The sequence below is a fragment of the Terrapene carolina genome, unplaced genomic scaffold (assembly GCF_002925995.2).
Source record: "Terrapene carolina triunguis isolate 2854851 unplaced genomic scaffold, T_m_triunguis-2.0 Scaffold238, whole genome shotgun sequence".
Classification (NCBI taxonomy): Eukaryota; Metazoa; Chordata; order Testudines; family Emydidae; genus Terrapene; species Terrapene triunguis.
This window is the reverse complement of record NW_020664589.1, coordinates 13,538,949-13,611,037: the sequence shown is the minus strand read 5'-3', so window position 1 is coordinate 13,611,037 and position 72,089 is coordinate 13,538,949. Positions and strand designations below refer to the sequence as shown.

Here is a 72,089-nt window from a genome sequence, read left to right as displayed (position 1 = left end):
TTCATGAACTAGCACAGTGCTGCAATACTTGGCTACAGGGGAATAGCAGAACCGTAAGTCCAATCATAAGATTCTCTTCTTACATTTAAAAGAGTGTTTTATAACTTTTTTTTTTTTTTTTTTTTTTTTTTTTTATAACTTGAAACTTACGTTTGGTCCCAGGTTTTCTGATGGTCTCTTTAAGAGCTTTTGATTTTATGCACCAGGCTGAGGCAGGTGCTTATCCCAGCTCCTTGTTGATATCAACACTTATTATTATTGTCCTTTTATTTGCACACCCTTCCTCCTCTGACTCTTATTAGTGCTGGTAGCATAGCAACCTCTATTGACGGCTTCCCAACAGTTCCGCAGTGACAGCCACTCAATAACTGACACACTGGTTCATCGGTGAAGGTTACTCCTCTCCCTTTGCTTAGGCTCTAACCCCAAGGGGAGAGAAAGGGCCAAAAGAGGAGAGAGATTTCATAGGTTTTACAGGCTACCTTCTTCCTTCTTTGTGATTCAGGACCTGACTGGCAACACCAACAGCCCAACCACTGCATGTGCAGGGCTCAGGGCAGCAGGTTCTTGCATGTTAAATCATGAGATCCTGGTCCTCCAGCTCCTTTGAGAAAAGAAAAATAAAATGCAAATAACATCAGATGAATGGCTGGAAAGCCTGATAATACTGGGTGGTGGGTTATATTGCCTCCCTCACAAATTGAGCGGAGACAAGCAGCCATCTGTTCAGGACAGGTTCCATCAATCTGACATTTCTGCCCCCCAGGGGTGAGAAATAACTAAGTAATCTATTGTGCCCCAGTCACCTAATTTGTGAATTTCACCATCAAATATTTATTAGCTGTTATAATGAAGGGAAAGCTTTAGCATTAACAATGGAAGCTTTAGGTAAACCCTGCCATGGATAAATCACTCCTGAAGCAGACATTAAAATGAAGGAGGATTAAAACAACATCCTTTTTCGTGAGAAACTACCCGGAGGATCATTTTGCACATGGGAAGCTGTGAAATCCTTTTGATCTCAGATGCAAGTGCCACATCATGTGACACATTTTACCATTTTGTTCCTGGCTATTTCCTAGGCCATGCCCTAGGCATGACTTATGTCCCCAAATCCTGCAGTTCATTTACAGTCAAAACTCCCAATGAAGCACTGGAAGATTTAGCGCATCATGCACATCCAGCCTTAAGAGTCATTATGGTAGTAATAATGCAAACCTACTTTGAGTAATAGCTGCTTGTTCACCAATATACAAGTATGTATAATACACCAACCCTTTATAATGAAATTTCTAAAATGGCTATTGATAGCATCTTACGTACTCTTCTTCGGTAAGCCTTTTACCAAAGCCAGAACTAAGCTGGTTTACTGTGTGTATTGTATGTAACTATGCAGGCATGTGCTGTCCAGTAGGTACAATGATGAATACCACTGCAGTGTTGTTTACTTTGTAATTGAACAGTTTATAATTAGAGAGGCAAGGAAGTTTTAACTGACTCTGATCCCATAAGCAAAGGTGGGTATATGAGATGGATGAGGAGCTGCCACGTAATCACCTAAGCATACGGAGATGTAATAATTTGATGAACACTGCACGCGACCTGGTCAGTGAAGTTATTGTATAGCGGGTAGTAAGACTTGCCTGTATAAATGCACTGATCTTGCTTAATAGATGCTCTGGGAAGAACAAACAGGAAGGCAAGGAAATGGCTCCCCAGATGAGAACACCCCAGCACACACTTGAACGACAATGGCCTAATTCCAGACTCCAGGCCAAAGTGACACAGCTGTTTTGCCAGGCTGGGAGACTGGAGATCAAAAGAACAGGAAACAGTTAAAAAACCTTCCCCAGGACAAACGAGGTCAATTGTCTGGAGCTGCCCAGAGAGAGACCAGCTGACAGAGAGACTCTGGAAAGCATTGGGTCCTAGATCCAGGAAAGGCGAAGCCTTAGGGAAAGGCAGTCATGCATACAGCCTGGTTCATTGTTTTAAGGTCTTTTCTCTGAAATGCTTTTGTTCTAAATAAATACTTTGCTCTAAGGGGGCTGTTTGGTTTCTGGATACTATCATCATAGCTCTAGAGGGAACAAAACTGCAGGGTCTGAACTGAGGTCAGACCTGCTGAGATAATCACTGTTGATCTACTGCAACCCAGAGGCCATTCTGAGTGTGAGAGAATTGCATGATTCCAGATGGCTAAAGGCCCAAGACCTGGGGGGTGGGCGGATGTTTCAAGGGACCAGGAGCAGTCAGAGGTGTAGTTAGTGGTAGTAAATGGGACATATACAGAGGCAGCAGTGAGATGGGGACAGTGGTGAAGTGCCAAGAGCAAAAAAAAAAAAAAATAGAAAAAAAAAAAAAAAAAAAAAAAGAGAAAACCAGCCCTATATTCTTTTCCAGGAAGAGACGAGGGAAAAGATGGACATGAAGGATGAGTTACAAGCACCTCAAGAAAAGTCAGCAGGTGGAGTTATGCAGACAGGCAGCTAAACTCTCAAGAGCTGACCACATCAGTTAATCCAGTGTGTTCTGACCATCAGGAAAGGAACCAAGGACTAGCACTGGACTGAGGCGGGAGAAAATAGACCAGAGATCTGAGGTGTTCTAGCTGCCAGGGGTCAGGACACCAAGAGGCTCAGCCACTGGCATGGAGCCATGGCAGGTGAGCATATTGATATTCAGGCCAGAGGAGGGCTGGGATGCTGGCCCTCCAATGCAGCAGGCTAATCAGGAGGCTATAGCCCCAAAGGGGACGTAAAATGTACATGCGACTGAATTCACACTCCAGCTATCTGTGCACCTATCCTGCTGCACCCCGAGAGTAAAATACAGCCAGATCCCCAATAGAAATGTCCATGAGTCAGATGGGGAGGAAGCACGGCTCACCTCTACTCAGCAGATACGGAACAAAGGGGCCCCACAGCCTCCACGTGGGGTGAAAACCTAGGCGGTCAAAGGGCTAATCCACTGCCAGGCATCACTGGGGGAGCTGGGGTGTTGCCAGAGGGGACCCTGACCCCACTCAGGGGATGGGCAGAGAATGGAACTCAGCTCAGGGGAAGGTTTGAGGGTTCACACTTAGCAACAGTTGGGGACCCCCAGGGCCGGGGGACCCCCTGGGCTGGTGCAACCCATTAGGCGACCTAGGCGGTTGCCTAGGGTGCTACAATTTGGGGGGCGGCGACCGCGGCGGTATTTCGGCGGCAGGACCTTCCGCCGCCTCTGTGGGGGGCGGCGTTTCGGGGCGGGACCTTCCGCCGCCTAGGGCGGCAGAAAAGCTGGCGGCGCTCCTGGGGACCCCTCATTTACAAAAGGCATTGCTTGGCTAAGGCCTGTTCTGCAGGGGGACAAGCCCCTCATGGCTGCCCCAATTGATGAGAAATACTGGGTGACAAGTGCATGTGGGGAGCCGGGCTGAGGGGGCAGTTAGCTCTGTAACCATGCCAGTATCCACAGGAGCAGCCGTGTTCGTCTGTATCCGCAAAAAGAACAGGAGTACTTGTGGCACCTTAGAGACTAACACATTTATTTGAGCATAAGCTTTCGTGGGCCAGTATCATGCCAGTATCATTTACTATATTTCCATTTTCCCTATGCAGCTTAATCAGCATCCAATCCCTTATATTGTCCTGTTAGTTTAAGTACCTTGTATTAAAGGTGACATTGTTACAAGACTACTTCCCCAGACACGTCATTCAATCCTTTGTTTCACCTGGGCTAGTTTAAAGACTGAATTTTTAAGGGCTTTGTTTTAAAATATCAAATAGAACCCTCTTCATAGCACTGCTAGTTTTTCAGCCTGTGTACAGCGAGAAACACACATATAAAGGGATGCATTTGTTATGAGCTAGGCTAGAGAAGTTAAATTTAACATTTAATTCAGATCATTAGACATTTATACAGTCTAGGGCCATTTGTCCTCTATTCTAGTCCAACCGGAAAGAGAAACTGCTCTGTCCTCGTGCATTTTGGATTATTCCCCAGACTAACTACACATCACTTCCTAACCTCACTGCTCACCTTTGTTCCATTCATTGCCTGTCCTCCTCTTTGGCCCCAGCGATCTCTTTTCTCTGCTAGCATTTAGCAGCAGCATGTGTTATTTCACCCTTGCTGTGCTTTGCTCTCTTCTAGTACATCTCCCCCTGCTGGGCAAATGCTAGCAAGACACACCCAGTATTTACATTTACTATCAAGACAGCCTGCTCTAAAGGGGACCTGCAAGAAGGGTGGGAAATTGGGCTTACATCCATTACTTATGCTTCCTTCTGGGGGCTAAAGACAGGCAGTTGTCTCCCCCCAGGCCCAATGGGTTTTTTTGTGTTAGAAATTCAGGTTTCATCGGTCCTGAATGTCATGAATGACAGTGAAATGAGCACATCACAACAGCTGAGAGGGCAAGGGATTGTTAGTCAGATTGCTTAACACTCTGGTTTGCTAGTTTTTGTTCATGCCTGCTTTACTTCAATGACTAACATACATTCTGGAGGAAATATCTGTCACAGATTGAGCAGCCGCACCCCTCTCGAGTGCAAGAACTCACTGTACAGATGCACTCACTCACTCTCACACCCACACCCCTCCCCAAGAGGTCCTCCAGCAAAACAAGGGAAGAGCAGCTTTGAGAGGCCCGATATTTCTAGGGCTACGTCTACATTAGGAGATAGGGGTGTGATGCCCCTGCTCATGTACTCACACTGACGCCAGCTCTCATGGAGCCAGCACAAGTATAAAAGCAGCGTAGCTGTGGGAGGCTGAGCTGTATGGGTATGTGCCATGGTTCCCCTGCTGCTACCCACACTGCCACGGCTTCACTATTATTTATACTCACGCTAGTTCAAGGAGAGCTAGCACATGTGTACATGAGCAGGGGATCGTATCCCCAGCGCATAGATCAGACAGCGCCTGAAAGTAAAAACAAAACAAAGTCCGGCCCTAAACAAAACCCTATCAAGTCTTTTTCAGACACCGCAGAATAAAAAGGCCCAAGCTCTATTTTTAAAACTCCTGGGCACGCCATCTTTAAAAAGTAAGATCTACGGATTGCTTTGGAAAGGTGCCACATGCAGGGGAGTGGAACCTGAAGCCTTCTGTTTAGCCCTGAAATACATTCACTAGTGAGACCAGCAGAACAAGCTTCCTCGCGTGCCCCAGTCTGCTCTGTGTGCTGGAGAAATGAGGGGGAAGGGACATCTCTGTCCATTAGGATGGTGAGGCTATTTGTGATGCCCTGTCTGTTAGGACCTGTAATCAGACCACTCACTAGTTACATACAGGATTACGCACTAGTCATTAGATAGTTGCACCTTTTGGTCAGAGCTTAGAAATACAGACGTGGCTAGAGAACGTTCCAGCCCTTGAGAGCCTCCCACGGCCTTAGGGTGATTATATCTCCAGAGCCGTTTGGTTAAAGTGCAGCACCGGGAGCAGGCCTCTCAAGCGCTCTCTTCAGTTCCACCACTGTCTCCTTGTCTGACCTTTGGCAAGCGACCGAATCTGTGCCTCTCTCTAACCACTGAGCTACTTGACCTGCCTCCCAGGGGCATTGTGAGACTGCCTAAGGCGCTGGAGCCCCAGTCCTGAGGTCTGCTCTGCACAGGCGGGAATTTTGCTCATGCCTGCGTGGACAAGCTGGTAAGATCAGTTCCTAAGTCTGAAAACACTTTGAGATCCTTGGCTAAAGATGCTAGAGAAATATTAACATAGATGCTACTCTAAAGCAAATGTCGTGCTAACTTTACATTCAGAAACAAATATTTTCATAATTATTGGATGCATTTCATATAGTTGTTGCTCATAGCAATGCCGCGAGTACCTTTCTTCTAGAAGATCAGATAAACAAAACCAGAAATACTGAAGCTTCATTATCTCTCAGTCACAGGCTTTGTTTATTTGATCTCCTAGCCAGAGATGACAGCAAGAAATATTTTTAGTGAGTAAAAATTCTGTGCAAGGCTCCACATTTAGCATAAAGTGATGGTAGGAAATTGCAGTGAAAATGACTTCCCACCTAATCTAAAAATTAAGAAATATTGTAATTTCAACTGCTTTTATTTCTTAGAGAGCCATTTGCATGAGGAGTTACACACAAGAATGACTTGTCCCTAGTGCCTATGTCAGTGGTTCCCAAACTGGGGTTCATGAAATGTTACAGGGGGTTCTCGGGAAAAAATTCCCTAATGGCGGACAGAGCTGTTCCTAGGGACCCTGGGCAGCACGAGGCCAGAAGCCCGGAGCCCTTGGACTTCCAAGAGCTAAGCAGATCAAAGCAAGCATGTGTGTCACACTGAGATTTAAACTTCAAGACTCCTTATAAGAAATGGAAAGGGAGGTGGATTTTTTTTTGCTGTTTTTAAAATTAAATAGGCAGCTAGTATTGTTTTTAAAATTATTATGAAGAACAAGTTGTTTGCCTGGACTGCTCAAGACCTGAATGCTTATGTAGGAGGAACTCTTTGAATTGGCTTCTTAAATACCTTCATGCTGTTTCATATCTGATACTCCTTGATGAAACATAGGAGCCTTGTCTTAGAACAGGCTTATTCAAAGTGATACAAGCTACAAAAGTGAGATCTTGGAAGAATGTTGCTATTTTCATAATGTAATAAAAATACTATAATGATAAATAAGAATTAATAGTAAATAGTGTGTAATAAGCATGTCATTAAAAACAAATTTTATATTTCCAAGATCACTGCTTTTATAATTTATACTCAGGTAAAGAAGAAAATCCCTGGAAATATTCATTTTTAGGAGGGGGTTTGCGAGACTTGACATTTTAGTGAAAGGGGTTCACAGGTTGTTAAAGTTTGGGAACCACTGGCCTACATGCCTGGCTCCCCACGCCTCTGGCCGTTTTCCCTATGTACCTTTTCATATGAAGCCAGGGGTCATGGAATAGAACACTGCTCAAGTACCATGAGCTTTTATTTTTAGAAAGGGAAACTATATATAGACATAGTAGTAACTGATGGAAACTTGATAGACTTATTCGCTCAGGAAATTTAACATTGATGAATGCCAGAGAGTTATAAAGGATCTCACTCTTGGGCCATTTCACCCAAGCAAGGGGGCCATGGGGAGCATAATTTACACTTGATCCTGCAGTTTGCTGAGCAGGGGCACATGGGTCCAACAGTATGGAGACCATTGCAAAACAGGGCCTAAATTGATCCTCCATTGTGTACTTCACCAGGCCTTTCTATCTACCTCTTCCTCTGTTCCCAAATATATGGGTGGCCAGTAATTAAAAATCAATCACACTTTACTTCCATCTAAGTTGGAAGATGATCTAAGAAAATTCCCAACTTTTTTGTTCTGGGATTTCAACTAGTGAGACCTCCTCCTCCCTCTTCTGGCAGTGATAGCCCTTGTCAGCCAGGACACAGCTGGGAAGAGAAGCAACCTCAAGGACCAAGATGCTACAATGTTTTTCATCACTTATGGTTTTCTACTGAAGTTTCAGAGCTCTGAACAGGTACAGGACTGTACCGATAGCAGACTTCATGGAGCATTTTGCCCTTCTCGGGGGCTTATTTTGGGGAGGAAGGAAACACACAAGCAACCAAGTTCAAAATCCATACAGTTTTGTCATTTACAGAGGTAAATATGCTTGTAGATTATTAAAGAGAGAAGAGAACCTCGTTAAAGCCCAGCAGTTGCAACAAGCACCAAGTTTGTGTGTAGAGAAACACAGCTGTAACAGTATTGTTGTTAAGAGTCGGCAGAATATGAAGTACCATGACAGTGTCCTTATAGGAGAATTCAGAAGGGCTGAACTAAAAGTATTTCTCTTGTCTTCCGTCGGACAGCTGAGCTAAATACCGTGTTTCCACACGCTGGCTGCATGGAGTTCAGTCACGTGGTTGTGAATTGTCAGTGAGCATTTTCTGGTTACCGCAATGTTACTGTTTCCCCTTTCTGTACGGAAAACATCCCGTTACCAAAGAATCCAAAAATTGTCTTAACCTCCACCCCATCCCTTCCATACACACAGCCCTTGACAGAGCAAAAATTGGAGATCTAGTAAGTTCCACACTGGTATTATTCAGGTAATTCAACTACTTCAAATAGCCTTTTCAGAAATGGTGCTATTCTTCTGGCAACAGTATGGATGGATGTCAAAAAACACCAGAATAAATAATTCACTATAAAAAGCTGTGGGGGGGGGGGCAGGGAAGTTGTTGAAGAGTATATAAGGCTTAAACCCAAAACACTCTCAGAGGGAAGGGATAAGTGCTTCACTCTTACTGTGCATTTTTAAAATCAGTAGTTCAGCCGTAGCTCCATGGATTTTGTCAATCAGCTCTTGCATAACAGAAGGAAATCTTTGATGAAACCACTTTCTTTAGGAGTACACCAGCAGCCGCACTTGGATATTTACAGCAGACAGTTACAGCTAAATACATACATTTAATGCAATTTAAATAGCATTTGCTAAGAATAAATCTTAAGTATGGTCTGGGCATAAGTTGGGTTCGTCAGTGCACACATGCTGGCAAGTGATCAGAAGCTCAACCAGTTAAGCAAGCTTCCCGCTTGATGTACATGCCTTTTCCAGACTAAATGAGAGAGTTCTTTGTGCAATCACTGGTGTCATCTTCAGAATATTCAGCTCGGTCTAAAAAAAACAGGTTAGAACTGTCTAATCACAACAATGCTATTGAGACAATTGAATAACTGATCTGGTTAATTCTGTACCTTTGTAACAATGCACATGACCAGGGCCTAATCAAGACTGGACAGAATCACAGGCCAACGATTGCAAAACTCAACTGCCTGAAGTTAAGGACCCTGTTCCATAATGAGGCATCAAAATAAGCAGCCAGATTTTCCAGAGCCGAGCACCCACAGCGCTCCGTGATCTCCAGGGGAGCGAAGGGTTCACAGCATCTTTGAAAATTAGGCCACTTATTTAGGTACCCATGTCCCTGTTTAGGCATCAAAGTTTAGACAGGTTTGAAAACATTAGCCACACCATCCACTTGTATTCTGGTAGAGTACGGTCTAGTCCTTTACATCTCAAAGGACACATTGCTTCTGGCCTGCTTATATAAAACGGCACAGGATTGTTAGGGATACTAGATACACAAGGGTTTGGTCAACTGGAGGCTATTCTCAGGTCTCACTGTACTTACGTGGCAGGTCTTCCGCCAGTGCGCCCGCATTCACTCTGGAGATATTTTCCAGCTGAAAGTCACCTTCCAGGCCAAAGACATTTGAGCTATGGCCAGGTTCAATCACATATCAAAGTTTTATTTGGAGTTAGGAATTTTTGGCCAGGGGGTGGGCTGGGTGGGGTTGGGGAGGAGGAGTTAATACCATTTATTCTGCCCCAAGACAACCCATCCTCCTTCCCCACCCCAGATATTGCAATCCCATCGTAAACAACTACTGAAGTACCCTCATCTCAGAGCAGTTTTCTACTGGCTGACTCTTTCTGGTCCTCTGGATGTTCTTTATTGCAAGTTCGCTGTATTTAACTGTAAGATCAAACGTAGTATGAGATATTAGATGGATACATGCTCTCTTGAGGGGACTGTATCCATGACCTGTCTATGATCGACTTTCAGATTTTAGGACCTCACAGGGACAGCATCTGCTGACTCATTCTGCTCTATCCTTGAACCCAGTCCAGATGGTGTACATTAGTTGAGCTGGTCAAACAATTTTACACTGGATTCTATTCCTTATTTTTAGAGCATCTCTACTCATTAGCTCCAATTCAGGGTAAAGAAGGTGGGGGGTGGGTTCTCTTCCCACTAGAGAGAGGGGGGGGGCAGGGAGTAACCCTAGGATGAGCCAACCTAGGGTGAAGGCTTGTTAGCGTCTGAATTTTGCTGCTGTCGATAAGGCCTGAGATAAGGACTAGGCTCAGATTGCTCAACAAAGCATGGCATGCACTTATCTTTCCCATCCTTTTTCAGGGCAGAACACAGGTTCTGACCACAAGGTCTCAGTCAAGGAAGTGCACTGCGACTTTGGGGCCAGAACAGAGGATCACTTTTCTAGTCAGCACTGCTGAAGAACAACATTAGTAATAATCGCACTTAACCATTTTCAGCACTTAAGTGGTTTATGAACATTGACTCAGTATGTGTCTAAACGTTGGTTACTGAGATGCCAGCTGCTATGTGAGAGAAAACCTGCTGTGCCTGTTTAGATTCAGTTTGAAGTGCTACTACCTAATCATGTACAGCAGTCAAAACATTACTGAAGACTTTTAAATAACTGACTATTGAAAAACTGGAGGTTCATAGATTCCAAGGCCAGAAGGGAGCATTGTGATCACCTGGTCTGACCGCCTGTCTAACAGAGGCCAGAGAACGTCTCCAAAATAATTCCTAGAGCATATCACTTAGAAAAACATCCTATCTTGTTTTTAAAATGGTCAGCGATGCGGACTCTACCATGACCCTTGGTAAATTTTCCAATGGTTAATTACCCTCACTTTTAAAAGTGTACTGTACACCTTATTTCCAGTCTGAATTTGTCTAGGTTCAACTTCCAGCCATTGGATCATGCTCTACCTCTCTCTGTTAGATTGAAGAGCCCATTATAAAATATTTGTTCCCCATGTAGGTACTTACAGACTAATCAAGTCATCCCTTAACCTTCTCTTTGTTAGTTAGATTGATAGAGCTCTGTGAGTTTATCACTAGAAGGCATCTTTTCTAATCCACTAATCATTCTCATGGTTCTTCCCTGAACTCTCTCCAATTTAAACCAACATACTTCTTGAATTGTTGGCACTAGAACCACACACAGTACTCCAGCCATTGTCACACCAGTGCCAAAGACTGAGGTAAGAACCTCCCTAACTCCTACTCGAGAGTCTCCTGTTTATGCATCCCAAGATCGCATTAGCTCTTTTGGCCACAGAATCACACAGAGCTCATGTTCAGCTGATTATCCACCATGCCCCACACCAAATCTTTTTCAGAGTCACTGCTTCCCAGGATAGAGTTCCCCATTCTGTAAGTATGGGCTACATTCTTTGTTCCTAGAAGTATACATTTACTCTGTGCCGTTTACCAAGTGATCCAGATTGTTCTGAACCAGAGACCTGTCCTCTTCCTTATTTACCCCCCACCCCATTTTTTTTGTCATCTGCAAACTCAAGACAGTTACTCATGGTGACTCTCTTGAGTCCAGCTGATCTAGGATATTTGTAAGCTTCCTAATGGAAATCTTTCCAAAATCCTAATCAGTTGCTCACTGGAGCCACCTCAAACTCTCTAACCTGTACCGTTCCACATGGCACAGGCAGGGGGGAGGAAGAATTTTGAAGGAATACCTGATAGGAATTGGGAGCCAAGTCATCTCCTTTCTGCAAAGGATGTATTGAGGGTTATGGCAGGCTCCTTATTACATGCTGCACAGTGTTCAATTCTTCTTTGCAGATGCTCTTCACTCCTCTCCTCTGTACATTTCGTAAAAGTTTTAATACATCCCAGATGCTCTCCAGAGTAACCATCTGACACAGCTACGTTTCTTGCTCAGCAGCCTCCAAGGGACGCGCACACAGGCAAACTTAGGGAGAAAGTCTTCCAGTATGTTCCCAAATAAGCTGCAGTAGCACTGGTACCCCATGAGTAAGAGAAGCATTTTAGGTAACTCATATGCAAGTGGTAGTACTGATGCATCCCACTTTGCTTCTGCACTACCCCTATTTACTTTAGCTCCATTTCTTTCTAGCCCACAATTTTCCAGTCAGTCTGTTGTGAGAGTGCAGAGCATGCTGGATAAGACTTTTTTTCAGCTCAACAAATCAACTAAGATTCAGGATAATCCCTGGTAAGCAAACATTCACCACTATGCAGAAGGCCAGCACAAGGTCTATGCTCCATTTAAGCCCTTAGGGTGAATTTCACTCTGAAGGAGCCAAGTTGATAGGAAGGAGGAGGAGGAATATTTCTCAGATGCAGAAATGGTTATTGGAATCAGACTGTGCTGCTCACTCTTTGTTCCAGGTTTGCTTACCAGCAGAACTGGTCAGTAAAAGATCGTGTGTTAATGAACCGCTTACCAGTAGGCACACAGTTCTAGAATCCTTCCGATACAGACTGGTCAGTAACCTGGATTTGTCAGCCCAATGAAACTTTTCAAAAGGTTTAGAAACAGCTCGTAATAAATCAAAAAACTTTATTTGAAGATGTTATAAATGTACAACACACATTACCAGATCATTCTCAGAGTGCGCGTGTGTAGGTTTAAAGACTCAGCGTTCATTCTAATCACGTTCATGGGTCCAACTTAGCCATACTAACGTGGGTAATAGTTACCAGCAAAGCCACATCAAACGAACACTCGTGATAGCCTCTCAAAATACATTTCCGCAGATAACAGCCTGACTGTTTAAAAGGGATCAGATTAGTAACAATGCAGAATTGATTTTCTTTTGGTCAGACAATCGTATTAAAGCAAAAATGGGTGATAAATGTTTAGTATTAGCACTAGTTGTTGCTGAATCTTTCTGCAGATGTGTAGCAGATTACTGACCCATGCTAGTAAGTTTTAGAATGAACCCTGAATTCTATAGGTTTGTTGATATTGACCCAAGTTAAACTTCATAAAAGTAACATTACATCTTAAAAACAACTGTGCATGCCACACATCAGTGTCAATTCCATATAAAAACTATGTACTGTACCCATTCTATACACAGATGAAATGGAAAGTGTTAAGTCATAGTACCTTACAGTATAACTTCACTAGTGCTACTTTGTGGTCAGTGCTGTATGGCAAATCACATTCTTGTACAGTTCATTAAACTATAATAAAAATAAACTTGCAAATTAAAAAAGGTCTACACGCCTTTCTTACCTGCTGCAACAAGACAACACACATTTCATTTGGTAGGTTTTTAGTTTAAAATGTTAGCACAATTTTCCCCCTGTCCAGAACATGATATATTGATATATATATTATATATATATAATATATATATAAAACCTAATCAAATTCAATAAGAATTTAATGCTTTTACATTTATTAAAGTTTGTATGCTTCAAACAGGGATCTGCATGTAAGTTCTTTAAGCCTAGAGCAAAAGGTACACCACATGTTAAACACATGCCTTCTGTTATGACAAAAGGTTGGGATACAAGTGAACATGACTTTTTAAACCATGTACATGTAAACTTATGCACTGCTTGCTTTTCTTCCATAGGATCTGCCATCCTGGCTCAGACCAGTGGCTGAGCTAGTCTGCTAGCTAGTCTAACAATGGCCAGCACCAAATGCTTCAGAGGAATAATCTGCCCATCAATGAAGATGCAGCTAGTGGTTGGGTTACGCCCCGAAGCATGAGGATTTATATCCCTTTTAAATGATCTTATCCAATATACCTGTGGATTGGAATGTCCAGCTGTGGATGCAGTTATTCCATCAGCTCTTTATAAAGTCCTAGGAGTAAATATTAACAACTGATAAAAAATGCCACTCTATTTAGCAGAAACATGAGGTATTTTTGGATAACACTCTCACTATCCTGTACATACTACTTTTGAACCTCAGATTACTGGGAACAACTTACGTGCCTGCTCAATAGGCAAGATATGCTGACGCAGTGATAGAATACAATCATCATTCTCAGCTCATGGATCATGATGCTAGAAGACTGCAACTTGCGCCAACTAAAAAGCATTTGAATAAACACATCCATTTCTCAGATACCAAGAGCCACCCCGAGAAGTCAAGTTTGGCTCCAGGCAAAATGGGGTCAAAGGTCCTGGGGAACAACTGTGACAGGCTGCAAGTGGCCAAATGTGGGGCGATTGTCTGGAAACTTCAGAACTCTTGCAGCCATGTGTTCTTGCACTCCTAGCAGAGTGCAGGTGTATTGACATCTGCGTGAATCAGCTTTCCACTTCCATCGATACACACAAAGCAGAAGTGTCCTCGGAACTGTGTAAAGGGCAACGATGTGCAAAGCGGCTGTGTATTCTTGTGTGACCATTTCCACCACCCTGAAGGGACTGAAGAAGAAACAATGGTGGATTCTTTGGACTTGCCTATTACGGTGGCTCAGAGGAGTCTCATGCTAATCGGTCTCACAGGTCAAGACTAACCAACGTTTAAGTTGCAAAGTGGCAACTGGCTTCCCCCCACCCCCCCCATCCCAAATACATCCCTTTAAATGCATCGCCCTGTGAAGATAGTATAAATATGAAGCCCTGAGAACAAACTTCTATATAGAACATTTCTATTAAAAATATCAAAAAGCTTTGTGATGACAAAATTATAAGTTACATATATATTTATTTAAATAAATAGCTAGCTAGCTTTCAAGAGTCACACATATCAAAAGGTAAGAGATTGTCTGTCAACTGATGGGGCAGGTATAGACCTAGCAGAAGAATAATTATAAGCAATCAATACTGCAGCAGGTAATCCACCTACCTGGCCCATTTCCTCATTTTTCCTTGGTTTTATCTATCTTCCACTTTTTCCCTTGACCTAGTTCTGATGGTGCAATGAGACACTTTGCAATGAAGCCAGCACCACTGCTAATCTCTTTGCTAGCTTTAATCGGGACTTTAGACATGCAAGCACACGGCTCAAACCTGCAAATCCTTACTCACACAAGTAATCCCACTGATTTTTTTAAAAAGTGTCTACTCCCATGACTCTTGTGGTTTTTCAGGTTTGAACCCACAATCCTTTCATCGTTACACTACCTGGAGACCAGCCCCTGCAAATGCGGAATCCCAGCCTAACAGTCAATGTAGGGATCTTTAGGCTTTCAGAATTCTAGAAAGCACAGGAGAATTGCCACAACTGCAACCACAATGGACTTAAAAAGCAATAGTAACCTGGTTGGAGTAGCAACCCATCCAGCTCACAGGACGTGCCACTGGACTTCTAGCTCCAGAGTCACTGGCAGCACACAGCATGGATTAGTGTCAGACATTCATATTAATGAGCTGAATCAACTGATTCAATAAGTGGCATTCTACGTTACAGTTGAATTGACATAGTTAAGTACAGCTTTATTCACTCCTAAATCTTGCTGAAAAAGATTAAATCCATATAACCTTTCACTAATCCCAGATATTGGCCACTGGAAACTTGTGTTCTCAAAAGACAAGCAGCATTTAAAAATAAAAAAGCCATATGAAAAAACCAAGGCTGGAGGACACTTTATAATGATAACCAGCCTCTCTCCTTCTACATTTATACTGTACAGGTGTAAAGCTCTGAAATAATAGGTTCTAAAAATGCATATCCTCAAACTTTTTAGGTTTTTTAAAGATGCAGTATTCCTTTAATCATAAGGTTTCTAGTTGCCATATTAGTTTTATTAGGAAAGCAGATACACAGGGCATTCTTGTCTGCATTTATTTCAGTTTCTCTACTGCAATTCTATTGAAAACTATTTTAAATGATGTGTTGAACCTGTTCTGACATGCCAAGGGGTGCAGTTTTGATTTACTTGTGTCACCTAGATAAGCCTGACATAGAAACAAATACACCCTGTTCAGTAACAGATAGTGATGAAACCATACAATCTAACTCAAGTCCATTGCCATGGGGATAATGCAGAGGTACACAAGCGGCAGAACTTACACAGTCTAAAAGTGAACCATTCTGCTCCTTGAAAGAGAAGGCTGAAGTGTGAAGGATATGTAGATAAAAACAGTACATGAGTTCTTTGTGGAATCTCTGTTTATAAATTACTTTAAAGTGTCTGATCTTACAGCATGGGAAGTTAATGGGAGCTTGGACACGACTTAATGGGAACATGATCAGATCATAAGTTCTTACAGGACATGCTGCTGTCACAACTTGTGTCCAATACATTCAGAACCACAGTCTGGGACAATTCTTGTTTAGTAAGGAAATCAGCATAATCACATGATGGTGGTTCTACCTAATATTGTCCTGTAGAAACAAGCACTGATTATTTACAAGAACTTGGATGGAAGAGGGAATACCATACATTTCAGTGCCTCAAATGCTTAGAACTTCAAGTAATAACATCCTCAGGTAGTATTTCAAGGAAACCATTGCAAAACAGAAAGACTGGATTGAATCATCAACTGAAATTCTTTAGCATCAGGAAACTTGTTTAAATATTATTCTTAATATCATATCTATAACCCTTACTCACGTGAGTAGTTGCACTGAAATCAAATAGGACTAATTTGAGTAATTATTGAGTTGAAGAATCTGACTCCATTTTTAAAACCAAAATTGCAATTAAGTTTAGATGATGCCAAGAACGGGTTGAAAGAAAAATGGGGGTGCTGAAAATGGTTACTTTTGAATTTGGAAATCTAAGCACCTTACAGAAATCTGTTTAAGTGCAATAGACTGTTAATGGGATATTACAAAAGCCAAAAATGAAACTGGGATAGTATGTAAAGATAAGATCTGAGTGAGTGAGACTGAATTCCCCACCCATCACATTAATTATGCGAAATTGGCAACTTCTGTGTCTCAGCTGCATAATATTACAGTTCAGATGCCAAGATCAGGCCAAAACTTGTTGTGTGGTTTAAGTCTGAATCTAAAAGCCCTCAGTAAGATCACTTTAAAAGGTGACCTGCAAAGATATGGAGAATATCCTTTCGCAAAACACACACACACCTTTATGGTGTGTAATGAAAGCTTAAATGCTTTAGTTTCTCAGCATACTTTTTACATTAAATCCAGGTCTTGTTTACCCTGTCTTTCCTGGCAGACTATATAGACTAGTGGAGGACTTGTTTATTACACTGCAGATACCAAGCAAGTGAAACTTGATTGAAAAGGGAAATGATTTTTAGTCCAACTATTTAAAAATTTTGTTATCACCTGTGTAACTCAACTGCAGCATAAACAGTTGGAAGAAAAGATCTGTGCGCGAGATTCAGCCCTTTGTACTCCTTTAGTTGGCAGGCTGACAAAACTCACAATACACATCTGAGACCTCCAGCGAGTCTTCCAATAAAGACAAGGGAAGACAAGACTTGACATTCCTGATATTTCTAAGGTACAGAACAAGTAGGGGAAAACTCCTTATTTGGAAGAGGGCAATCATTTCAAGTGTGTTTTAGACAAGTAAGCAAGCAAAAACAGGACACAAACCTAAATATTTTTGTATGGATTCTTGTTTCATTTTGCAGGTGATTGTTCAATTAAAACCCAAGCAAGTTCATGGTTTTGGCATTGCAAGCAGAGTTTGAAAAGAAAGATGCCTGCAACACAGAACTCCTTTCCTAAAATATACATTCAGAAATGGAAAACTGCATGGAAACAGGTCACCTTTCAAACTAAGATCTGTTAAAACAGGACAAACCTCTGAACTGTAGCACTTGAGAACCAAAAGTGCTGGAATGGCAAGTTACATTTTTGTGAAAGGAGATACTGCATCTTTAATCTAGTTGAGTGAGATCTGCAAATGTATGAGCCCTGCAGGACTGGAACAACACTAACGCAGAAAATAAATAGGAAAGAGTAACGCTATTTATTAATTAAAGAAATTCCATCTATGAATTATTCTGTTTAAATTAGAATGCAAGACAGACAAGTCTGGATAAAAACATGTTCTCTCAACATTTGGACTTATTTTAAAAAACAAATTCCTAAGTGTCAATTTAAAAAGCATTTTGTATTTTGATATAGACATAAATTAACACTGTATAGAGATGAACAGTATGATTACTATCCTATGATAGTGGTCAGTGACCTTTTGTAAACACTAGCCAGATGCTTTAAACCACTGGCTAGTAAAACTGCTGTCATAGGCCTTTTGAGCAAGAAGATTGAAACATGAGGCAATGTCATCATATTACTTTCTCCGCCAATCAGATGCTCAGTTGTGTTCACAAAGCTTGTTCCTGTATTTGGATATATATTTCATTTTCAACCTACCACCTGAAAGCAAAAAAAAAAAAACCCAGAACAAGTCTTCAAACCTCTTCCACTAACACTAAATCCACAAGGCTATTAACTTCAGGATGGCCATAACTACACACACTCTTATTTGAGAGGTGCCTATCCAAACAACAAAAAGATATTTTGCTTCCTCCGCTACCTTCTTCCCTCAGACCCTCCTCCATTTCCCTCCCACCCCAAAAAAAAAAAAAAAAAATCTATGTTCCCTCTTGTTCAGGAAACATGAAGCTAGAGACAGCAAGAAGTGGCACAGTGGATCGGCATTCCCCTCTACGTGCGGTTCAGCGTCTGGAAGATTCGAGAGATCTGTAGCATAACAGGTCCCGTCTCTGGATCGTTCATCCACTGAGTGCTGTTTAAGGGGTTTTCAAGCATATCTTCAAAGGCTGCCGAGAAAAGGAGGTGGCAAAACTCAGTTCATGATGTTTTATTTGGCAAATATTGAGTATTTTGGATGTTTTACAAAATAAAAGGTTAGTTTAAAATTGCAGTAGAAATCACGACTTGCTTTGATCACCACAACTCGGTCAGGACAGATCTTGGGACGCCAGAGCCACCCACACAGAGGCCTTCTCCCCACCCCAAGGTCCCTGGCAACACAACTGCACTGGAGCAGCACTGCCAGCGACCCCTCCTGGTTGTGGCTATTGGGGGGACGAGAAGGAGATAGTACAAAAGCCAGCTGTGTTATGTTCTACCTAGGTACTCCTACGGCGCCCATCACCACAGGACCTCAATGCCTCCAGCAATGAGTTTACTCTCCCAACGCCCCTGTGAGGTAAAGCATTAGCCCCATTTTACAGGTGGTAAAACTAAGGCACAGAGGCATGCCCCTAGGTCGCACAGGGAGCCCAGGGCAGAGCCAGGAAGTGAACTATAATCTCTTGAGTCCCAGTCAAGCGCCTTGGCCACAAGACAATCCTTCTTTCCTGGAAAAGTTCTCTGGGGCTAGAGGGGGAATAATGTGTGTTATCCCACCAGCCAGCAAGCTCCTTCCTCCACCAGCCTAATCACTGCCCTCTCACCTTGGACTGGAGTCAAGGGCATGCATGCTGCCATGGAAACAGAAGACCCCAACTTCCATGGTGTGTGCTGGGGGAAGGGTCCCCTCCATTTGTAGATTTTGGAAGGATGACCTAGGCCCAAATGGCTAAAAATAGTTCTCTTTACCTGTGTCAAACAACCCCTCTATCCCAAGATTATTCCACTTATTACTTTTGACTGTTTATTTTAATTATTTTGCATTTCACTCAGCTTGGATGATGCACAGACAAGTCAGTGCCACTTTGTAGTTCTCATGCACTAGCACATTGCTGCAAGATTTGGGTTGCAAAAACGGCAAGAAACAAGAACATTCGATCCAATAGTTTACAGATGCTTGGGACATGGGTCCGACAAACATCTAGCTTCCCACTGAGTTAGAATGCTGAAATTTGGAACTCACTCACGGGCCCCACACACACACACACACACACAAAACACAAGTCTGACCTTTTCAGAAGTCACCTAAAGGTCAGTGTAACAATTTACATAACAGAGTCTGGCAAACTCTGGCATAGAGGTTAATGGTCTAATTTTCCAAAGGTGATAAGCACCCACAGCTCCCAATAAAGTCAACAAGAGCTGTAGGTACTCAACACCTCTGAATGCCAGACTATAAATACTTTGCTAAGGTCACAAAGCAGGTCTCTGGCAGAACTGAGAATAAAATATAGCTCTCATGCTTCGACCACTAGACCATGCTTCCTCCTCTTTTGGGGAGAAGCGAGAGATTAAAAATATATTGAACTAAAGAAGGACTTTTGATCTTTTTTCATAACTAGGTATTTTCTAATTCAATGCAAATATTCATCTTAAAATGCATGACACTGGCAATAAGCCGAGGTATCATTAGCTACAGTACGTGCTCGATGCTCATCCAAGCTTTATACATGTGTACAATGACATTTCATTTTCTATTTTTATATCCTGCGCTGCAGCATGGAACCCTCCCTCTGAAACGAAGATGCCACTTGTTTAGAAATCAGGGTGGGCAGGTTCTGCTCCTGCATTATTTAAAAGCCATGAAACTTCACAGTAAACGTAAGTGTTCAAAAGATCCACTGCAAAGGAATTCATATGCAATCTATGTTTTAAAACATGCCTTTAAATAAAAAGTCTAGGTAAAACTGAGGCCAAAGATTAAGCATGTTTATATATTGCAGAAAGGCCAAATATCTCCGTACTAAATATCTCCCTGTGCGGAGTTTCCTCAGAGCAACCCATCAACCACAGATTTACATTTCAGTCTCTTTTGGGCTCATTAGTGATGTGGCTTTCCCAGCCACAGATGCTTTTTGACCGAGATAACACAGATGCTCTACAGCGCAACCCTCCAAAAAGGGTGAAGCATGTGTCCATAGCTGTTATTTCAGCCTTGGCAGGACACACAGAAGTCCTTAGCTGGCAGCTTTCAGTTCAGTTAAACTCAGCCAACCACTGCCCTCTGAGTAATGAGCAGACTTCAATCTACAGTGAGCTGTACTACAGCATGCATTCTCTTCCACACTTTTTGCAGCTAAGGACCCCAGGATACCAAGCAGAGATCTACATTTTCCCTGCCAAACTCTGGCCAAGGTGGGTGCGCCGAGTCTCCTAGATCCACATGATTACTCTAGCCAGCAGCCATGACATTCTAGATGGTTGCAGGTTGAAATCAAAGATTCAGTGTCATATCTGACAGCCCCAGGATTGTTCCCAAGCCCCTGTTGCCCACATGGCATCAGCACTACAAAGCAAGCTGTCAGGCTGCACCCTCCCCCATCTATTCACTTAGCTTTATTTAAATAGAGTATTTTCTGATTGTCAGCAACTGTGGAAGCAATGCTTCTTTGTCAGAAGCCAGGACAGTACTTACCTAACAGCGTTTTAGGGTTCGTTAGCCCTAACTGTACCACTGGGTTTTCTAGGATGGCTTGAAAGAGAGGGCTAGTGGTGTCAATGCCCTTATCTAAATCCTCTGGAGATGGCTTTCTGTCGCCCAGCAGCCATTCACACTGTAAAAGTCAGCAGGCGTGACAAGTTTATAATTAGTTCCATTAAAATGCAAGCTCGTGAGACTTCAATCCCGCATGTAAATACGGCATGAAATCGAACATCCTAGACAAAGTTTATCATCCCTGCATGCAATTTGAAAGACTAAACCATGTATCTATTAACACATTATCTCCTAGAACTGGAAAGATCATCGAGTCCAGCCCCCTGCCTTCACTAGCTGGACCAAGTACTGATTTTGCCCCAGATCCCTAAGTGGCCCCCTCAAGGATTGAACTCACAACCCTGGGTTTAGCAGGCCAATGCTCAAACCACTGAGCTATCCCTCCCACCTAAGGTCCTATTCACTTAGATCCTGCTCCAAGTCAACTGCAAGGCTCCCATTACTCCAGCGGGAGCTGGACTAGAGCCTGATACAGCAGTAAAAGTGATTTCTGGCTTTCAAACCCGCATGAGGTGACATTCTGTAGATCACACTGGAAATCTACAGCTTGTTCCAGGACTGTCATCCTACACCAGAACCATCCAGGATTCCCAAATCCAAAGCTGGAGGGCAGGCTCACTGAGCTAACTGTCAGGAGCACATCTCAAAATCCCAGCGTGGTCAACTCAGCCCTTTTTCCCTTCAGGAGACGATAAAATGAGCATTCCTCTATGTGCGCGACGTGTGTGTGTCGGGGGTGGGGGGAGAGGAGAAATGTTCCTTCAGATGAGAACCTCAAAAACCAATTCCCATGTCCCTGGCCAAAGTTCTCCATCTCAACATTTCCACTCTGCAAGCAGTTCTCTCAACACGGTGCAGGATGCTGGCTGACTGCCACTCGACAGCCCAGAAGTGACTGCTTTCCAGTGGTGTAGGTAGCTAGTTTCAAAGATGCACAATATTTAATCATGTTTGCTTCAACTCCAATAACTGCTAGGGCTGGAATATGAAGAGCAAGGCCGTGTAAAATGGGGCTAGTTTGAATTAAAAATATGACCAAGCGCCATCCGGTTCAGCGATCAAGAATTCTCAACTGAGCAAATGATCATCATAGCAATTAGGAATGAAAACAACAGGATACTCACAGCTGCGGTTTGCTGGTTGTTGTTTACTCTGAGTGCATCTATCACTTCTTTTTCATCAAAGCCCATCTCCATCAAGGCAATGACAGCCTAAATCAGAAACACACAGCTTATTACACACAGCATTTAGCTTGGCCCATGGCAGCTACAACACACACAAAGAATGAATCGTATCCCTTCTCCTTCTGTAGAAAAGCTCTTCCTTCTCCACTACAGCAAAGGAGCAAAAGGCGATGGTCCCGGTTTTAAGAATCCCAACTGGCTTTATTAAGTCAGATTCTCCTCACTAGAGGAGCCAATGGGATTTTCTGTGTGACAGAGGACCATATAGCAGACTATATTCCCTTTTGACTATTTTATTTCCTAAAAAGCTTTTATTGAGTGCAAACTGTTGGCAAGCAGAGATTCAAGAGATTTTAAAGGTCTACCATCTGGCTACAAGTAGCCTGTTTCCAATCCAATGGCACAACCAGACCCTGATCCATATCCATGACTGGAGTCCTTAGACACTACTGTAATAAAAGTGAATAATAATAAAATAGCAGCAGACAAATCCTGCTTCTATTAAAATAAGTGTCAAAAATCCCGCTTATGTCACCAGGAGCAGGATTTGGCTCTAAAAAAGCAGGATGGGATGGGAAGCAGGAACTCCCATGTCTAACACACATTCCTTCTGTGACCATGAGCAATTCACTCATCTCCATTGCCTGTTTTCCCTCCCCCTCATCAGTATGAGCACTCAGACCTACCTATCTCACTAGCGCATTGTGAGGGAAAATGTTTGCAGAGCTGTTTGAAGATTAAGAGTACTAAGTATTACTGCACTGTTCCAATGCACAGGTGAAAGAGAAATGATTGAATGATCCCTCGTTATAATATTGTTCCACGCCAATATCCTTGGGACTCAGAGGGGGAACAGATTCCTCTCACTAGAAGCCTCTCTCTTTGCAGGTAATCTGGCAGCAGTCCCCACCCTTGCACCTACTACTTACACGGAACATCTGGACAAACACAGCAGCACCAATGTAAAATTATATATAAGGAAATGCAGCCTCCAGCATGCAAGAGGTGAACTTCCCCATACCTAGCTCCTACAAATCAAATAAGCACTGGAAGAACTAGTTATTTTCCCTTTCTTGCTCTTCTCTGGTCACACACCTTAGTTGCTTGTATCAGGACGTGTTAATATCAGAATGCCTTCTTTTTAAATGAGGTTTTCACAGCGTTAGTTTAGTTATAGTACATGTGCCATTTGCAGGCTGTGGCACTAATTTTAGATTGGGCAATGTGACATTTAGGAGAGGGTTGTGATGGGTCAGAAGTCAGGCTAGAGAGTCTCTTAAGAAGTAGGTTAAAGTCTAAACCACATGTCAAATGGAACAGTTTGCTTTAACTCTCACATCCAGTTTTGAAAGTAACTTGTTTTGTACTGAAGGACAGAAGTTACTTGCTTTGAATCAACTTACTTCCATTTCCCCTTTACCACTAGGCATTTGCAGGGTTAGATTTATGCTCTCAGTTACACAGGGTCAAATCAGGTTGACTTCCATGAGTTCCAGCTGTGTAACTAAGCAGCATTTGGTTGTAGCCCATGGTTTCCTTCAGGTTCAACACAAGCCTTGGAATAAGGACAAGGAAGGCTGCTGTCTGCATCAGTCATTTCTAATATCCCATCGTACTCCTCTTCAGATATTTTGGTTTTCATTTCTGTATCTAGAGATGGGATAGTTTTATTCCTGTTTCCTATTTGTATGCAACTCAGAAAAGTAGAAAGGTACTTATATCTATTGGCAACAGTTATCTTAGGAAACCCAGCCACCATCTAGTCTGCCCTAGGCAAGAGGAACCCAGGATTCTATCCTAAGGATAAAAACCTGGATCCACCCAGGGAAAAACTCCCATTAACTTCAGTGAGGCCAGGATTTCACTCCTGTGATTAAAAGCTTCCTTTACTAACTGTTCTTACAAAGCCAAATACTCCAGATGTTATGGTGCTACACAAATGATGATTCCACTGATCTGGAACTAGTCCACTTTCCATCACTACATTATTTCATTGCAATGTAGGCAAATTGAGATTTCATATACAGGTGACCTTCCTCATGCACAGAAAGAAAATTTACAAACAGACAAATTGGATCCAGGTTATTTAGTGACTGGGACATTAAATGGTGGGCACAGTTGAAATATAGACTGGCAAGACGACAAGTGTATTTAGCTTGGTCTTTTTAAGAAGGTTAATTGCCTGTAATATTCATGATTTAGATTAGACTACTAAACGGCGGAATGAAAAAGGTAAGAAATGAGCAGGCAAAATCTGAAATGTGTCGTGAAATATTAGAGAGGAGGCAAGCCCCAAGGGAACAACTGCAGATTTAAAGGGAAGCAGAAAGGAGAGTTTGTAAGCCAAATTCTGTTCTTAACTACACTGGTGAAAATCTAGAGTTCACTGAAGTTAATCTGAATTTCCACTGGTGCAACAGAAATGCAGCCATGCAAGTCACGAGAACACAGCCAGGATGTGGTATGGAGCCAGATAACTGGGATGCTGGGGATGGGAGACTGGATTTTAAAACTTGTACTTCATGCTCCATATCCAAGGCTTGTGGTTTTCTGGCAATAAAACACATGCTGTCACGTGCATTTGCGAGTTCTAGTAATTAGATTTAGTTCTGGTGTGCATTAAATATTTAGAACTGTGTATCTGAATATTTTAAAAGGTCTTTTTCAGACGTAAGTAATTTTACTCGTGTCTTAACATTAGCTATTAAGTTGTTGATGGATCTTGTCAAAGTCTCAGGAAACCTTTAGTGGTAAAAGCGGATCTATCTTGAATTCTAAACAGCACCTCCTGGTGAGTTTAAGGGGAAATAATCACACAAGTTGTTCTGAACAGGGATAAATTTTCTATGCATGATATTTATAATAGTTCAGATAAACAACTTGGAGATGTTTCACCGTCACTTCTGCAAACTCTTCAAGATTCAGCTTAAATGCTCCTTTGTACCCTTCTATGGTAAGAGTCCTCAGGGCACCATAATTAATATCCTATGGTGCTTCTTCACCAATACACACAACTACATTATTTCCTTGGCTTTAGTGGTGGGAGCAAATCATGATTACAAACAGCTACGTCAAGAGATTAGCCCCAACACTGGGGCAGACCTAACAATACTGGTAATTTAGATGCACCTGTGTTAGAGACTGTAGCATATAGGTACTGGGTGGTATCCTTTTAAATATTTTAAGAGTCCTCTAATGGTCCTCAATATCTTCTGTGTTTAAAAGCCTCCAGAACCCGCCCAGAGCAGCAGTGTATATAGGTATCCAGACCTGACATGTTGCATATAGTTAGTAAACATGGTTATTTGGAGTCCACTGTGTCCCCATGGTTTCCTTCATATTACATTTGTTGGGTAAAGAGTAAAAGACAGACAAGACATACTCGTGGGTCAGGACGAAATTCTCTTTTCCTGCGGATCTTCTTGAATATTTCCGTCAGCTCATCCTTGGGCTCTTCCCCACCAGCTTCCAAACTAGGACCAGCAATTGCTCCAGCAGAGGAAGCACCCACTTCAGAGGCAGCTTCTAATGAGGTCTGACCTGGAAGCGGTGCATCAACCGTGGGGTCATCCGCGTGTTCTATCAACCACTCCATGGCCTGCGTCACTGACATACTGAGACACAAAGTTAATGGAAACCATTATGGGGAGTCAGCAAAGCTCAACAGGTATGTTCTACTCTGCAGTTCAGAGCGAGCCTCCGAGCCCAGCTAGACAGACTCCAACTAGCTTCACAGTGTGGACACTGCGGCTCCAGCAGAGACACTGGCTAGCCACCTGAGCTCAGACCAGGGGATCGGTTGGGCTTGAGAGCCCGAGCAGCAACGTCTACACTCAAGCCAATGGAGTCTGGGAGGCTTACTCCCAAGCTGCAGGGGAGACAGACTCAGTGAGTAAATCATCATCCCACAGAGGTTTGGCTTTTGTTCCTAGGACTTTCAGCATCACTAGCTAGTTTGTATCAGGATGTTCCTGAAATACCACGGACACCACAAAACTGATTTCTCCTGAGCTAATAGTGAAAGGAGAGGCGAGGTGAGGTGGAGATAGAGGAAAGCCAGGGTTCAAGATGAGCTGAAGCAGCAATCTAGCATTTTTAAACATGCTTTTGCTTCCATTTCAAAACACAGAAAGTCACTCTTCCCCTTACAGGTCAGAAGAAATTCTCGCTTTGCAATTAACAATGTGATGTCTGCCCAAGTTTCCACAGGATCTGAAACCACAGCCCAGAGAGGTGAACTGCCCTGTTCATTTCTATGGAGTATTAAGTCCAATACCCAGTGACTATCATTTAAAATGTCAACACTGGGAACTGTTTCACTATCAATCAAAGCACGCAAATAAGGAGAGAAGCAAGCACATCACACACAATTTACCGTGAGTGACAGCTCATTTTGGTGCTTGGGTGAGCATCACCCCTTCTTTCCCCCACACTTATCCCTGGAGCCCAAAAGAGCATCTGAGCCCCACCAAGCAGAGCCTATGAGCATTTGAACTCCACTGAAAAGGAGCCAAGCCCAAGAAGATCACTGTGATCATATTTTGAACCTCTGCATAATCTGCTGTGTCTCATGTCATTTTGGTATCTGAAGTAGGTGAAGCTTGGGATAGTACCAGCATATCACTCCCCCATTTGTGCCCTGGGGAAAGCAGAGAAAGGAAAAATCCAGAGATGGGATTGGCACAGTCACACAAGTAATTTTATAACCTAAGAAGAAAGGAACAGCCCTTGGTATCACTGTTTGGATGTGGGGACAGAAATGAATAATTTAAAATGGTTTTAAGAAGTCAGCGTGAAATGTTTCTTCTGCAGTTTAAGGATTGGGTCTGTTTTTTTCTTTTTTAAATTGAGAGTGTGAATTTAATACTCATGAATGATGCCAAATACAGAGACCCCCATTTATTCTCAGAACAAGTCCAGCACAGTCAGCAGCAGAGTAAGGTTCTCTCACTTGACACCCACTCCCCACCCATATGGACTTCTACCCTGAGCAGGGTTGTTCCCTGTGCTAGTGCTTTGCCCCGTCTTGGATTAGGTGTCCCAAGAGGTGGTTTACAGCAAATGCATTATTATCCAAATAATAATATGCACCAGTTATCTCAGTAATTAGCAATCCTGTACGCTGAGTGCTACGTATACTCACTGGTTTAACCGAAGGGCTTTGACAGCTCGGCTCTCTGGAAACCCCATTTCTGTAAGCTGGCGCAGGGCTATTTCATCCACTCTGTCTTCCTCATCCTCATCCAACATGGCTACAGACAAAAAACAGATTCAGGTTAGGATTTCAAGCCAAAATAAATCCCTGCTCTATCTGGAAAGATATCTAATAAGTTTGAATCCTTAGTCTTCCCTTTCCCACCCTAGCAAATCAGAAAGTGAGAGAAAAACCTATTAAGTCTTCTAGTTTAACCCCGTTAGCTCAGCTAACGCTGGATTGTTCCCAGGGCTTTGTCAAGAACAGTGTTCAACGTCTCAAATGATGGGGAGTGGGTTTCCTCACTACCCGTAACCTTCTATTCCACTCGGGACTGAGCTTTCAAGCATTTAGACATGAGCAGTCCTTACGCAAACAAGCAGTGCTGCTGACTTCTATGAGACACGTTGAAGAATTATGAGAGAGAGAGAGAGAGAGAGAGAGAGAGAGAAAGAAAGAAAGAAATGTGGTGGGATCAGGCCCTAATAAATCCCAGAGTCAGGAAGTTTTCCATTATATTCACCCTACATTTTCCCTTTTCTCCATTTAATCCTAACTCTTAAGGTAGGTCTACACTAAAAAAAAAGGTGGTGTTCTTAATCTGGGTTAAAATAGCCCTGAAGACATGGCAATTTAGGTTAGCAATTTGAGTTCAACCCTACGGTCCGCTATAGCCTTTACCTCTAGCTGCTAACCCAAGTTAAAAGACAAGTTACCAAGTCTTCACTGCTATTTAACCCCAGTAAGATAACACAGGTTAGCCAACTGGAGTTAAGAACATACTTTTGTTTTGTTTTTTTGCAGTGTAGACATACCCTTTTAGTGCCCTGCACCCTAAACCATTCCTCATCATCCCTAGAGCTGCAGTTTGAGTGAAGTTTTCCAGTAGTTATACTGTACTAAGAATAATTTTACATTTACATGGTACCTCTCATCCCAAAGTGCTTTTCAAACAAAAACCAATACACAAGGGATGAAATCCTCCCCAATTCAATTCAATGAGAATTCTGCGGAGCTACCTGCAGCAGGGGGAGGTTCCCAGAGATGGGTCTGACCCGGTCCCAGGAGCGGTCCCTGCAGGGGATGAGGAAATCCCGTCCCTCCCCAGCATCTGGAGACCAGCGCATGGTAAGAGGCTCCAGGCCTGTCCCTTCCCTACACTAGCAAGATTTCATGGGCGAGATCAGATTTCACAGTCCATGACACGTTTTTCACAGCCATGAATTTGGTAGGGCCCTAAGTATAGGACAGGCATCTTTTTAAAAATAAGCCATCAAATTGAGACTGATTAGTAAGAGGGAAGAGTGTTACCTACTGAATATCCAACAGCACTTCCTTCCTCTGCACCTGAGTATTCCTCAGAAGAGTCCCACTGATGTATTGACCCATCCCACCTCTGCTTAGCTTGGGAGATAAGAAAGAATCACAGCACAAGGTGGGTATGGCTACAGGCATTTTGTAATAGGATGAATAAACATTTTGGGTACTTCTTGACAAGACTAGTCAAAACATGGCTCCATAAAACACACTGGGGACATGTTCTTACCATTTGCCTTCTTAAATAGTTCAACTGCATCTGGGTTCAGTGCTAGCAATTTCTGTGCAACTTCTATAAGTGAAACTAAGATCTTCCGGAGCTCTGTCTGGAACTGCAAGAAAGGAAACTGTCAAAACATTTAGCTAGGAAGCTACCAATAGCCATCTTCACTTAATACATCTATTGTTAGAATCTGTACGCTATGCCCTTGCCCCCTGTAGAGAAAGTTGCTTTATTATGGCTTTGCTTTTACTGTGTTTAGCCTATCAAAAATCTGTTGGCATGTTTCCCGTGGAGTGCTATACAGAGCAAGAATTGCCATGCAGGAAGGGTTGTTTATTTCTTCCATTGCTTTTAGTCCCATAAGAAAATGACACTAGCTCAGAAAGCTTATTTCTTACTGGAAACAGGGTCCCAGCCCTGTAAGGAGCTTTGTGTGGGCAGACAGAAGTCAGTGGGCCTCTGGTCAGATGCTGTGGAGTTCCTTTGAGGCCTGGGGACTCCTGTTTCTATAAAGGGATGAAAGACACTTGGCTAGTGTCATTTTCTTCCTACAACCAGCTTCTTCTGAGACTTGTCATACCGATGTGTCACGGCTTCCCTTCCTTTATCTGGAAATATTTTTAGTGTATCCCTTATACAACGGGGCAAGTTGCTCACTAAACATGTTAAGTTTTCCAGGCTTCATTTTAATTAATAGTAAGTGCTAGGGACGTTTGACTTTTCTTTAAAAAAAAAAAATTCAATATTTTATTTATTGACTATTTAACAGCATGTACTCTGCACCTAGGGCTTTGCTACTTCATGCACATGGCCGTATCAAACCTGAAGAAGCAAATCACACTCTGCTGAACACACGTTGAACACATACTCACAAGGTCCTTCAGCATTTTGAAAGCTGCACAGTGCTGGGGCATTTTTAAACTTTGAAAATAGAGACAAGAGGAAAACGAACTGCCTCAAACTCCACGTATAATCAACACTTTTATGCAAGCAAAATGCAGTCACACTTTATAAACGATTTATAAATGGAACCTTAAATGATCAATAGATGTATTATGTTATTAACCCTTTAAGTATGTGAGGTGTTATAAGCACATCAGCATGAGGCATTATAGATGGTTATAAGCAACCTACTGACCTTTTAGACTAACATTTGATTAACCCATTTATTAAAACTTCTATTAAGTATTCATTAATCCTTTACAAATGGAACCTTAATGTAACCCAGAATGCAGTAGAAACTTGGAATTAAAGTTTATTTTCTGCGGGGAACAGTTTATAATCACACTGGTCTTTTAATTAAGATCTTTATTAGAACCATGTAGGTAGCCACTAAGACAAAAGATCAGGTACGTTTTTTTTTTTTTTTTAAATTCCTTTGGTGAAAAACATGGAACAAAATGGGTAAATATTTTGTACAGGTATAGGGCAGTTTCGCTATTATGACCATGTATGAGAGAATGCCCTAAAACCAGGGAATGAAGATCATACTTCTCTTTAAAAACAACAAACACCACATTCCTCGGCAGTATTTCCAACCAAACTTTGCACTGCTGTGCTAGTGCATTAGAATCTGAAAGTGCCTAGGCTTTATCATTCAGTGAGAAATACAAGAAGTAAAACACAGCATAAACAGGGAAAACCTTAATTTGATTGTTAAAGTTCAGTTTTAAATTACCTATGCTACTGGTATATTAAGCATGTTTCCCCCCGCCCAATGTATTATTTTTAACCTGAGACATGGACCATACATTTTCACTTATTTCAAAAGAAATAAGCAATAGGCCCCAGTTTCAGTGAAGTCTTCAAGACAAGATGAACTAACCTATGGATGTGGCAGAGAAGGGTTAAATCAGGGAGGAAATCTAGATTTAGCATGTAAATTAAATGAGATAAAAAGCACCATACTTACATCCCTCATGTTGTGGTGGGCCACAGTGCGATCTACATTGCGAGAGGGCAGATTTGCTGTTGCTTTGAGAATAGCATCCTTATCGGGAGCTTTCTGTTCCTGCTTCCTCTAACCAAGAAAAGGAAGCATGGTCAGATTTTGTAATTTGTTATCCACTGAAATACAGTCATAAAAATGATGCTATAGCCGACTGATTTCATAGTCTCTTGTAGGCAAGCAAGTGATGTAAAGTAACTTGTGACTAAGGGAATTGACTAGCAGTGCAATTGGTTAATAGCACTAATACTTTGTAATCACAGGGCCAAATCAGACTTGCTGTGTCACATTTTTCATAAAAATAAATCAGTTTTCCCACATTCTCCACAGGGCCACATAGTGCTTTTCACTTAACTATCCCCATTTTGCAGATGGGGAAACTGAGGCACAGAGAGGAGGGAACTGACTCAAAGGTCACACAGTGGCAGGAAATAGAATCCAGGAGTCTCCATTCCCAGTCCCATGCTCTAACCACTATGATATGTTTGTGACATTATCTGATTAAAACATGACCATATAGATCATTGTTGCAACCACTGTTATATATTTGCAGAAAATCTTGTACAAAGGTTGTCAAGTGAGGTGTCTATGAAAAGGTTATGATTTGCTGGTTATGGTTACGCTATCTGTCTGCATTTTTGTATTTGAAGTTATAAGTATTGTCTCTATACTTGGATTTCAAGTGTTTGCTCCTGGGGTAACGCCCACAAGGTAGCTAGCCAGCACATATTGGAGGGACTATTCAAATTGAGTGGCCCATCAAAAGAACATTTAACTGACAATGGACCATGGGAGACGGCCATCTACATTTAATGCAATTTCCTGCTGTGACTAGGCGAAATGCACGGACATGGAACTTGCCCATGTGACTCCAAACTCCATCTTGTTGCTGTAATTTTCCACAGTAAGAACAATGGGATGCCCTCCACATAGCAAAAGCTATAAAAGGCCCTGGAAACACCTCCATTTGGTCTTCAATCCTGCTTCTTACCTCTGGAGGAACTTTGCTATAAACTGAAGTTCTGAACAAAGGACTGAGTGACCCATCCAAGCTGTAGATATATTCCAGAGACTTGACTTAAGCCAGCCGTTTATTCCATCACTGCTACAAGCCTGAACCAAGAACTTTGCAATTACTGTATGTATTTGATTATTTTAACCAATTTTAACTCTCACCTTTCTTTCTTTTTATAAATAAACCTTTAGATTTTTAATTCTAAGGGATTGGCATCAGCATGATTTTTGGGTAAGATCTAAGCTATACATTGACCTGGGTGTGTGGCTGGTCATTTGGGATCAGAAGAACCTTTCATTTGATGAGACTGGTTGTAAAGAACCACTCTGAATCCAATGTTTTTGGTGGTGATACAAGAACTGGAATGCCCAAGGAAACTGCTTTTAGGACTTCTTGTTAACCAGTGTGGTGAAACAGGAGTTTACTTTTGTGGCTGGTTTGGTATAACTTATGAAAGAATCACCACCAGATTTGGGTTATATTTGCCCTATTTCTCAGCACTTTGTTCTGAATTTAGCATCCTCAGCTGTGGCCCACTGAGCCACAGTTACAGTGGCGTAGTTGGCAGGATAGGCTAACTCAGTGGGCTAATCCCAGCACCTCAGGTGACACCCCAAAGGGCCCAAACCCGTCACAATGTTCCTTCCCTGTAGGGCACTCTCTTCAAACGTATCTGTCTTCTGTTCAAAATTAGTAAGGAGATGTGAGTTGTGTGAACACCTTATGTGCCATTTAATACTGAAAGCGCTGCATTGTTTGTAAATACAGTGTGGGGAAATACAGTGCCCTAGACTAGCTCCAAATTTTCAACAGACAGTCCAAAAATGGAAGGCTTGAAGTCCAAAGACACAGATGCACAGAGGAAAGAATGTGTGACACGCACAGCAAGACCCCAGAGGGGCAGTGCACAGGGAAATACAGATACCTACAGGAAGCAAATGGCAGAAGAGAAAAACAGGTTTGCACATACAAGCAGAGACCTCCAGCAAATCACAAGGACAAGCAAAGGCACAGCTCAGTACATCTGCAGATGATGGCAGCTACAGCACCACCTGGGCAGAAATGTCCTTTTGGAGAACGTGGACGCACTGTAATAACAATTACACCCTGAGGGGGGGAAAAAGCAACCCACTGTTATCCCAGTTGGAGATAAAGTTGAAGTTCTAGCAGGGCCAATGCTTGTGCCCCAGAGTATGTCTACACTGGAGCTGGGAGCCAGCCCTCCAGCTCCAGCCGACAGACTTGTGCTAGTGGTGCTTGCTGGGGGGAGGGATAGCTCAGTGGTTTGAGCATTGGCCTGCTAAACCCAGGGTTGAGAGTTCAATCCTTGAGGGGGCCACTTAGGGATCTGGGGCAAAATCAGTACTTGGTCCTGCTAGTGAAGGCAGGGGGCTGGACTGGATGACCCTTCAGGGTCCCTTCCAGTTCTATGAGATAGGTATATCTCCATATATTATATTATTATTTAATCCGCTAAAAATAGCTGTGTGGATTCTACCCCCTGGATCCGAGCTCCCTGCTGGTGCTGCAACATCCCCACAGCTATTTTGGCTGGCTCCCAGCTCCAGTGTAGACAAACTCCTAGAGACCTGGTTACAGGGCCAGAGACCAGGTGTAGCTAAAGACAGAAATTAGAGCAGCTAGACACAACTTTCTAAAGGGCAGATCTATCTGAAGGTACAACATGGCACAACCTAAAATAATAGTTTTATTCTGTTATTAGACATTCAAAGATCAACCTTACAGCATTTCCACAGAGCATATCTATCCTGTTTGAGGCAAACATTACTGTTAGTTTACAGTTCCAATGCTTATGGTGTTCTCTGGGAAGTTTCAAAGGAACATGACTCCTCCTGAAATTAATTTATTTAATCTTTAATTAAATGGATGCATTTGCCTCCATAAATAAATAGTGAACACCCACAGCTACGCTTTTCCAAATTGTTAATAAAAGGGGGAAAATGCAAACTAGAAAAACATACATATCTTCTGAACTTACTTTTTCCTCTGCTGATACTTCTGCCATTTTGGGAGGCGGAGGGGGAGCTCGCTTCTTTACCAACAACAAGACATCTAGAAAGAGAAGATACTGGAATATGTTAGACGTAACATGCAATGGGCCACGGTCAGGCAATTTAGAACGAAAAATTTACAAACTGTAAAATGAAGGATGTCGGGTTTGGGCTAATTGCTCCTGTATTCCCCCTGCTTGGTCCCTCGAGGACACCCACTGAGAGCTTCCAGCTCCCAGATGCACCTCTCTTAAGCAGAGACCTGTATTTCTCTCCCTGCCGACTTGGGTTTTAAGGCTGCATAGCCCCCCCAACACCCACTGTGATGACCCTGCAAGCCAGTTTGCCTGACAGACTTTGCCAGCAGCCGCTGTGCATTGCTCTCTCCCCCCGAGGGCCATGAACAGCATAATGCCAGCAGTTACAAGGTACTGCTCAGCTCTTTCGGAGCTAGCACCTTTATTCTTGAGGTAAAAGCATTACAGAGTAAAACAAAACAAAAAAAACAAACAAACAATGAAATTTCCTATATGCATGCAAAAAGCTTACCAGAGGTCACCCATCAGTCTTATGGGGCCAAAATCTTCCCAACCCTTCAACGAGGGTTGGGGCCCTTGGACAGAAGGTCCTGTCCATTTGCTGGACCAGAAAGAAGGCCCGAGCCAGTTTAAAAACAGCTTTTTATGCCCCAAACCCTTTCTTTGTTGGTCTCTGGAAATCCACTTTGCACCAGTACATACCAGCCGTCCCAGAGGGTGGGACCTCTCCAAAGGGGTTTCACCTAAGTCACCCCTTCCTGTGTTTGGTTCCTGGAGGAGCTGTGACAACCCTCCCCACTGGAGTTGCATACAATCCCTGCCCCACAGTGATAAATACAATACAGTCCCCAGAGAAATTGCATGTGGTTGCAACATCGGTCACATTAGAAATTGTAAAATGAAGGTTTTAATAGAAATGGGGTTTTGTTTGCATTCTTTGCACAGTTTCAGGGATTTTCCAGATTTAACCGTTTTTGGATAGAAACATTCCCCTTCTCTGTTTGCAACTCATGCACTCCAGCATTATGCTAGTGCAAGCAATCCAACTGCTGCATCTCTATATTAGGGCATAAAAGTCAAAAAATTAAACTGACAATGAAATCACTGGACAAAGTTAAACTGACTGGTCTATGGGTCAGGTGGAGTGATGTACAAAGAGTAAATAAAATGCTGAAAAGTTAGATTTGAACAATCCTTTCAGTTGTAATCATCTGAGATATTGCTGGGAAATGGCTTATTTTAATATGTGCAGTTAAAAAGTCAGACCTTTGCAGCCAAATTCTGACATCAGTTAAACAACGGTTTTATCCTGGATTTACAGTTCTAACAGAATTCAGAACATGGTTCATCATTAGTTACACTTCATCTACATGTTAAACCCGCTTATCCCTAGTTTTGCTCCCCGCCTCCCCCCTGCCCCAGGAAAGGAGCTCCTTGTGGCCCCAACTCCCCTAAAATGGATTGTGCTGTTTGCAAAAGTGACAACTGCTCCACCACAAGAATACAGTAGCAATGAGTTCCCTGCCAAACTAGAGGCTGGAAAGAAAACCTAGAGCCAAACCACCTATGGTGTTCTCTACCCTGGGGATTTGCCCTAATTATAGCCATGAGTAGCCAGCCACCTGTATAGCTGCACCAGTGCAAACCCCTAGTCTATGCATGTAAAGCCACTACCTGCAACGGTGAAGCTTACCCCTACTTGAGGTGCAAATGGCAGCTTAGAGCAGCTCGCTCTGCTTAGACTAGGTGTCTGCCCCAGTGACTGCCCACCAATGGCTATAACTGGAGCAAATCTTCTTGACAGATAAAGGTAAGTCTGAAAGATCTCAGGTCACATCACATGCTTTCCCTTTAGGCTTTTCATACAAATATTTTGCACTTACAAAAAGAACCTTTCTTCCAAATCTTCTTCTTTAAATCCATTGGCTTAATTAAGTCTCCAGTACCCCTGTGATGTAGGTCATTAATATATCAATTTACAGGAAGGGGGGCTGGGGAGACAGGCATGTTGAGGCCTAAATTAATGGGAGTTTCTGAAAATGTATGTGCCCAATATAAATAGAACCCAGTTACCTGACTACTCTAACCTTTAGACCTGCCTTTGTCTCACATTAAGCCTTTTTGCATTTTAATTCTACAGGCTAAACACACACCTGGAGCAATTCCACTATAACCAGCGGAGTTATACTAGGTATCCATTCTGATCTACACCTGCAAAGCACACCGTAAGCCTACAGCGCTATAAAACTGAGACGCTGAAATAAAAACTTCAGAAAGCAACATAACCCCACTATTTGACTTGGAGACCTGATCTGATAAAGGTGGTTTCTTTCTTTTTTTAAAATCTATTATTTTTATTTACTTATAGCCAAATATTAGGGCTGTCAATTAATCCCAGTTAACTCACGCAATTAATTTTTTTTAATAGTGATTAATTTTTTTGAGTTAATCGCAATTAATCGCACTGTTAAATGATAGAATACCAATTGAAATTTATTAAATATTTTGAATGTTTTTCTACATTTTCATATATATTGTATTCTGGGTTGTAACTGAAATCAAAGTGTATATTTTTTATTACAAATATTTGCACTGTAAAAATGATAAACAAAAGAAATAGTATTTTTCAATTCAATGCACTACATCATTTGTATGAGATCTCTTTGTTGTGGAAGTGCAACTTACAAATGTAGGTTTTTTTGTTACATAACTACACTCAAAAACAAAACAATGTAAAACTTCACAGCTTACAAGTCCACTCAGTCCTACTTCTTGTTCAACCAATCACTCAAACAAGTTTGTTTACATTTACAGGATAGAATACTGCCCTCTTCTGATTTACAATGTCACCAGAAAGTGGGAACAGGCATTTGCATGGCACTTTTGTAGCCGGCATTTCAAGATATTTGCGTGCCAGATATGCTAAACATTCGTATGCCCCTTCATGCTTCAGCCACCATTCCACAGGACATGCTTCCATGCTGATGATGCTCGTTAAAAGAATAATGCGTTAATTAAATTTGATACAATTTCCTCCCAAGGTGTTCAGTATGTCCCCTGCTCTGTGTTTTACCCGCATTCTGCCATATATTTCATGTTATAGCAGTCTAAGATGACGACCCAGCACATGTTGTTCGTTTTAAGAATGCTTTCACTGCAGATTTGGCAAAACGCAAAGAAGGTACCAATGTGAGATTTCTAAACATAGCACTCAACCCAAGGTTTAAGAATCTGAAGTGCCTTCTAAAATCTGAGAGGGATGAGGTGTGAAGCATGTTTTCAGAAGTTTTAAAAGAGCAACACTCTCATGCGGGAACTACAGAACCTAAACCACCAAAAAAGAAAATCAACCTTCTGCTGGTGGCATCTGACTCAGATAATGAAAATGAATGTGCATCGGTCCACACTGCTTGGGATTGTTATCAAGCAGAACCCATCATCACCATGGACGCATGTCTCCTGGAATGGTGGTTGAAGCATGAAGGGACACATGACTCTTTAGCGCATCTGGCACGTAAATATCTTGGGATACCAGCTACAACAGTGCCATGTGAACGCCTGTTCTCACTTTCAGGTGACATTGTAAACAAGAAGTGGGCAGCATTATCTCTTGCAAATGTAAACAAACTTGTTTGTCTGAGTGATTGGCTGAAGTAGGACTGAGAGGACTCACAGCCTCTAAAATTTTACATTGTTTTATTTTTGAGTGCAGGTTCTTTTCTACATAATTCTACATTTGTAAGTTCAACTTTCGTGATAAAGAGATTGCACTACAGTACTTGTATTAGGTGAACTGAAAAATACTATTTCTTTTGGTTTTTTACAGTGCAAATGCTTGTACTCAAAAATATATATAAAGCAAGCACTGTACACTTTGTATTCTGTGTTGTAACTGAAATCAATATATTTGAAAATGTAGAAAACATCCAAAAATATTTTAAAAATTGGTATTCTATTATTGTTTAACAGCGCGATCAAACAAAATTAATTTTTTTAATCGCTTTACAGCCCTATCAAATATCCAAAAGCCAATTCAAAATAAAAGTATGCATGGAGTGGTATTCATAATGGTCTAATTTGTGTTTACCATCCTCAAACACAATTGCAAAGGGTAAATGCTGTGCATTGTATGAATCTATTAGACTTATCTGATTACAACTCTAGTTCCTTTTTTTGTTTGTGTTAAAACAGATTTACAAAATAAAAAAATCATTTAATCTACTGGCTCAACTACTGTATATAATTCATGTTTTTATTTCTTTAAAAAAAAACAATGTTGCAGCAAGCAACAAAAACATATATGATAGTCTAAACACGTTCTATTTCCTGTACCTTTTAGCCATTTTATCAGTGCCCTTGTCTCAGAACCCAGAATAGGCATTAAAGTCAGAACTTGGCATGCACCTCACAATTAAATACAGTCTCATGTTACTAGGCTTACAGGCTATGATTGCATGAATGAGGTTTAATCATAGAGCTCTCCTACCTTTATCTTGAATATTTTCCTCCAAGACTGTTTTTGTATCTGTCAGCACCTTCTCTGAAGTAGCATGGATCAATTTATGATGCGTTATGCTTTTTGGATCCTCTAAGCTCCCAGGTACACACTAGAGAAAAATAATAAATACTAAGCATCAGAGAACAGGAATAATAAGGCTACTGCATGAATCACTGTACCTCATATTGAAGGGAGTTTCCACATTTGAACTGTGCCAGCATTTACCAGTCTCTTAATAGCTTAAGTAATAGGACAGTGGTTCTCAAACTTTTGTCCTGGTGACCCCTTTTCACATAGCAAGCCTCTGAGTGCGACCCCCCTTATAAATTAAAAACACATTTTTATATATTTAACACCATTATAAATGCTGGTGGCAAAGCAGGGTTTGGGGTGGAGGCTGACAGCTAGCGACCCCCCATGTAATAACCTCACGACCTCCTGAGGGGTCCTGACCCCCAGTTTGAGAACCCCTGTAGTAGGACAATATGCCAGAGGCTAATGCACTGAGTATAATGTGCACTAAAGAAACGGAGATTTGAGTCATGGTGTAACACAGTACTCACTGTGGTAGTGAACAAGCAAATGGGTTTTTTTCCCCACATAGCCAAGTGCCCTGGCTGTGAGGGGAAAACATCCAAAAGGAGGATTGCAGATCTATCATAGTGATGCTTTTAAAATTAAAAGCTGGAAAAAAGCAATATCTAGGTTCCTGCTGCCTGACTGATGCTCTAAACAATTTTTTGAAACAGCTAACTTCAAAGACCAAACCCTGCAGCCCTTTCACGTATGGATGGTCCTTTGGACGTCAGTAGGCTACTCATGTAATAAATACAGGATCAGGCCTCAAAAAACTGAAAGAGAAATGTCAGGTAGAAATATTTGGTAAGATATAATATTTTATTATGAGAATTTATTTAATCCGGTGATCCGGAAAACATGACAATGAGAGACCATTAATTTAACATGATCAGAGAGGGTTAATTTTGTTTCTTTCTCCTTAAAAAGTGACAAATTAGTCCAAAAACCCTTAAGACTTTTCATATGAAAAATATAAGGCCAATGCTGAAATACTGCTTTAAAGTGGTAGGCTTCTCAACTGGAATTGTTAGCATTTGATTATCAGCCACTGCCTCCCTAATGTGCATACTCAGAGCTTCTATGGATTTTTTAAAAAATATGTACTGCTGAGAAATATAGGTTTGAGCCGTAAATAATGTCCTATGTTCATTTCAGTCTGAGCACCCCAGGAGCAGTCACGGTTCAAGAGCAAACTTCTCTCTCTCTCTCTCTCTCTCTCTCTGTTACTTTACTACTGAAAATTCTTCCGCTCTATTCCACGCTGAGTAGGTCGCAACTGGAGTATTGTGTCCAGTTCTGGGCGCCACATTTCAGGAAGGATGTGGACAAATTGGAGAAAGTCCAGAGACGAGGAACAAAAATAAAGGTCTAGAAAACATGACTTATGAGAGAAGATTGAAAAAACTGGGTTTGTTTAGTCTGAAGAAGAGAAAACAGAGGGGACATGATTACATTTTTCAAGTACGTAAAAGGTTGCTACAAGGAAGAAGGAGAAAAATTGATCTCCTTAACCTCTGAGGATAGGACAAGAAGCAATGGGCTTAAATTGCAGCAAGGGAGGTTTAGGTTGGACATTAGTAAAAACCGCCTGTCAGGGTGGTTAAGCACTGGAATAAATTGCCCAGGGAGGTTGTGGAATCTCCATCTTTGGAGATTTTTAAGAGCAAGTTAGACAAACACCTGTCAGGGATAGTCTAGATAATACTTAATCCTGCCATGAGTGCAGGGGACTGAACTAGATGACCTCTCGAGGTCCCTTCCAGTCCTACGATTCTATGGGTTGGGGTGATGCAGATGGTTTGCAATTTTCTATCACTAATAAAAGCAAACATTTCCTAATTCCACAGATAGAAAGGGTTTGCTAAGAAAATTGCTTTAAAGCCGAACCAACAATTTCACTTTTAGTAGATGACATTTTTGAGCAGCTCCTTCAGAAGAACTGGAGGTGAGGACAGTAGAAGTTAATGAAGATCTGCATTCAGTGAGCCAGTTTCTGATCTCAAGTACATCAGTAAAACACCACGTAGACTGGATTTACACTGGTGTAAGAGCAGATTCTATCACACTGCTCAGGGGTGAAATCTCTGGGCACTAGGACCAATATACAGACAAAAGGGAGACTTGGGGGAAAGATTGACAGCTCAAATAGTAGCAATTAGGCCTTCAAGTTAAAAGGCTGAAGAAAAACACTGAGCCTTTAAAACATTCTTGCAATACTGAAGGCTGCAATGCCGCTAGCAGGCATCTCCTTCACAAAGAGTGTTAAATGCACAAGCCTTCTGCCTAATCTAGCAATCACTATTTGCTCACACATTATCATATGTAGTGATACTTTGCACCTCTATTGCACCTGGCAGAGGATCTCACAGCACTTGAAAACACCAAGCACCACAAGAACTCCTTGCTGTACAGAAGAACACACAAATATAGAAAGAATTTCTGTGTCTTGCCCCAGGTCCCTCAATGGAATCAATACCAGAGTTAGCCTCAAGACTCCCTTTTGGCTGTAAACCACTAGACTGAACAGTGTTTTCTGTAGCTTTTCTTCTTGATCTGAGAAATATTCACAGTACGTCTAATTTTTCCTCCTAGTATTCTATGTCTAGAAATGCACCAACTGTTAAAAACAGAAGTAGGGTACTGGATCATTTGAAGATATTTTTGCAGCATATGTCACTGCGTTCTGATTACGAAACCGGAAACTCAAAACTCCTGGGCTTGCCATAGAAATGCTGTCAGAAGTTAGATTATAACAGTGCCCAGCAATGCCAGCGTACTTACAAAGCCTGACACAAAACCAGGGATTCTCCTCTATCTCGGAAAAAAATCTGATTAGATTAAGGAAAACCGTTCTCTAGCACCCAGTATATAAATTAAGACTGTGCATAAGGCCCACCACAGGTGTAAATTGGCAAAATTCCACTGAAGTCAATGGAGCTCTGCTGATCTACACCAGCTGAGGATCTGGCCCTTTTTGTCCAGGTATCAAAGGAAGACTGCACAGGATTAAGCTTTTGGTAAACTCAGCACATGTAAGCATCTAGTCTCTGAATGTATGTAGCCCAGTGAAGCTTTAGAAAGGAGCTTGGCGTTTTACCCTGCTTGGCTATTTTAGCATTGCGACACAAAATACGAATCCATCCACAGCTTGAACTGGCTCATCTTCACGCGAGAATGGTTCAGTGACCCAGAGTGACAGACTCCCAGAATAACATTACATCAGTGCATCTAGAGGCTTCTCATTTGTTCCAGGGGAAACAGGGAATGTAACAGTTGAAATGTTGGAAAGGGAGAAACTAAAATCACTGAAGCCACAAGATTGATAAAGTCGCTCATCTCACCCAGGCAACTCACTGAGGCCAAGCAAAGCACTTAATAACCACAATCTTGCTCACAAAAATGAAAACAGAGCTTTCTGAACGAGATTCTTTTCAATATACATTTTTATCTAAGCATTTTTACTCTGTTCTCTGCAAGTGTCTTTCCCTTCTAAAAGAAGGTATTTACCATCGACTTCAATGGGTTCTTTGGTACTTTGTAAACATTAGTATTAATCTAACTCTGGGTTTGCAGAGTGCTTTTAGAATCCATGATCTCGCCACCTGCCCTGCATTCAGTGTGGTCATTAGAGAGCTCAACCGTTTGTTCCTTTACTTATACTTGTAAAACTATGGTAAACTTGTAAACTATAGTTTGTAACCTGTCCTTTAAATCAGCTTCTGTACCCAATGACTGGAAGATAGCTAATGTAACGCCAATATTTAAAAAGGGCTCTAGAGGTGATCTAACATCAGTACCGGGCAAATTAGTTGAAACAATAGTAAAGAATAAAATAGTCAGACACATAGAAGAACATCAATTGTTGGGCAAAAGTCTACATGGTTTCTGTAAAGGGAAATCATGTCTTACTAATCGATTAGAGTTCTTCGAAGGGGTCAAACAAACATGTGGACAAGGGGGATCCAGTGGACATAGTGTACTTAGATTTCCAGAAAGCCTTTGACAAGGTCCCTCACCAAAGGCTCTTACGTAAATTAAGTTGTCATGGGATAAGAGGAAAGATCCTTTCATGGACTGAGAACTGGTTAAAAGACAGGGAACAAAGGGTAGGAATAAATGGTAAATTTTCAGAATGGAGAGGGGTAACTAGTGGTGTTCTCCAAGGGTCAGTCCTCGGACCAATGCTATTCAACTTATTCATGAATGATCTGGAGAAAGGGGTAAACAGTGAGGTGGCAAAGTTTGCAGACGATACTAAACTGCTCAAGAAAGTTAAGACCAAAGCAGACTGTGAAGAACTTCAAAAAGATCTCACAAAAATAAGTGATTGGGTAACAAAATGGCAAATAAAATTTAATGTGGATAAATGTAAAGTAATGCACATTGGAAAAAATAACTCCAACTATACATACAATATGATGGAGGCTATTTTAGCTACAACTAATCAGGAAAGAGATCTTGGAGTCATCGTGGATAGTTCTCTGAAGACATCCACGCAACGTGCAGCGGCAGTCAAAAAAGCAAGCAGGACGTTATGAATCATTACAAAAGGGATAGAGAATAAGACGGAGAATATCTTATTGCCTTTATATAAATCCATGGTACGCCCACATCTTGAATACTGCGTACAGATGTGGTCTCCTCATCTCAAAAAAGATATACTGGCATTAGAAAACGATCAGAGAAGGGCAACTAAAATGATTAGGGGTTTGGAACGGGTCCCATATGAGGAGAGACTGAAGAAGCTAGGACTTTTCAGATTGGAAAAGGGGAGACTAAGGGGGGATATGATAGAAGTATATAAAATCATGAGTGGTGTGGAGAAAGTGAAGAAGGAAAAATTATTTACTTGTTCCCATAATATAAGAACTAGGGGCCACCAAATGAAATTAATGGGCAACAGGTTTAAAATAAATAAAAGGAAGTTCTTCTTCACAAAGCGCACAGTCAACCTGTGGAACTCCTTGCCTGAGGAGGTTGTGAAGGCTAGGACTATAACAGGGTTTAAAAGAGAACTGGATAAATTCATGGAGGTTAAGTCCATTAATGGCTATTAGCCAGGATGGATAAGGAATGGTGTCCCTAGCCTCTGTTTGTCAGAGGGTGGAGATGGATGGCAGGAGAGAGATCACTTGATCATTACCTGTTAGGTTCACTCCCTCTGGGGCACCTGGCATTGGCCATGGTCGGCAGACAGGATACTGGGCTGGATGGACCTTTGGTGTGACCCAGCATGGCCGTTCTTATGTTCTTCTTATACATCAAACTGCACCAGTTTTATCACAAGCCTTCAGCTCCTGATTTAAATTATTTCTGAACACCTCTAACACATCAACAGGGCTGCAGTGAGATTGTTTTAGCTCTGCTTTGCATACCAGTGACTTACAACTAGTCCTTCAGCATGTTAACTGCTGATCTAAAGCCAAAGACTGCATTAGAATCTAGGATCAATCAGAAGCGCCTAAAATTGATCTAACGAGGTACCCAAAATGCACGAGAAGAGACCATCAGTGATTCGTTTGATCTCTGAACACCATAGGGATGCTACTTTTACAAATCCTTGGATTAAGACTCTTCTGTGAAAGAATATGGGGCTGATAACTCTAGGAGAGATAGCTTAGATTAAACTACAGAGCTTTGCATCCATTGGTATCATATTGGCATCTTGCTAGGAATCCAAGGGCTGCAGTTAATCTTTAATTTTTTGTTTAGAGTATGCAAAATTGTGGATACGCAACCTTAATATTTGCTTGCATTGCTATTTTCCTTGGTAGACAAAAAGATATTGCTGAGAGTTTGTGTGTTTTTTACTTTCAACAAATTTTTGTTTGAAATTCTATTGTTTTGCTTTTCTAGTTACAGCAACAGTGTGTGGGTTGTTAAAATTTGCACTACACACCTACAATCTGACTCCAGGGCCATCTGGTTGCAGCATGCCATTGTCTCTTCCTATCACGCCACCAGACATATGGTGGACAAAGACTGAACATCCAGCCAGACCACCTTAAGGATTTAGCTTGAGACTGATCTGGGAGGAGCTTGACCTGCAAGTAGGCTACAACCCTTTGGGATCCGTCACAATGATGAAGATATTGTTCACCTCTTAAAAGTGACAAATCCCCCATGTTAGACTCGTGTACCCTACTCTTTGCTTAACATCTGCTCATAGGAATTATTCCAAAATGTCCGCACCAATAATAGTGTCATTTCCTGAACTGCCAACTTACCAACTGCTCAAGTGCAATGTAATTATGCTCACTTGTGTGTGGTTGAACAGACCTTTCAAAAAATCTCTTTAAATACTGCCAATTTCAAAACCAGAACTGGGCAAATTTGGGTCCTCATCTTGCAAGATGTTGTGTGCAGGTAGACCATGGCACCAAGACCCCGCTGAAGTTTGAAGGGCTCCACACAAGGGCAGGCATTTTCCCACACAGAGCAGCTTGTTGGAGTGCGGCCTTGGTTCACAGATAACTGGGGGGAAATGCTTCTCTTTTGTTGGCACAAACACTTGCAACAGAAACCCCTCCAAGAGTAAAGATAATTAGGGATAAAGAGCTGAGTGCAGAATTAGTTAGGAAAAGACATCAGGATACTTAATGACAACTTTGGAGCTCAGTGACCTTTTGGAAGTTACCGGAGGGGAAAGGGGGGGAGAAATGGAATGCCTCCTTTCCTTATCCAAAGTAGGACTACATAATGAATGTTACTTTCTACTACTCACAGCAACAGTGCTTGCAGGGGCTTTGGGGAACAGATTAATTAGCATCACATTAGAGGTGGCTGCATCAGTTATCTGAAGGTGCTACCAAGATTCATTACAATATGCTTGTGATCACTAGACAAGATTTTTCCATTTCCATTTTTCCTCTTCACAAGGTTATATATTATCCATAATGGTTATGCAAATCCACACCATTACCACTAAGAAGCAGACAGAATGAGATGAAACACCACTGCCTAGTTATCAATTGTCTTCTGCCCCGACTCACATTACCTATAAGCACTTCTTCAATTAGGCTTCCTGAAAATTAAAGGTCTTTCAGATCTGCACTTACGCATGCAATCATTGTGCCCCTCTGCTTGGCAATCCTCACACCACTCTTGTGCTTAATCACTCAGTTGGGCTGAATAAGGATAGCAACATGATAATTCTCCATGAGCTCTGCAGGATGTGGTAGTTCCACACCTATTCTATAATGCAGAGGCACCCTAATTTTCCCAACCAAAGGTTGCACTGGTACCTTACCAAGGGCCACACCCACCCTGGATAAAATGAAGCTGTTCTCCAAATACAGAGACTACAGGTCCTAGCATGCTATGAGCTGAGCAGATGACCCTTTGCATCAAGTTGGAATATGCATGCTGAGACCTGTAGCTTCCAGGGGTTCCATATTTTAAAATAAAACAGTGAGGGGGCACATTATAAAATTTCTGTGTACTATATTTAGCTCATTGGCCACCCTTACTGGAATGGAATCACTACACATCTAAGAGACAAAACCCTTTACTTAAAGTTATGTAAGCAATATAAAGTGTAAACATAATTATAGAATTCTGGTATAACTGCTTGCTCTCATATCATGTGTGTATATGATATATATTATATATATAATAAGAGACACAAAGCTTCACATTTCTATAACATTTTGCAGAGGAGAAGTGCTTTGCAAGCCAATATTCTTTACTCCTCTGAGAAACAGGCAAGGACTTACTCCCTCCCCCTCCGCCCCATTTTCAGTTACACAGCCATTTAGTGTCAGAGTCAAGGTTAGAACTCAGGAGTTCCTGGCTCAGACAACTTGAACATGCTGTCTTGGCCCAGGAATTGCATCTTCTGGGGCAAACCATGGTAACAGTCTCACGTACTGAGATCCTATAGGTTACTGTAAAAAAAACGAGGAGTCCTTGTGGCACCTTAGAGACTAACAAATTTAGTTAGTCTCTAAGGTGCCACAAGGACTCCTCGGTTTTTTTGCTGATACAGACTAACACAACTACCACTGAAACCTATAGGTTACTGTATTTGTCACATTTTACTGAAAAATAGAACAGTCATTACAAGCTTAGAATTTCAGTCCAATAGACCCACCAACAAACTGACCCATTTACTTGATGAACAACAGACCCAGACCCTGTCACCAACAAGACATGCATGGTAAATAAGCAAACCAGAATGAAAAAACCCTCTGTTTCAGCCAAATTTCATCCAATGGCACCTTTACATATTCTCTCTTCAGTGCAATCAGTTTCCTAAAGGGCAAAGGACTGTGAGAGGTGTGAAAGTCTTAATGGATTGAAGGCAAGGAGAACATGAAACCCACAACATTACTGCACCAATTAAGCAGTAGTGATGTAGTAGGTAGTAATCTTCTGAGAAAGTAGTACCCCACTGTCAACTTCAAAGAACTTGTAGTTATTACCCCTGTTCTTTATGTTTGTTCTGAAAATACAGAAAACCAAGGAACAAATATTGCAGTTGCTTGTAGGGAATCATCCAAAACCACTTCAGCAATTTCTCACAAGGTGTATGTGCCAACCCATACAATATTGTGAGTATAAGAGCTAGAAATATGTAATCTAGGGGTCCCATGAATCCTAACTCCTGTAGTTAAAGGTTGCGGAGCAATTCCCATATTAACCCCATTCTCCCCCTCCCCCGCCCCCCATGAACTCATAACTTTCTGAAGCAGGTGTTCATCTCATAGGCTGAAATGCACCATGCCTCAATTTTGGGGGTGACAATTAAAGGTCTTTCAGATCTGCACTTTGCTAAACATAGCAAAGAGGGAGCCGGAATGGAAAACAACTCTCTATATACAGGACATGGGGTGGGGGGGAGAAGGACATACAAAATCTGAAATATTTACTACCAACTGCAGTATTTACCTGGGCCAGCAGGCTCAGAGGTCAAACAGGGTATGAAGCCTCAAGATTTTAATGGCACCCCCTAGGCACAAGCCCCGCACCACCACCAAGGACGTGCAACTACAGTCAAAGTGTATTTAATACAGGACCCCCTCACACACACTAAATACAGTCAAGGAAGCTTTTCTTTTGGGGTGGGGAAAGAGGCAGAGAGCACTATGAGCCCCGCCCCCCCGGCTGGCTACAGACAGTGGGGGTGGATGGTACTGAAGCTCCCCGCCCCCCGGGCTCACTCGGGGCCTATTGCCAATGCTCTGCAGACAACCCCCCCCCCCCCCCCCGAACCCCCCCCGGGCCGCAAAACCCCCCCCGGGCCCCCCCCCCCCCCGGGGGGGGGGGGGGGGAGGGGGCCGGGGGGGGGGAGAGAGGAGAGTGGGGCCGGGGGGGGGGGGGGTTCCCTTACGTGCTTCAAGCACCGCTCCTTCAGCTTCTCCACCGTCGTGTCCTCGGGCACCTCCTCCAGCCACTCCGCGCCCTCCATGGAGCAGACATGGAGCCGCAGCACCCGCCCGGCGAAGATCTTCTCCTCCTGCACGAACATCGCGCCCGGCCGCCCTCACCAGCCCGCGGCCATGGCTGCTGCTCCAGCGGCCCCTGCGGCCGGCTGCCTGGGGGAGGGGAGCAGGGCCCGGCTCCTCGCTCAGCGGCCCCCCGCCTCACACACGCCCTAGGCGCCAGCGGCAACTCCTGTCACAGCCGCCTTGCGTGCGCTCGCCGTCCCCGCCGGGGCCTCCGCCAGCCGCACAGCACCGGAAGTCGGGGGGGCCGCACTGCATGCTGGGCCTTGTAGTTTTCTCTGCCCTCAGCGGCCTGCGGGCGTGTCACCCAACACCGGAAGTGGAAGACGCCCTGCATGCTGGGACTTGTAGTTTTCTCCGCCCTCCGCGGCCTGCCAGAGGTTGACACCACTCCGGAAGTGCGGGCCCAGGTGCCTGTTGGGAGCTGTAGGTTCCCCCCCCACCTCCCTCTCCAGTTGTCAACCCTCCAGGAGTTAAAGATGACTTTTAATTAAAGATTATGTCATGTGATGAAACCTCCAGGAATATGGCCAACTAAAATTGAGAACCTTACTCCAGAAGGGAGCCCAGTGCATTCTGGGAGCTGTAGTTTTTTACCTGAGGTGGGGCGGGAGGAGGGAAACCTCCTGGTTTCTGATGGGACTTGAAGCCCGCACCCAGAACAGGGCATGGTGCATTATAAAACAGTTGCAGTCCCAGGGCATTGTGGGGGTTGTACTCGCCTCAAACAAAGTGCATTGTGGGAATTGCTTATCCGCTCTCTCTGAATACAAGGGGCTTCCAAGTGAATTGCAAGTGCATGGTGGGAGTTGTAGTCCCTGCCAGGAAATTAAACGGGACAAGTGCATTATGGGAGTAGTAGGCCCTATTAGGGAAAAAACCCTACATGCATTATGGGAATTGTAGTCCTAGTCAGGAAATGAAGCCCAAGTGCATTGTTGGAGTAGTAGTCTCTGTTAGAAAAAAAATAAACCACAAGTGCATTATGGGAGTTGTAGTCCTGGTTAGGAAATAACCCACTGTAATCTGTCTATTCTAGCTCTCTCAGCTTTTTTTCCTCTCACAACTACAAGACAAAGTCCCACAGGTAGCCACCCTACCACTAATGGGCTGGGTTCAAAGCTGGGACTTAGGTGTCAGAGATACCCTAATACTCAGCCCTTTGAGTCTTCTAGTCTTCCTCTTGTTGATGTATGAATAAAAGAGATGATGTCATTTTAGGAGAATTCCACTTGACCATGTTTTGTAATGAAGGTGGTAAAAGAGTCTCTGTAATTGCAGAACAAGTAATTTCACCTGTTTGTGCCTCTGTCTCCCCATCTGTAGAATGGACAGACAGAGAGGCAGGGTAGTTCAGTGGCTAGGGCTCTAGCCTGAGACTTTGGAGAGTGCAGTTGAATTCCTTGCTCCACCATGTACTTTGTGTGTGACCCGGGCAGCTCACTTAGTCTCTCTGTGCCTCTGGTCCGCACCTGCAAATAAAACAATACTTCCAAGCTTCACAGGGTTGTTGTAAGGACAGATACACTTTTAAAAAATGTGAGGCACTAAGATATTACAATAATGGGGGCTGGATACATACCTTATGTAGACAGATACTTATCTTCCTTTCTGAAAGATGCAGGATGTTGTGATCTGTGAATTCTGTATAGCAGCTAGATGTTATAAATGTTCAAACATCACCCTTCCTTTTTATTACTCAATTACCATATATTTTCTGAAGTTTTGGTTTTTACAGACTCCCAGAACAAAATAACCTGTCCTTAGGTAATCAGATACTATGGTGATGGGCTCAAAATAAATGCCTGGATAGGCAGATAGATGATGGATTAGATAAAAAAAAAGAACATTTTCCAGATGATGAAAAAAATTATGCTAAATTGAGCTAAATTATGCTCTAAACACATCTAAGCAGTTTAAAGGAAATACATGGCTAAATACATAAAGCTAGAAAAAATGTTATCGTAAATCAATTGACATCAGACCAATTTAAGAAGAAAAGACAATTTAGAAACACATGTAGGTTATTAAATGAAAAAATAAAAAGATGAGGAGTATGAGACAAAGATAGGAAAAGTACAGTCAATTCTTTCCTTTTGAAATTATTGTTAATTATACCTTACATTTGCACTATGATATTCCCAGAGATGGGTAAAAGACTGAAAACAGTAGCTTTGAAACACTGTGCAATAATGGATATTATTTTTGTGTTCTTCCATTTCAGTAGGCACATCGGTTTCCTGTTTTAAAAAACCCTGATGTATAAGTAACTAGATCTTTTATCAGGTTTCAGAGTAGCAGCCGTGTTAGTCTGTATCCACAAAAAGAACAGGAGTACTTGTGGCACCTTATCAACTTTTATCAACATTTGGGCATCTACTTCTACAAACCCCCTGGAAGTTGTGGGACTTTACAGGAAGTTTTCAATTTGGCCATTGGGGGGAGACAATAAACTGTATTTAGGATTTTTTTAAAAGGAAGGCAGGATTACTGGAAATATAAAGTGTGGCTGACAGGCAGATGAAGCTTTCTGGAAAAAATAAATCCAAACACTCCTAGTGGCTTGGTGGGTTTCTGCACTGAACATTTATTTCTCAAGGTAAGGGGTCTGGTCAATAATTTTGAAAGGCCCATTGTATCTCCCCAATTGTACGCAGGCACATGGCTACTGACTGTGGGGCACCCCATTTCTGATTGCACACCAAACCTGTATCAGTTCTTTCAGCTCGACTGATGAAATGCACTAAGAGCTAGGGATTTTATTATTCATCATTAATTATTATTATTATTTATTTCTTTTGAAGACAATTTTGCTACAATCATGCCCCACCATGTCCCTGAGTGTCATAATATATACATAGTAGGGGGAAGGTGATTGTAGCAAAAATCAGAATGCTAAACAACTGGTGTATATTTAGGATGATATGGTCTTGTCTTGAAAAGATTATGGCCAAAGCAGTCTTTACACTGTTTTATTCCATCTTCACTCCGCCTGACTCCCATCTCAAGATCATCATCATAAATAAATACAATTATAAAAAAAATAATACATGCTGCACTTACATCATAAATTTTTCCACGGTAGAATCTTGAAGTGTCTAATGTAGTGTATCATAGTGCAATGTACGTACCCTACCTGCTGAAATTTGGAGATGTTCAATTTTATGAACTTTTAAATTTTATGAACTCCTCAGTCCCCAATTAGTTCATAAAATAGGGGTTCTACTGTATTCTGTATCACATGCATAATGAAAATATGTGGGTAAATTTATAGAAATTCAAACAACCTTGATTGGCAACCAAAATTAACTAGTTGTTCCCCACTACTGTCATGTCCCTCAAGCCAATAAATACCCACCCAGCTATTAGCCCTAGTTACAAAGTGAAATTAAGCAAATGCATCTTGCACACCATCCTAAAGCCTCTGAGATCTCGGCTTTAGCAGACCACAAGAGGGAGCAAATTTCCCCTTAGATGATCCCCTGCTACCTACCATCAACTCTGGGGAGAGACTGCAAGAGCCTTCCAGCTGATGAATAGATTGTCTTCTCATATAAAAGACCATTACTTTACCCCATCAGCTATTTGAATGTGTTGCCTGGTTTTACCTTCACATCTATTGACAGGGATCCCCTCCATTATTAATGGAATAACAAAAGAGATCTAAAATCGGAAGAAAGGAAGGGCTGTGACATTGCAGTATTATATCCCTCCTTCCCATTCCCAGGCTAACCACCCTTCACCCTTGGCTGACAGTGCCAGAAATCCTTTCTCATTACAGACTGTCTCTGCTCATCGATACAAGTCAAATAACCAAATAATAATAGATACAAAAGCACTTTGTGGTTTTGCTTGTGGTTCAGCCTGGTGCTTTTACCTGGGCAATTCTTAGCAGAAGGAGCTCATTTATATTTTCTTTTCAGGGGTGGGTGTGTGGGGGGGGGGGGGGGGAGTTTGAAGTTTTGTGTATGTTTCACTGCCCCTCTCCATGGTGCTGAAACACATGCCCCACTCCCCCACCCGTAGCAGTTTACTCATCACAGCACATTTGGACCTTGATCCATTTCCTACTGAAGTCAGTTTCAGTTTTCCCATTGACTTCAATGGGTGGTAGATTAGCCCTTTGGTTCCCAAGACTTCCCGGGCACCTTGATGTTCTTCCATTAGGCTGGGACCCGACCCTTCACACCTACTTTCTACTAACGTAAAGCATTCCCGCAATTACACGTCTGTGCACACCTGCTGCTGTGGCTCAGCCTTTGCCAGGCCTGTTGTGGTTGCCAGCAACAGAATCAATCTCCCTCCCAAAAGGAACCAGCAGTCATACTTTTCTTATCTTTACTATTATTATTTCTTCAATGGGACTTGTATGGGTTCCACAGTCCTGGGACAAGATGAAAATTTGGATTCTGAATGAACAATGCAGCTAGCTGAGGTCCTCGCAGCTTCTCTCACCTAAGCCAGGAGGAACCAGTATATTTTGTTAGGAGATGTTTAAAAACAATGAAACACTCTGGCGATTTCCACAATGGGCTAAATTCAGCAGTGAGCTCTACGCCAGTCTAAGCTGTGTAGACTTTGACACAACCATTGGTGCTGGACTGTGATGACCCAGCCCTTCCTTGGCACACACCTTTTTCAACACCGGTGTCTCTGGGTCACCAGTACAGTCGTTTACACTTCTAAGCTTCCTCTCAGGACACTTTCCTGTGGCTATCGGGTGATTCTGGCTGCTTTTCCTAACTGTATTTCAAGGGCCCGAAGCTGGGAACAGGGCATGAGTCACTTGATGATTCCCTGTTCTGTTCATTCCCTCTGAAGCACCTGGCATTGGCCACTGTCAGAAGACAGGATACTGGGCTAGATGGATCATTGGTCTGACCCAGTATGGCCGTTCTTATGGCTCTCTTCAAAACCCCACTGATTTACTATGCCTCTGTCTTCTGGGTTTAAAAACTGCTAAACTTATATGTAACCAGATTAAACATAACACTAGTGAGCAGTTACCCTTCTACTTCCTTCTCCTAAAGGGAAAGTCTAAGCTTATAAAAGCCTGGCAGTGGTTCTGTTCCTGATCACAGTTTAGCTCCCTAACCCCCTCTGTGATCCTGCTCCCTCTCTGCTCAGGAGCGAGCCGACCACCCTTCAAATTCAACTCCCCAAAGTTCCAAATGAGAACTGGGCTGGAGCTTGCATCCCGGACTCTGAGCCTCTGTCTCCGGGCACCCTGCGGCATATGTTCTTCTAGGTTTCGGCCAACAACATACCCCAGCATACAATTTCGCTTAACAACATTTATCCTAGAACAACATCTCATATCAAACAACTTCAAGTGAACATAGCCCCTTCTTCACAAGGGCTAAGGCGCGTTTGGAGAGGAGTGTGGAACCGCAGCAGAGAAAAGGATTTTTTCTGGGCATGTTTTGCACATGAACATTATATACCAAACTGAAGCTGAATCATTTATTTCCATGCTTTGCGTGCAGCCCCTGTTTGCTTGATAAAATGTGCCCATAAAGTTGCAAATACAGGGCAATTTGGCTACTGATGGATAATGCATCATAAAGGCTAAAGAACTGTGAGCATTTAAAAATAGTCTGCTTAAAGGAGGGACATTACCTGCTTTATTTGCCCTTTAGCAGAATAAATATATAATATGTTTATTATGTTAATATCATCCAAAGCCAAACAGTGCACAGTGTGTTACCTGCTTTTTATTACCAATATGCCATACTTAAAAAACCAAATGTCTGAATGACAAAAGGTGGAAACCAAAGTCTTTTTTCCTTTGAGAACTCACATCTGCCATTTTATGTCTCTGGCTCAATTATTTTAGGTGATTGCTTCCAGCAGCAAGAATCTCCTTGATTTCAGAGACTGGGCCAAATACTAATCTCACCAAAGAAAGTTGCAAAGCTTCTGTTGATTTAATGTGACTTGGATTTGGCCTGGGGGCTGCTCTAAATTACATCAAAGGACCAGACGTGTACAGAGGGGAGTGCAAAGACCACCCACCTTTGCAACCCCCTCTTGAGCTATGCCATGTGCTTCTCAATGGGTATCCAGGCCATAATTGCTACACATCTTGGGACAGATTCTCTGATGTTACCTTACGATGGTCCCAACAGAGGGGAGGGGAGCTGTCAGGGAGTTGGTTATGCCTCCCTTATTCTCTTCGTGGTGCCAAGTACAAGTCAGAGCAGCGTTAGGGCTGCTCTAACATCTGCAAACTGTTTCTGGTCCCCTAGAGATGACAAACTGGCTGAGGATACCTAGCGTGCATTTTGCTAAGGCTGCTCTCTTTCCCGACATACCCTCTGTTCCAGATGCTCCAAGAAGGGCAGTGTAGGAACCAGCTGGGGACTCCCCCATGTGCGAGGCATTCCCATCAAGGGGCTTATAGTGAGTCTGTGCATGGGTGAGAATTGGCTCCTTTCTCGTGCCCTCTCGCCCCCGCCCACCTCCAGCAAGAGGGAGTGTTGCTTGTAGTAACCCAGCATCAGCTCCCTGACACTGCCAGCCCTTCAGCCACTCAAGCACACTCCTCTGGGCTAGGCCAGCCTTTCCCTTGCCTTGCCAGGTTAACAATAGGTGCACCCCAATCCCTGAATCTCTTTGAATCACCCCCCGTGATATCCAGCCCCTGTCACTGGCTACTCACAGAACTTCCAGATCCTTTGTCCCCAAAGGTGCAGTGTGCCCCAATTTACCAGTTTCACCATAAGCCCCCACTCCTGCGAACCACACATCACTTGTGACCACCTACGGTAAAGGAAAAGTAGATTTATTTAAGAAAGAATAAAGAAATAACTAGAAAGAGGAGAGAATGGTGGAAACAAGTGGTCACAACAATGCAAAACAAAACATAGAACGTGAATCTGGGTCTACACTTATCAGTGGTTCCTTTCCTATCTAATACAACTGATTTTCCCCTGAAAGTTCAGTCTTTTGAAGAGCTGTCTGATTTCAGACAACCCAGGATCCAAGCATCCATGAATGTCCTCTCTCATCCCTGCTCCCCACTGAGGGTTTCCTCAGTGAATGGATCCAGAGCATCCTTCCCCTCACTCTGTGATACTGAAACAGTTTATTGTTTCTATTCATAAACAGGGCGAATCCTGTCTTGCTGCAATGTTTCTATTTTACCGTTAAGTGGTTTCGACTCTTTGTCGTGGCCTCTGATGGTTTCCCATTCAATGTGTTAGTATTGCAAAAGGCTAAGCAATTGAACCTTATATTGCATCATGGGCCAGACAGGGCAGAGTGACAACTCCCCGTGGCATGACTGGGCCATGACCATCAACTCCAAGTCCAGAAAACATACCGTGAATATAAACACACTGTTCCTTAAATATTACCCGTACATACATCTTGGTATGATTATGAGTTTTGACAAGTTATGAGCTTTCTGTAGACACCTCCCATGATATCCCTTATGGATAAATACCTGGCAAGATATGTGTTTGGTGTAGTGAGTTTGGCAGGTCTGAAGTGAAAGTTGTTTGCAAAGAACAGAGGACCCATTGTCTCTGTGGCATACACACCTACTGCAGGAAGATCATCATTTATTTCAAGACTTCAGCACTGAGTATCTTTCCTGATGGCTTTGAGTGAAGAAATATGCTAGTGGAAAGGATAATGAAGCAAATTTGTCTTCCTCCAATCAAACAGATTCGCTCCTCGGATGGGATAAAGGGGTAAAGAACTTTCCCTTCACAATATTTTTCTCCGTAATATGTTTTGACAATTTAATTTAGAAGTCATAGAGTAGCGAGGACACAGTCACCGGGAGGGGTGGACATCGGAGGGTTCAGTTGCCTTTGTGATGAATTGGTGATAGTACAGAAATGACAAAATAACACAGGGGGACATGGAGGAGGCTGGCAGCAAAGTTGGCAGCCTGCATAGGATAAATTGAACACTACATTTCATTCAGGGCTCCTCAATAGTCCTGTGCAGCCCAATATAATTTATGAATTGCAATTAGCATTGTATTATGGATAGTGCTCCAACTGCTTCTGTATCGCTTCGTTTCAGATTTTGCAGCAGTTGCAGAGTAAAGTTTTCGTAAATACAAAATACCTATTTATTGAAATTAAAGCAATAAATATGCTTTGGATGGTGATCTCTTGCAATTACTTTACACGGAGTCTGAATTCCTTGCAGAGGTGGCTCCTCGGGGCATGCAGGGTTGCTCTGACTATGCTGTTTTGAATCATATGCATTACCATTGGTACATTGGATCTGAGCAGCATCTTTGTACGCTGCTGTCATGTAGTCAGCAGTTTCTTATATGACTTCTCAGTGACCCTGTGTTGTAACAAAAGGAACCAGAGAGAACCACAGGATCTGCCTGGGCCCAGTAGCCTCAAGAAGGAATCTACTCTATATTCATTCCTGCTGAGTCCTGTCTGCTCCCTATCCTGAAGGAGATTCTACCCGCCTTCAGGTATCAGCAGCCTCCATTGATTGGCTGTGAACTTTATTTATACCCTCTATCTGTCCTGAGTCTTGCAGGAACCCTCTCATTTGGCTGTGAGGTTAGTCCGTTAAAGACACATGGGTGAGTGGAAAGTGCCCAGATTAATTTCTCCATTTTTGATGTACATTTCAAACCATCTGGAAAAGTCTGTCTTTTTTGTCATCTTCATCAGCTACAACATGGGGTAGGGACATGAATTTCATTTGCTCTTAACTTTACATCTCAGCTGGGGAAGCAGGGCACGTTTCCACTAGCGGTTGATCTTTACTTGGTAATATCAAGAGGGTGGACTCACCAATTCATTCCTTCTATGTGATTTCCAGCCATGGAGGTTCCTGACATTTGCATCCCTCTGTCTGCTGCTCTCCTACATGCTAAAGAATAAGTTCCTCTGCCCATCCTCTCTTGCTCCCCTCCTTCCTCTGTTTTTCTACTCCACCTGACAGAGAACAGTAGACTGAAACTTACACACACACAAAAAACATGTTCATTTCAGTCTGTGGCTCTGTTTGCACATGGAGGAGGCAGGGAGCCCCCAGGCAGAAAAAAATCCATCAAGAATCTTAGGGGCTTGATAAGGGAACCACTGGGTGAGATTCTCTGGCCTGTGTAATGTAGTAGGTTGGACCAGATGATCAGAATGGTTCCTTCTGGGAGATTCTTGTGATCCAGATCCTCAGCTTATATAAATCCTCCACTGAGGATCTAGCTCCTATGTATCTGAGATATCATTACAGATGTTGTGACTAGAGCTGGTCAAAACTTGGAATTTCTATCCCCTGGGACATCCCAACGGTTCAAAATTTGTTTCCATTCCGAACTGGAACAAGAACCAAAACCAAATCAAAATGTCTCACGAAAGAAGATCTTTGAAAAAAAATCTCATTTTGGGTCAATCAAGACATTCCATATAAACAAAATTAAAACCTTTTTTTTCCAGTTCGGACTTTTTAAAACAACATAACAATAGCAATAATATAAAAAAATTAATTTCCAAACAAATGTCCTTTGAAAATAAGTATTCCATTTGACTGAGGTCAAAGTGTTCTGCTTCAATCTTATCAAAACACTTTTTATTCCAAAATGAAATTTCGTTGAAAATCCCATGGAAAAATTTGGTTTTGATGAACTAGCATTTTCCCAGGGAAAAACATTCCTTGAGAAAATTTTCAAGCAGCTGTAGTTGTATGACTTTGTGTAGTGCTCAGCATGATGGGGTCACAAGTGACCTGTGTGTGCTAGCATAATGCAAATAAAGAATCAGCATGATGATTATACAATTATTTTTAAACCCCATTGTCTCAAAACCCTTTTTTATTTGCCTTCATTGTGCTCTGCCCAAAACCGTTTGCCATCTCCCGTTCTGGTTAATCAATGAAGGGGTGCAAAACTCTAGGCTCCAGCCTCAGTTTGGCTCAGAGCCCCTAGAAGCTGGCTTTATGGCTGTAGTGATGTAAAACATATTTGTGCAGTGATATTTAACTCCCAGAATCATTCTGAAAGCCCTCTGACTGTGTTCCAAACCATTTCGCCGGGTTGTTATAAATATACGAAGCCTTTTGTGGAGATATTCATGAAATTCTCTCTCTCTGCTTACCATGGTTGGTAATGACCTTGTTTATGTATGGTCTCTATACCTTGATTCCAACCCTTACAAACACAGTTCTATTATCCTGTTTAACTACTCTATCAGTATAATACTTAACATACTCTGCTTCCCAGCACAGCTCTTTAATTGGCAAGGAAGGTATTAGATACGCACTTCGTGTGTATTCAAACAATGTTCAAATCTCATGATGTCTTTATTTTAAAATTCATGGAATTTCTAAATACCAACTTTTAAGCAGTGACCAAATAGTCATTTCTTTTTTAAACAAGCTTGTTTTCCCCCTTCCCCCAATCTGGTTTTATCTAGTCAGAATTCCAGGCAATACAGATCATTTTATATCGATTTCTGCCCTTCTCATCCGAGAGAAGCTCCTTTCAGCAGTGTGCCTTATTACCTTAGGAAGAGATTGTTTAAAGAACAGCTGGCATCTAGTTAAAAACATGCAAAAGGAATCAGGTGGCCTTTGCAAGCCTATGACTTGGAGTCCGGGCCCTCTGTGACACCCCTTGTGCCATACCTAAATGCTTTTTTTTTTGTGCTTGGAGGAGGCTCGCTTCAATGTGATCAGAAGAAACATGGGGCTACCTGATTACAATTACAAGTGTGCAGGTGTTAGGGGCATGGCTACACTTGCAGATGTAGAGGCTGTGAGTTAAACCCGACTTCGGAGAGCGCAGTAGGGAAAGTGCTGCAGTCTGTCCACACTGACAGCTGCTTGTGCACTGGTGTGGCCACATTTGCGGCACTTGCAGCAGCATTGGGAGCGGTGGATTATGGGCAACTATCCCAGCATGCAAGTGACTGCAATGTGCTTTCAAATGGGGTAGGGGTTGGGGTGAAGTGTGGCAGGGAGTGTGTTGTGTGTATGTGGGCGGAGAGAGAGTGGGTTTTTGGGGTAAATTCAGACCTCTCCACCCCCGCCTCTCTCTCACTCACTCAAAGCAAACAGTAAATGTTTGCTTTTTCCTTGGAGCTGATAAGGAAAAAGCTTTCAAACAGCATTTCCGCATTAAATTATAGATCATAGAATATCAGGGTTGGAAGGGACCTCAGGAGGTATCTAGTCCAACCCCCTGCTCAAAGCAGGATCATTTCTGCAGTCGATTTCACAACAATGACAAGAGTGGCCACTTGACTTAAGGGGATTATGGGACGTTTCCGGAGGCTGATCACAGCGCAGTAATGCAACACCTCGTTCACACTGGCGCCGCGGCGCTCCAGCGGGGGCGCAGCAAACGTCATTCCACTCGCCGAGGTGGAGAACCAGCAGCGCTGTAGCCGCGGAGTCAGAGCGCTCTACGTGCCTTGCCAGTGTGGACGGGGAATGAGCTAGTGCGCCCGGGGCTGCTTTATTGCGCTGTAACTCGCAAGTGTAGCCAAGTACTGAATGGTCAGTTAGTCCCTTGCAGCGGCGGCTCCAGGCACCAGCGCTCCAAGCACGTGCCTGGGGCGGCAAGCCGCGGGGGGCGCCCTGCCGGTCCCTGCGAGGGCGGCAGTCAGGCAGCCTTCAGCGGCTTGCCTGCGGGAGGTCCCCAGTCCCGCGGATTCGGCAGCAATTCGGCGGCCTGCGGTGCTAGAGCCGCCCCTGGTCCCTTGTGGCCTTAAACTCTATGACTGTATGAAGCTTGCTGACTGCCACGGATTACTCCTGCCTTGCAAGTGAGATCAGATCCAGCCCCAGACATGTCAGGCTTGGAAGGGGAAATACAAAGTACTGCAGGATGTTGCTTGAACTCCCATCTTTCCACCCCAGACTCACTGTTGCATGTGGAAACACAAGGGTTAGAAAGGAGTCTGGATAGCACAAGGGACTGTGACCAGCACTTTCCCGTCTATCTCGCCAGCTGCCATCCAGTACAGGATGGTTGGGACCAAAAGTTATTTCCGTCTGGTGTCTGCTTAGCGACATGGGCTTTGTGGTTTTCAGACCTTGTCTGTAGCCGTGTATCCACGTCACCATGCTCCACCAGCCCAACTGTCTCAGCAGAGAGGCCACGGATTCAATGGGTCAGAGAGAGGCGACACCCCTCTCACCTACTTAGGGGTTTCCTCCATCCAGGCCAGGAGTGAGGCCGAGCAAGGTGGCACGGGATAGCTTGCACTGCTGCTGCCTAGGCTATACATTGTCTTTGGCTACAGAGGAATTCTCTCTCCAGAGCTGCCATTCTGTTATTTTTCACCAGCATCAAATTCACCTGAAAGAGAAAGAAAAAACCCCCAAATGGATTAATAACCCTAGCTCACAGGAACTTGGGCTGTGGGGGCTGGTAGGACAAATTAGCAATCAATGAGCTACTCAGGGAGTAAGTACCTTCTCAAGGTGAGGAAGGGTGGCAGAACCAGGTCCTCAGTGTTTGTACAGCAATGTAAGTCAGAAGTATTAGTATTAACATTTTTGCTTTTAAAGATCAGGAGAAAATACATTTGGGGCTAGATTCTGACCTGGTGTAAATGAGCTTCGCTCTATTGACTTCAGTAGAACGACGCTGATTTCCACCAGCTGAGGATCTGGGGCAATGATTTATATCTGGGGAAAAAAAAGAAACAAAAAAGAAAAAGCTTACAATTGTTCTGTAGACTCCCCACCCCCCTTCTCCATCATTTTACCTAATCCAGTCAACTGCAGTTTGTATTGTGACCATCACCATAGTGTCTAGGAGCCACAAGGGAGGTTGATTATTGGAATTCTCCTCTCAGCTGGTAAAGGAGGCGGTCTTGTTTCCTCATAAAGTTTGGCTAAATGTCACAATTTAATTGTTGGAAACAAGAGCATGAAATATGAACAGCAGCAGCACAATAGGATTTTAATTTGGCTTCGGGATAGAAGTGGCTTGCTAGCAGAATGCCAAACTCCAGGGGAGCCTGTAGTTTGCACAACTGGGCATATTCAGGGACTTAATTGGGCTTATGCTTAAACTTCCCCATAATGTGAAGCAAACTGCATGCTCTAAGCATTATTATTAAACAGCCCATTGCATGTTTTAATGATCATCCCTAGAATCATCGTAATAGTGATCAGCGAGCTTAACACTAACGGCGGACAAGTTAACATCTGTAAAAAAAAACAACAGCTGTAGCATTTACACAGCACACACAGAGCCTGGACAAGGCGATCAATCAGATTACACCAAAAGCCTCTGCTCAGGTAACACTCCCATTTGCCCAATCCTAAAGGATGCCCAGCCCTCTGGGCTTACCAGCATGAGGCACGTGGGAGCTCTGCAGCAACCGTGCTGAGGCTGGGCTGACGAGGATGGAAGGGAGTCCACACAGCTGCTGTTCAGAGATGCTAGCAGAAGTAGGGAAGCTCGTGTAATAAGGTCTCCATCCCATCCTGACCAGGCCTTTCTCCCAGTGCTGCCAGGGAGGATACTAGTACTCCAAGGGAGAGGGGATGAGTGTGCGGGGGCAGGGTAAACATTGCCTCTTGTTTTGGGGAGGAGGGATGTTGTGAGGAAAGGCCTGCACCACACTGGGTACCAGGAGAGTGAGGTCTGAGTAAGCGTTTCAGCTGGCCATCTGCAGTGTCAGGAAGGGCTCCCCCCCCCCCACCCCACTCCCCACCCGCTGTGTATTCTGGGAGGGATTTTTTATCTCCTTCCTCTGAAGCATCAGGGATGCCCACGCCTGGCTGGAAATGGGCCATTGGGTGGGGTGGGCCAGAGCTCTAAGATGGCCCTGAGCATTCTCTCTCTCAGGCACTAGGTTGCCTGGCTCTTGCTCACAAGCACAGGGTCTGATCGCCCTGGGTGGGTTGGGCAGGAATATTCCCCCCCATGTCAGATTGGCAGGGACCTTGGGGTTTTTTTCACCTTCTACTGCAGCGGGAGAGTGGGGGGCCACTCGCCAGGATTATCTGGGTCTCTCTCACTTCATCATTTCCCTGCCATTGCTGGGGTCTCAGGCTCCCTGGTGCCTCTCGGCTCCTCCTCGTCTCTGCCTGTGGCACGTCATAGACTAGTCTCCTGCGGGCTGATACTTGGGTCTCTCTCTGGTTGTTGGGTTTAGCGTGAGGGTGCTGGGTTGGGGCAGTGGCCTGTGATATACAGGAGCTCAGCCTAGCTGGCCTTAAACTCTCTGACTCTGTGACCTCAGGAATTGGGCTGTAGTTCTGAGAGCTACAATGTAAGCTAGAAGAACAGGAGTAATTGTGGCACCTTAGAGACTCTCTAAGGTGCCACAAGTACTCCTGTTCTTTTTGCGGATACAGACTAACACGGCTGCTACTCTGAAACCTGTCGAAATGTAAGCTAGAGCGAGGCCTGATCTTTGCAATGCCCAACGGGTGCTTGAACCAGCTCTGGGGCAGCACAGATCAAAGCAATACAGAACCACCCCCCCCACACCTCCCGTTTCACTGTTTATCGCAAATGCACCACGAATCTGGACTGGCTTTGCCCGTCTCAGGCTAGCCAAAGAGCAGCCCCATGCCGGCTATTGAGATGAGGTGAGCAAAGCCTGTGTTTTGAGGGAGTGCTTGTGAACACTCAGCCCTGGCTCTCCACTGCTCCAGTAGCCTCTCTGCATATAAATACAGCTCCGCTCAGCCGGAACACCCTGTGCAGCTGGTGCTTTGCCAAGCTGTTGACCTGCTGCAGATCACTGAGGGGGTTGCTCTCTCTCTCTCTTTAGCTGACAGCAACCGGAGATACTTAGCACCCTTCCCCCACCTCCCTGCTGCAGTCTCTTCTCAGGCTGCTGGTCACAGGCAGCTGTCAAACCCATGAGGGAAACATGATGTGTGGGCCAAGTGGGTCTTTATTAGGCAGCCTAGTCTATAGGTTGTTATTTGGGGGAGCACCGAGGAACCCCTGTCAAGGATCAGGGTGCTGCACAGTCATGTAACAAAGAAGACAGTCCTGGCTGCAGGGTGTTCCCATCTACCTGACAGACAGGGGGACAAATCAGGCAAACAGGGTGGGAAGGCTGGGTACAGCAACAGAATGACCAGAAGAGCCACTGGCCCCGCTCACCGATGCCAGACAGGAGTGACCTGTGGGCACGCCAGTGAAGACAGGTTTGGAGAACCAGGGATGGGGGCGGAGAGGGGCAGCATGGGAGAGAGCACAGAGAGGCTGGAGGGAGAAGCGGACGAGCAGGCGATCCAAACCCCCAGACAGACGAGGGCCAGCAGGAGTCAGCGGCTTGATAAGCTAGTAGAACTGATAGCTCAGACCGCAGCCCCTCCCACTGGTGACTGTGTGCCGTCCCCGGGGTGACGGCAGCCATTGTTCTCGCGGAGAAGCGATGCTGGGGGAGTATTTGGCGTGTTTTTAGCTGCCCATCGGTACAATTCAGGAGCTGGAAGCAAGGAGGAGAGCCAGCACTATGTGACCAGCTCTCTGCAGACCACCAGCAAGATGTCCCGGGACCGCGGTATGAGAATAGCTGATTTAGAGACCTGCTGGTCTGGGGCGCAAAGCCACAAGGCCGCCACTTGAATCCAGATTTCCCACTTGGCAGTGCACACCCAGGGCTCCGCTCCCTTGATTGCCAGCCAGCAATGGCCCTGAGCCCTGCTAGACACTGAACAGCTCCTGCAAGATATTGAGCAGTCTCAATTCCCCATTGACTTCAATGGGAACTGAGGATATTCATGGCTTTGCAAGGGAGACATGGAGTACCTCCCCGGTTTGGGCCCACTGGGTCTTTTCCTTCACTAAATCAACCTGCAGAGGAGTCTCCCTAGCCCATCACTTGACTCATACACAGCATCAGGAACAGACTTGGCTAAATTCCCAGCTGGCATAAACTAACCCGGCACCACGGATATGAGCAAAGCTGCTCCAATCTCTGCCATTGGAGAGCTTCTCCTGTGCTGGCCAAGAGGAAATGACTCGATAACCCAAGAGTCCATCTATGCCTCCTGATGAACTTCTCTGAGATCCACTTCAAGAGACCAGTTAGACAATAGCTGTTTTGAAGCCAGAGCTCACCTGGGAACTGGGCACCACCAGCTCTTGAGAATGCTTTAAAGTCCTCAAAACCATTTACCTTTGGGACATTAATCTCCATCCAAAATGCCATCAGTTTATTCATGGAAGGGGTGTGTGTCACTGTCTTCCTTGACATCAGGTTAAAATATGGGCCATCACTAAATTATTCAGTTTGTGAGAGGGGCTTTCGGGATGGTGTGTTGCTCTTCTGCGGTGTAATTAATAGTCTGTAGATTAAATATGAAATCGTTCCTAGTCATTAATAATTTAGCCACAGTGTGGCGATCTTTAGAGAGCAGCAGCACTTCATATTCTTCTCAAGTACGTTGCTTGAAATGCTTTGGGGGAAGTCAGACGCCTTGTCATCCATCTCAATTACAATCGCTAGCTGCCGATTTCCTTGACTGTTATTTTGAAAAGGTAGAAAATGCTTTTGGTCCTTTCCAAGCAGGTGTTTAAATAACATTTTTGGTCCTGAAAAAGGAATGGAGGGCACTTTACACTAATAACAATTTGCCTTAACAACAGCATCTTTCATCCAAAGATCTCTTGTTGCCTTTCACGCAGCGGGCTAGATTCTTTCTTGGGTCTATCCCAGCAGAAGCAAGGAGTCCCTACAGCCCCTGAGAGAGGGCTGAAGGAAGGGCTATATCTGAAAGCAGCTGTCACCTCCCTTGTGCAGCACAGACCAGACAGGAACAGCAATGACTGGGAAGAATGTGCTGAGTGTCTCTTCAAAACTGCACCTGCCAGTGGAAATCATATGGGGTGGACAAAAGTTTCTCCATTCGATGGGTGGAAACCTAGTGGACTGCACAGCTTGCCCTCCATTGGAGTGCGGTGCACGCAACTTCAGCAACCCAGGAGTGTAACTTGTTTTAGAAAACCAGGGACTGATTTCAGGGGGGAACGTTATGGCTTTCCCCTCGCCCTCCCTTGGTTCTTGTCACGCAGGCAGAAAGCAGAAGACCAGAGTCTGAAGTGCAGGCAATGTGATGTTTATTGGGGTTAATCGCAAGCATGTCCATAGCTCAGTACGCCTCAGAGCTTTCCCTGTCCCTCTCCTCTTTCTTAGCAGGCATAATCATACCTGTAGTGCATGCCCCTGGCACCACCCCTTACAATTTATGGTCATGTTCCCTTTTGGAGGGTCGTGAGCCTGGGGGCTTCAGTACCACCTCTTTTGTGCCCCATGGAAGGGATAAGGAGTGAGGTTATGTACCAACCAGGGTCACCTTTTCTCTGATTTTCTAGTGTTTCTTATGCCTCCCCTCCATCCCCCTTTGCACCTCCCAACTTGTTGCTTGACCTTGCCTTGAGATAGGAGTTGAGGCAGTCTTCAGGTGCACACTTGTATATTAAACTCCCATCATACCCAGCAACGCTAACTCTCTTCCTTATCTCTTCTCATTGTGCTATAAAGCCCATCTTGTTAGGCAGAAGCAACACACAGTGTCTTTGTTCACACGTATTAGTAAGGATATAAATGTATCAAAAATCAAACCCCAAATTCTATCTCAAGCTAACAAACACGTCTATATACTAACAGGGAATGAGCCCCTGCCGTTTCTGCTGAGTCAGTGGGAGCTGTGGCTGCTCGGCACCTGTGCAAATCAGACCCTCAGTCTCTAAAATTGGGACCCCAAAAGTTGAGGCACCAGAGTTAGAGGGAAATTTGGAAAATCTGAGCTTAATTTCATTGTGCCTCTGTTTTCCCATCTGTAAAATGGGGATAATGATACTCACCCACCTTTCTATGGGGAGATGAATCTCCCATTGATTGATGTTTTCAAAGCGCTTTGAAAGCTTGGAATGAAAGGGACTGTAAACGAATCTCTAGGCTGGAGGTGGCCATGCTTACCTCTGATGTACAGAACCATCATGCTGCTCAGTTCATCCACTTATGAGTATTCAAGGATGGTTACAATGTTGCCTTGGGAAAATATCCAGCATAAACAATGCTCACATTGCTACAGCTGACATACCTATTCCCATACAATGGATGGGAATTCATTATGGGTAGAAATACAGGTACCAATGCTTCCAGTAGACACCAGGCTATAAGAGACAAAGTAACATTCTACAATTACATGGCTAAGAACCTTTTCTCTCCCATGATTTCAAAAACATATGGGTTGATCCAACTCTCCTCCTCATGTTCTATTCTCTTAGGTCTCACCAGCCAATAAAGCAGAACCATTGGCTGACGTGCTTTTGATGGGGAGGACGGAGATGAACATTTGTGTTAATGCTGACAAGCATCATAATTTAGCTTTATGCCAGCACTAAAACTAGAGAAAAATTCATGTCCGGGGACAGCTGTGATTTTATGGTGGTAGAATGTATATTTATTTGCTGGCCTATCAGTTATCTCCCCAGTGCTGAATCCCACAACACACATGAAGATGCGCCATAGCATAGCACTGTTTCCTTTCTGTAACAAACCCAGTGATTTTCAACCAGTGGTTCTTGATCTTGTGCTATCTGTAGCCTCTTAGTACCTTCCTCCTGACTGAAATCAATGGACCCCTTCATGGAGTACGGTGCTTCTCACCTGTGTTATCAGAATATGGCTGCACATCTAGTTTTGGGCTTTCTCACCAAACTTGAACCAGCTGGAGTCAGTTCAAGCTCTTTTCACCTCTACACACCTTTAGTTGAAACTGGAAGATGCTGGTTTTGAGCCGCAGCTGGTGTGAGATCAGCAAAACTCTAACAAAATCAGTGGAAAGATGCCAGTTTAAATCAGCGGTGGAGCCGGCCTGTTATGTTTTGCCATCCAGATGCTTTCTTTTCTATATTCCCCTTTATTTTATGTTAAGAGAAAAGCAAATTAAGAGTGAACAGGAGTTCTCTGTAAGAGACTGCACCATGTCTGACTCCTCCATAGTAGGTGGCATCTGAACACAATATTATTATAATTAATTTGTATTGTGGGAGCACCTAGAAGCACCAGTCATGGACCGGGACCCCATTACGCTAGGTGCTGTACAAAAACCGAATGGCTTCCTGCAGACAGTAGAAATGTAAAGGTGCAGTGAACAGAAAGAGAGTCATATGGCTAAATCCAACACACAAGCATATTTTCCAGCACTCTTCTATATGGAGAAGCATGAAGTTCAAGGTGCTAATGTAACCCACACCCCTTCTGGGTGTGGTGTTCTGTCCCATCTAGTGGCACTGAAACCACTTAGAGAGAGAGAGAGAGAGAGAGAGAGAGAGAGAGAAAACGAGTCTGCTCTACACCTTAGCTAATACTCAGCTGGCTTTTAGCTCATGCAGTAGAGGCTCATGCACTAAGCTCCAGAGATCCCAGGTTTGATCCCACCCGCCGACGACCAGGGTCTGTCTGTGTTACCCTAAATTATGTTGCATAATTTCAGGTTCATTGCAAAAGGCCCCAGGCAGTATAAGTAACATGGTGCAGCTTTGGGGTCTTAGGCTATGGTACATGACGAGGCTTTTAGCGATACGGCCGTGCCGCTACAGCCATGCCGCTAAAAGGCACTCTCCTGCCAACAAAAAAATGCCACACACACACCCCCCCACGAGCGGCAGCGGCTTTGTCGGCAGGAGAGCGCTCCTACCGACAAAGCGCTGTTCACACCGGTGCTTTTTGTCAGTAAAACTTCTGTTGTTCGGGGGCGTGTGTTTTTTTAACACCCCTGAATGACAAAAGTTTTGCCGACGAAGTGCCAGTGTAGACAAAGCCTTAGACTGGCTGAGCTTATCACACTTGGTGAGAGGGGACGGCCATCCCACCAGCTGCAGTCGAGAGTTCCCTGAGGAATGCTGTCTTTAGCTGAACTCTGCAATTCTTGTTTCTAAAAAGCAAACACGTGTTAGTCAGCTGCTGCATTAAAATTGTAAGTTGAACTCAAATCCCCTTGGTGCAGAGATCGCGGAAACCTTCACAAGTCAGCGAGGAGCATTGCACCCGTTATGAAGCAAAACCAATAAGTTCTGTGTCTTTCTGACATGGATGTCAATATGGCAGCTGCCTCAGGGGAAAACAGCAAGTGAAAAGAAACCAGACAGATTAGTGGTTTGTGTAAACATTAACAGAGCCAGACTCCAAAATGCCAGGTCTCCCAAGGAGCCTAAATAACACCGCTTCTACTGTAACCTTCATTGAGTCCATTTAATTTGGGTATTAACTGTTAAAATAGAATAAACTTGTTTACACACCTGGCTGTATTTTAAATAGGTTTAATTACTTTGTGACTCTCTGCAGCTTTCTTTGATGACTAATGACTCAGCAGCTGTTAAAGGCTGAGTGCTGCTGAGTTAAACTTTCATTGAAAGAACTCCCTAGTAGAGCGGAGTGAATTTTCACTGATTTTTCAATTCTGCGGCCAATCCAAAACAAATTCATTTGGGGTCAAACAAAATGTTTCATTTGACCCAAAACTAGTTTTTTTCCGTTTGTTTCAGATGTTTATTTACCCTTTATTTTGTTGGGTTCTTTTAAAAGAAAATCTAGCTACGTTTTGAAATGAAAAGTCATTTCAAAATGAAAAGTCAAAACGTTTTTTAAACATTTTAAATACTTTTTCCCATTTTTTTTTCAGTGGAAACTCTTCAGTGAAATTCAACCCAGATTCACGAATAGTTTTGGTTGACCTGCAACAGCATTTTTCAGTGCATAAAAAATTCATCCAAAAATTTTTGCCCAGCTCTCCTCCCTGGGCAGTCTTGTAACTTAAGAGGCAACTCATGGAAATATGGTGAACCGATGACATAGGTGTGTCTGGTGAGAACAAGCAAAGGCAGAGGGCAATGTGAAAGGGAAATGAGATCAGGACAGTGGAGCCTAAAACTTCCACCAAGACACAGTCTCTTTTATGCTAAGTAATGTTTGTAAGATTAACTGCCTTCTGCATGGTATTTAAAGGGACCCGTATAGCCAAAACTATGTCCAATGCCCTTAGCAGGAAATTAGTAGTGATACATGCAGAATTTAGGGTGAGCATCAGAGGAAGTGTCCGAATGCCAAGTGGTATTAGGCTGAATAGTGGTACACAAATGAAAGTGGTGAAAGTTCCATTGCTTGGGTCATTTAAAGCTGTGCTCAAAGGCAAATTCCTTTCTGAGATTCACTGTTACCCTTACCTGAAGTTTGTTTTAGCCCTTAGTGTTCAAATTGAAGAGAGTGCTGGTGGGGGTGTGTGAATTTCCTACTTCAGATGGAATTCATACATCTTCCTGAATACTGCTAAGCCAAGCCTCCCGGAGAGATAGATCTTTTACCCCCTGTACCTCTTTTATGAGGCTGTTTCTGAACATTGTGCCTTTGGACTATACCAAATGGCACCACAAGGCAGATAGTTTCAAAAAATATTCCTTGGGAAGGTTGCCCGTACATCAGGATACAAGCGATTTCTCTGCAAATAAATCCATCTGCAAATTACTGCAGTCACTCCAACCTGCACACAGCAGGAAAGAAGACAACAGAGGGAACAATCCTGCACTGCTTAGGTGGATGGATTAGCTGAGCCCATGAATGTTTCCCATCTCCGCTGCACATGATTCTGTGGAAACACACTGCACCTACTCACCCACTCTGTATCAATGTCTCGGAATCCTGCACAAATGCTTTGGATCATCTCTAATAAAATACCTGTGTGCCACACGCCATAGGGCAGGGCTATAGAGATGGGACCGGCGGCCTGAAGAAAACATCCTTCCAGATGATGAGGGACCCTTTATTGGCCGCCTTTCTGCTTATGATATATACAGTTGAGTACAACACAGCCCACGGTGGAACTGAATGGGGCTGTAGTCCCTACTGGAATGACTCCAGCATTAACAAGTCCCTGAAGGGCCGTTTCAGTGCTGACTTACTTACCTCTTTGCTCCAGTGAAGTAGCGAGGGGGTGAAAATCGGTGCAGGATATGGCCCCGCATTACTGAGGCTCCTTTGCAGCACAAGGCTATGTAGATTAGACTGTCTCTGATGTTCAGTCAGAAGACAAAGGTTTTTCATTCCCATCAGTACTCGGGATTGCTGCATTGAAAGACAGAGCAATATTTCCAGCCATGGAAGCCCATAAAAAGCAACTGCATTCTCAAAGTAAGGGCTGTTTGAATGATATCTGTACAGTAATTCCTAATTAAACTGGACCCAAAACCAGGGAGGGATTATGGAACAGATTACCAAGATCTATATTATTTTGGGGAACAGCTATCTCGTTAGCACTAGCACTTCTGCATAGTACACAGGGATATAAAAAAAAGAACATTGGGGAGTATATTCATGAATATGGAAGCCTTCTTTTCTGGTATTGCGCACTCATAAATGAATCCACTTTATAGAGCCATAGCAGAGGGGAAATGACTATTCAGAGCCTGATTTATCTGTTCAAAAGCTTTGTGGTACTTCGGATTAATAAAAATATTTAATAAAGAATCAAGATGGTTTGTCTGTAATGCAAAGAGAATCACATCCCCTGTATTTTTATTACCAAAAAATTGGAAGCAGGAAGAAATAATGATATAAGCTACTGTATAAATGACAAAAATACCCATTTTCGTTATATGCATTGCTGTACAATCTTTTTCTACCCTATAAACATAATATATTCTTATGCCTATTTCAACTGATTCAGTAGTCATATACTGCATTGTGCAGTTTAATACCATCGCATCCTCAACAGCTCAGGAAAGTGATTAAATAAGAAATAAATTTTGCTGTCATTGCATTTAAAATCAAATCAAGGATCATTTGTTACCCCAAACGAACCAGTTATCCTTCTCTGCTTGTAAGTAGGCTGCTGTTTGCTGAAGCATTTAGAAATGTATATATAGTAAACTCTTTGCATAATGACTTCTACTATAATATGATCTTTATGAGCCTGCCACTCCAGAGACACTTGGAAGAACCAATAAACAGTACATTGCTTTTTTAATTTAAAGTTATAGGTAGGAGACACTTCAGACTCTCCTTATATTCATCTGAATCTCATTTGCTGCGGTGCAGACTTGGGGCTGAGAGGTTCGGTTCTTGTCATTATTCCCCTTAACACAATGTCACCTGTTAGCCTTCTAGAGTGAGGGCACGGAACTGTGGAGTCTCAAGGCCAGATTCCATTGTCATTCCCACTCCTCTGCGAATCTGGAGTACCTCAGTTGATACCCGCGGAGTTACTCAGGATTTACAGGAGTGTGAGCAAACATAGAATTCGGCTGGCCATCCCTGAGTTCAACACTTTCATCTACCTGTGTGAGAACTACTAAGTGGCCTGAGGCAAAGAGAGATTTTTCATTCCCTTGAAAAAAGCACCCCGGGGGAAACTCCAGGGCACTGGCTCCCGCACCACTCCAGTTCTGAGTGATTACACTTGTCTCTATGGTACTCTAGGCACTGGAGTCATCCCTTCCCTTTGGTTGACAGAGTCCACCTCGTCTTGCAGGTTTGCAAGCACTAGTGCAACAAATGTTTGTAGAGCAGTTGGCCAACATGTCCCCTCTGCAATGATCGCAAAATGATTGGCAAGTCCGGGGCTACATTCTGGAGCTCCCATTGTTCTCCAGAGTTCTGTGCAAAGAGTCTGCAGAGGAAGATTCTTATCGCCATATATGCATTCAGTTCCAGGGAAAAGAACCCACATCTGGAATGGAGAACAGCAGCTAACGGATGCCTTGCCTCCTGCACAAATCCCTGGGTGCAGGGAGTTTGGATTGTCCAAACCTTGTCCATAGACAGATGAGCCCTCTCCTCCAGCACTCTGCAGAGGAAGATTCTTATGGCCATATATGCATTCAGTTCCAGGGAAAAGAACCCACATCTGGAATGGAGAACAGCAGCTCGCCATGCCCATCCCCTCCACATGTGAGCCATACCGCCTACCTGATCCAGGGGCCTTCCGTGACACCTTTACAGCCTTTTCCTTTCTGCTTGCATGGCCAACACCTTCCATCTCTTTCCCCACACCTGACCTGAGACTGAGATCCCTGCTCCCAACAGTCAGTGAACCCTGCTACCCCCCTCCGGATGCGGATCAACGTTCAACAGGTTGTGTTCTGTCACTTTCCTGGAGGGAGAGCCACACTAGCTCATTACCAGCCGCTTTCTCTTTGTGTAACTATATATTCCCTCAGGAGGGTCTGAATTATATTGATGCTCTACTTTCAGACATCCTCCTTTATCTTTTCCCTAAGAGCCGTGCATAGCTGTGTTTTTAGCAATCTCTCTCTCTCTCCCCCACATCTCTCACTATTGCACTCAGCTCATTAAATATTGTCTT

The 72,089-nt window shown here is 43.3% G+C and overlaps 1 protein-coding gene across 1 annotated transcript; it reads right to left on the bottom strand.

Moving 5' to 3' along the window:
• Positions 1 to 18,076: 18,076 nt before the first annotated feature.
• Positions 18,077 to 47,924, bottom strand: UBAC1 (UBA domain containing 1). Its single transcript, XM_024206644.3, has 10 exons — positions 47,702 to 47,924; positions 38,281 to 38,401; positions 33,744 to 33,817; positions 30,694 to 30,801; positions 28,788 to 28,890; positions 27,191 to 27,299; positions 25,430 to 25,661; positions 21,988 to 22,074; positions 20,783 to 20,921; positions 18,077 to 18,272 (listed from the first exon to the last, which is right to left on the bottom strand). Exons 1-10 carry the CDS (start codon positions 47,837 to 47,839, stop codon positions 18,157 to 18,159), a joined length of 1,227 nt encoding a protein of 408 aa, XP_024062412.1. The 5' UTR covers positions 47,840 to 47,924; the 3' UTR covers positions 18,077 to 18,156.
• Between the last annotated feature and the right edge of the window lie 24,165 nt (positions 47,925 to 72,089).

Coding starts and splice junctions, on each gene's coding strand:
- UBAC1 (XM_024206644.3), bottom strand. CDS start 47,839: ATGTTCGTGCAGGAGGAGAAGATCTTCGCCGGGCGGGTGCTGCGGCTC. Junction 28,891..30,693: donor CCCACCACAACATGAGGGAT/GTAAGTATGGTG, acceptor CCTTTCTTGCAG/TTCCAGACAGAGCTCCGGAA. Junction 18,273..20,782: donor GAACCCTAAAACGCTGTTAG/GTAAGTACTGTC, acceptor TTTTCTCGGCAG/CCTTTGAAGATATGCTTGAA.